Source organism: Loxodonta africana, chromosome 4 (assembly GCF_030014295.1).
Source record: "Loxodonta africana isolate mLoxAfr1 chromosome 4, mLoxAfr1.hap2, whole genome shotgun sequence".
Classification (NCBI taxonomy): domain Eukaryota; kingdom Metazoa; phylum Chordata; class Mammalia; order Proboscidea; family Elephantidae; genus Loxodonta; species Loxodonta africana.
This window is the reverse complement of record NC_087345.1, coordinates 28,220,307-28,292,395: the sequence shown is the minus strand read 5'-3', so window position 1 is coordinate 28,292,395 and position 72,089 is coordinate 28,220,307. Positions and strand designations below refer to the sequence as shown.

The 72,089-nt window shown below is 38.9% G+C and overlaps 1 non-coding gene across 1 annotated transcript; it reads left to right on the top strand.

Annotated features, from left to right (window-relative positions):
• The first annotated feature begins 44,488 nt into the window (after positions 1-44,488).
• LOC111748477 (U6 spliceosomal RNA) lies at positions 44,489-44,595 on the top strand. The gene has a single exon (XR_002784197.1). It is a non-coding gene; the product is annotated as a U6 spliceosomal RNA (small nuclear RNA).
• The last annotated feature ends 27,494 nt before the right edge of the window (positions 44,596-72,089 follow it).

Below are 72,089 nucleotides of genomic sequence, written 5' to 3'. Positions count from 1 at the left end.
AACTCCAAGAGGAATTCTTTCTTTCCTTCTGTTTTTTTTTCTGTCACCTTCGGTCTAAGCTGATGAGTATCCTGCAGGGGTACTTGGTTAGATCCATCAGTCTCTTTAACAAAAGATTGTGTAACCATGTCCTTGGTGAAAATTCTAGGACATGTGTCCTTAGTTTGTACAATAGAATTTTTCAAATCTTTAAGTTTTGTTTTCATTTTGCACAGTTCATTTTTAAGTCTATGTCTTTCCTCTTGCACTTTATTGTGAGCAGCCGACGAAACCATGGGGGCCTCTTTAAGATCTTACTTAGAAATCTTATCAACCAGATATCCAAGTTCATCACTTGCAAGTTCTATCTTCCACCAAATATTTGAACATAATTCAGATAAGTTCTTTGCCACTGCATAAAAACCATTGCCCTCCCTGCATTGTCCAGTCACATGTTCATCATTTTAACACCCACATTTCTAGCAACATTCTGTTGCTGGTGCCATATGTATTCCCTAAAATGGTAGAGACTATCTCTATCGCCCTCCTCACTTCCTTCTGAGCCCTCACCAGAATTGCCTTTGATGTCCATAACTCTACCAATAGTCTCTTCAAGGAAATCTAGGCTTTTACTATTAGACATCTTAAAACTCTTTCAGCCTCTACCTATTTCCAAATTCCAAAACTGCTTCCACATTTTAGGTGTCTGTTAGAGCAGCACCAACTCTTCCAGTACCAGATTCTGTTTTAGTTATCTAGCGCTGCTATAACAGAAATAGCACAAGTGGATGGCTTTTAGAAACAGAAATTTAGTCTCTCAAAGTCTGTATTGTTGTTGTTGCTATTAGCTGCCATCCAGTCAGTTCTGACTCATAGTGACCCTAAGTACAACAGAATGAAAGACTGCGCAGTCCTGTGCCTTCTTCATGATTGTCGCTTTGCTCGAGTCCATTGTTGCAGCTACTCTGTCAACCCAACTTGTTGAGGTTTTTCCTCTTTTTCACTGACCCTCTACTTTACTAAGCATTATGGCCTTTTACAGGGATTGATCCCTCCTGACAACATGTCCAAAGTAGGTGAGATGTAGTCTCGTCATACTTGCTTTTAAGGAGCATCTGGCTGTACTTCTTCCAAGACAGATTTGTACATTCTTTTGGCAGCCCATGACATACTCAATATTCTTCATCGACGTGGTAATTCAAAGGCATCAGTCCTTCTTCCATCTTCCTTATTCATCGCCCAGCTTTCGCATGCGTATGAAGCGATTGAAAACACCCTGGCTTGAGTCAGGTGTGCTTTGGTCTTCAAGGTGACATCTTTGCTTTTTAACAATTTAAAGGTCTTTTGCAGAAAATTTGCCGAATGCAATGCATTATTTGATTTCTTGACTAATGCTTCTATAGGTGTTGATTGTGGATCCAAGTAAAATGAAATCCTTGACAACTTCAACCTTTTCTCCGTTTATCATGATGTAGTTTATTGGTCCAGTTGTGAGGATTTTTGTTTTCTTTATGTTGACGTGTAATCCATACTGAAAGCTGTAGTCTTTGATCTTCCTCAGTAAGTGCTTCAAATTCTCTTCACTTTCAGCAAGCAAGGTTGTGTCGTCTGCGTGTTGCAGATTGTTAATGAGTCTTCCACCAATCCTGATGTGGTGTTCCTCTTCATATAGTTCAGCTTCTCAGGTTATGTGCTCAACATACAGAATGAATAAGTATGGTGAAAGGATACAACCTTGACACACACCTCTCACAGTCTAGGAGGCTAGAAGTTCCAATTCAGGGTGCCAGCTCTAGGGGAAGGCTTTCTTTCTCTCAGCTCTAGGGGAAGGTCCTTGTCTTTTTTCAGCATCTGTAGGCCCAGTGTTCCTTTGCTTCTTGGTGATCTTCATGTGGCTTGGCATCTGTCTTTCCCTGTCTCTGCTCTGCTTCCTTGTTTAATCTCTTTTATATCTCAAAAGAGATTGACTCAAGATACATCCTACACTAATGCTGACTCAATATAACAAAGAAAACCCACTCCTAAAGGGCACTGTAAACACAGGAATAGAGGTTAGGATTTACAAAACATTTTTTGGGGACACAGTTCAATCCACAACAATGACAAACTGACAGATGAGTGGTGGAAAATTGGAAGTTGTCAACAATGAAATGGAATGCTTGGAGACTGATATTCTGGGCATTAGTGAGAAGATTTTGAATCAATCATATGTTCTACTATGCTGAAAATGACGTATCACATTCATCGTCAAAAGAACATTTCAAAATCTATCCTGAAATACAATGCTGTCAGTGATAGCAGAAGTGATGGAAAAGCTCAATATTATCAGTCAGAACAAGGCCAGGGGCCGACTACAGAACAGACCATCAATTGCTCATACTCAAGTTCAAGTTGAAATTGAAGAAAATTAGAACAAGTCTACAAGAGCCAAAGTACAACTTTGAGTATATCGCACCTGAATTTAGAGACCATCTCAAGAATAGATTTGATGCATTGAACACTAATGGCTGAAGGCAGATGAAATGTGGAGTGACATCCAGGACATAATATATGAAGAAAGCAAGAGGTCATTAAAAAGATAGAAAGACCAAAACGGATGTCAGAAGAGACTCTGAAACTTGTTTTTTAAATGTCAGGTAGCTTAAGGGAACAGAAGAAATGATAAAGTAAAAGAGCTGAACAGAAGATTTCAAAAGGCAGCTCGAGAAGATGAAGTAAAATATTATAACGACACGTGCAGAGCTGCAGATAGAAAACCAAAAAGAATGCACATGCTCATCATTTCTCAAACTGAAAGAACTGAAGAAAAAATTCAATGCTCATGTTGCAATACTGAAGGATTTTATGCACAAAATACTGATCGACGCAGGAAACATCAAAAGAAGATGGAAGGAATACACAGAGTCACTGTACCAAAAAGAACTGGTCAATGTTCAGTCATTTCAGGACGTAGCAAATGACCAGGAACTGATGTTACTGAAGGAAGAAGTACAAGCTGCACTGAAGACATCAGTGAAAAATAAGGCTTCAGGAATTGACGGAATACCAATTGAGATGTTTCCACAAAGAGATGCAGCACTGGAAGTGCTCACTCATCTATGCCAAGAAATTTGGAAGACAGCTACCGGGCCAGCTGACTGGAAGAGATCCATATTTACACCTAATCCAAAGAAGGGTGATCCAACTGAATGCAGAAATTATAGAACAATATCATTAACATCTCACACAAGTAAAATTTTGCTGAAGATCATTCAAAGCAGCTGCAGCAACATATCAACAGGAAACTGCCGGAAATTCAAGCCAGATTCAGAAAAGGATGTGGAACTAGGGATGTCATTGCTGATGCCAGATACATCCCGGCTGAGAGCAGAGAATACCCAAAAGATATTTACCTGCGTTTTATTGTCTATGCAAAGGCATTGAACTGTGTGGATCATAACAAATGATGTATAACATTTCGAAGAATGGGAATTCCAGAACACTTAATTGTGCTCACAAGGAACCTGTACATACACCAAGAGGCAGTCTTTCGAACAGAACAAGGGGATACTGTGTGGTTTAAGGTTAGGAAAATTGTGGGTCAGAGTTGTATCATTTCACCATATTTATTCAGTCTGTATGCTTAGCAAATAATCTGAGAATCTAGGCTATATGAATAAGAACAGGGCATTAGGACTGGAGGAAGATTCATTAACAACCTGTGTATATGCACATGACACAACCTTGCTTGCTGAAAGTGAAGATGACTTGAAGCTGTTATTGAGGAAGATCAAAGACTACAGCCTTCAGTATGAGTTACACCTCAACATAAAGGAAAAAAAAAAAATCTCACTACTGGCCCAATAAGCAACATCAAGATAAACAGAGAAAAAACTGAAGTTGTCAAGGATTTTATTTTACTTGGATCCACAATTAACACCCATGGAAGGAGCAGTCGAGAAATCAAATGACGCACTGCATTTCACAAATGTGCTGTAAAAGACCTCTTCAAAGTATTAAAAAGCAAAGATGTCACTTTAAGGACTAAGGTGTGCCTAACCCAAGCCATGGTGTTTTCAATTGCCTCGTAAGCATGTGAGAGCTAGGCAGTGAATAAGGAAGGCTGAAGAAGAATTGATGCCTTTCAGTTATGGTGCTGGTGAAGAATATTGAAATATACCATGGACTGCCAAAAGAATGAACAAATCTGTCTTGGAAGAAATACAGCCAGAATACTCCTTTGAAGCAATATGGTGAGACTTCATGTCACATACTTTGGAGATGCTTTTAGGAGGACCAGTCCCTGGAGAAAGTCATCATCCTTGGTAAATAGAGGGTCACAGAAAAAGAGGAAGGCCCTCAAGGAAATGTATTGACACAGTAGCTGCAACAAGGGACTCAAATATAACAAAGATCATGAGAATGGTGCGGGATCCGGCTTTTTACATAGGGTCACTGAGTTGGAACTGACTCAACTGCACCTAATGACAATACCACCATAAATATATGTATATAGATAGATGGATGGATGGATGGATGGATGGATGGATGGATGGATGGATGGATGGATGGATGGATGGATGGATGGATGGATAGGTAGGTAGGTAGGTAGATAGATTGAGAGAGAGATTTTTATCAATCATGCAGTTGTAGAGGCTGGAACGTCCCAAGTCCATGAGTCGGGATAGAAGCTTCTCCTAATTCATCTAGCCGAAGGGGCTGGCGAACCCAAGATCAGTAGGTTGGAGAGCAGGACTCTTGTTCACAGGCTGTGAAGATCGATGAATCCCAAGATTAGCAGATAAGCTGCTAAGATAACTTCGCTAGGTCTTAATTCCCTTGTATGATTATATGACTGTCTACCATTTTATCTTCTGATGTGATTTCCCTAAATGTTGTAAATCCTATGACTATGATGTAATAAAATCGATTAGTGGCAGTTATACTGATGAGGTCTGCAAGATTAGGTAGTATCTTAAGCCAATCTCTTTTGAGATAGAAAAGACAGAAGTGAACAGAGAGACGTGGGAATCTCATACCAACAAAAAAACAGTGCAGGGTCCTTTGGACCTGAGGTTCCTGCACTGAGATGTTTCCAGACCAAGGGAAGACTGATGCTTCACAAGGATCTTCCTCCAGAGCTGACAGAGAAAGCCTTCCCCTGGAGCTGAAGCACTGAAATTGGACTTGTAGCCTATTAGACTGTGAGAGAATAAATTTTTCTTTGTTAAAGCCATCCACTTTTGGTATTTCTGTTATAGCAGCACTAGGTGACTAAGAGTGGGGTGATCACACATAAACATTGAGAATCATGGCCCAGCAAAGTTCACACACTATCTTAACCATCACAGTAGCATATTATCAAGAACTGATGGTATTGAAAGAAGAAGTCAAAGCAGCACTGAAGGCATTGGTGAAAAATAAGGCTCCAGGAATTGAAATACTGAGATGTTTCAACAAACGGATAAAATTCTGGAAGTGCTTACTTGTCTATGCCAAGAAATTTGGAAAGACAGCTACCTGGCCAACCGACTGAAAGAGATTCATATTTATGCCCCTCCCAACGAAAGATGGCCTAAATGAATGCAGAAATTATCAAACAATATCATTAATATCACATGTAAGTAAAATTATGTGAAGATAACTCAAAAACGATTGCAACAGTACATCAACAGGGAACTACCAGAAATTCTAGACAGATTCAGAAGAGGACATTGAATGAGGGATATCATTGCTGATGTCAGATGAATCTTGGCTTAAAGCACAGAATACCAGCAAGATGCTTACCTGTGCTTTATTCACTATGCAAAGGCATTCGACTGTGTGGATCATAACAAATTACGGATAACATTACGAAGAATGGGAATTCCAGAACTCTTAATAGTGCTCATGTAGAACCTGTGCATAGACTAAGAGACAATTGTTCAAATAGAACAAGGGGATACTGCATGGTTTACAATCAGGAACGGTGTGTGTCAGGGTTGTATCCTTTCACCATAACTTCTTCAATCTGTATGCTGGGCAAATAACCTGAGAAGTTGGACTGTGTGAAGAAGAATGGGCTATTAGGATTGGAGGAAGACTAACAACCTGGGATATGCAGATGACACAACCTTGCTTGCTGAAACTGAAGAGGGCTTGAAGCACTTACTGACAAACACCAAAAACTACAGCCTTCAGTGTGGATTACACATTAATACAAAGACAACAAAAATCCTCACAACTGGACTATTGTTGTTAGGTGCTGTTGAGTCGGTTCCAACTCATAGCGACCCTATGCACAACAGAATGAAACACTGCCCAGTTCTGTGCCGGCCTTACAATCATTGTTATGCTTGAGCTCATCATTGCAGCTACTGTGTCAATCCACCTCGTCGAGGATCTTCCTCTTTTCCACTGACCCTGCTCTTTACCAAGAATGATGTCCTTCTCCAGGGACTGATCCCTCCTGACGACATGTCCAAAGTATGTAAGATGCAGTCTTGCCATCCTTGCTTCTAAGGAGCATTCTGGTTATAATTCTTCCAAGACAGATTTGTTAGTTCTTTTGGCAGTCCATAGTATATTCAATATTCTTCACCAACACCACAATTCAAAGGCATCAATTCTTCTTCAGTCTTCCTTATTCATTGTCTAGCTTTCACATGCATATGATGCAATTGAAAATACCATGGCTTGGGTCAGGCGCACCTTAGTCTTCAAGGTGACATCTTTGCTTTTCAACACTTTCAAGAGGTCCTTTGCAGCACATTTACCCAATGCAATGTGTCTTTTGATTTCTTGACTGCTGCTTCCATGGCTGTTGATTGTGGATCCAAGTAAAATGAAATCCTTGACAACTTCAATCTTTTCTCCTTTTATCGTGACGTTGCTTATTGGGCCGGTTGTGAGGACTTTTGTTATCTTTATGTTGAGGTGTAATCTGCACTGAAGGCTGTGGTCTTTGATCTTCCTTAGTAAGTGCTTCAAGTCCTCTTCACTTTAGCAAAGCAAGGTTTTGTCATCTGCATAATGCAGGTTATTAATGAGTCTTCCTCCAATCCTGATGCCCTGTTCTTCTTCATATAGTCGAGCTTCTCGGATTACCTGCTCAGCATACCGATTGAATAGGTATGGTGAAAGAACACAACCCTGATGCACACCTTTCCTGAATTTAAACCAATCAGTATCCCCCCTTGTTCTGTCCGAACAACTGCCTCTTGATGTATGTCAGGTTCCTCAAGAGCACAATTAAGTGTTCTGGAATTCCCATTCTTTGCAATGTTATCCATGATTTGTTACGATCCACACAGTCAAATGCCTTTGCATAGTGAATAAAGCACAGGTAAGCATCTTGCTGGTATTCTCTGATTTCAGCCAGGATCCATCTGACATCAGCAATGATATTCCTGGTTCCAAGTCCTCTTCCGAATCCAGCCTGAATTTCTGGCAGTTCCCTGTCGATATACTGCTGCAGTCGTTTTTGAATGATCTTCAGCAAAATTTTGCTTGCATGTGATATTAATGATATTGTCTATAATTTCCACATTCGGTTGGATCACCTTTCTCGGGAATAGGCATAAATATGGATCTCTTCCAGTCAATTGGCCAGGAAGCTGTCTTCCATATTTCTTGGCATAGATGAGTGAGCACTTCCAGCGCTGTATCTGTTTGTGGAAACATCTCAATTGATATTCCATCAATTCCTGGAGACTTGTTTTCCGCCAATGCCTTCAGTGCAGCTTGGACTTCCTTCGGTGCCTGATCATATGCTACCTCTTGAAATGGTTGAACGTCAACTAATTATTTTTGGTATAATGACTCTGTATATTCCTTCTATCTTCTTTTGAGGCTTCCTGCATCGTTTAATATTTTCCCCATAGAATCCTTCACTATTGCAACTCAAGACTTGAATTTTTTCTTCAGTTCTTTCAGCTTGAGAAATGTCACATGTGTTCTTCCTTTTTGGTTTTCTATCTCCAGTTCTTTGCACATGTCATCATAATGCTTTGTCTTCTTGAGCTGCCCTTTGAAATCTTCTGTTCAGTTATTTTATTTCGTTGTTTCTTCCTTTTGCTTTAGCAGTTCAACATTCAAAAGCAAGTTTCAGAGTCTCTTCTGACATCCATCTCAGTCTTTTCTTTCTTACCTGTTTTTTCAATGGCCTTTTGCTTTCTTCGTGTATGATGTCCTGATGTCATTCCACAACTTGTCTGGTCTTCTGTCATTAGTGTTCAACGCGTAAAATCTATTCTTGAGATGATCTCTAAATTCAGGTGGGATATACTCACGGTCACGTTTTGGCTCTCGTGGACTTGCTCTGATTTTCTCCAGTTTTGGGTTGAACTTTCATATTATGGTCTGTTCCACAGTCGGGTCCTGGCCTTATTCTGAATGATGATATTAAGCTTTTCCATTGTCTTTCCGCAGATGTAGTTGATTTGATTCCTGTGTGTTTCATCTGGCGAGGTCCATGTGTATATTTGCCCTTTACGTTACCGAAAAAAGGTATTTACAATGAAGAAGTCATCGGTCTTGTAAAATTCTATCATTCGATCTCTGGCGTTGTTTCTATCACCCAGGCCATATTTTCCAACTACCGATCCTTCTTCTGTGTTTCCAACTTTCACATTCCAATTACCAGTAATTATCAATGTATCCTGATTGCATGTTCAATCAATTTCAGACTGCAGAAGCTGATAAAAATCTTCAGTTTCTTCATCTTTGGCCTTAGTGGTTGGTGAATAATTTGAATAATAGTCGTATTAACTGGTCTTCCTTATAGGTGTATGGATATTATCCTATCACTGACAGCGTTGTACTTCAGGATAGATCTTGAAACGTTCTTTTTGATGATGAATGCAACACCCTTCCTTTTCGAGTTGTCATTCCCGGGGTAGTAGACTATATGATTGTCCAAACCAAAATGGCCAATACCAGTCCATTTGAGCTCACTAATGCCTGGGATATCAATGTTTATGGGTTCCATTTCATTTTTGATGATTTCCAATTTTCCTAGATTCATACTTCATACATTCATGTTCCTATTATTAATGGATGTTTGCAGCTATTTCTTCTCATTTTGAATTGTGCCACATCTGCAAATGATGGTCCTGAAAGCTTTACTCCATCCACATCATTGAGGTGGACTCTACTTTGAGAAGGCGGCTCTTCCTCAGTCATCTTTTGAGTGCCTTCCAACCTGGGAGGCTCATCTTCTGGCACTATATCAGACAATGTTCTGCTGCTATTCATAAGGTTTTTACTTGCTAATTTCTTTTCAGAAGTAGACTGCCAGGTCCTTCTTCCTAGTCTGTCTTAGTCTGGAAGCTCAACTGAAAACTGTCCTCCATGGTGACCCTGCTGATACCTGAATACTGGTGGCATAGCTTCTAGCATCACAGCAACACATAAGTCCCCACAGGATGACAAACTGACAGACACAAGTGGGGACCAATAAGCAACATCATGATAAATGGAGAAAAGATTGACATTTTCAAGGATTTCATTTTATTTGGATCCACAATGAACATGCATGGAAGCAACCATCAAGAAATCAAAGGACGCATTGCATTTGGCAAAACTTCTGTAAAATATCTCTTTAAAGTGTTAAAAAGCAAAGATGTAACTTTGAGGACTAAGGTGTGCCTGCCCCAGGCCATGGTGTATTCAATTGCCTCATACGCGTGCAAAAGCCAGACAATGAGTGAGGAAGATTGAAGAAGAATTGATGCATTCGAATTATGGCGTTGGCAAAGAATATTGAATATACTATGGACTGCCAAAGAATGAACAAATGTCTTGAAAGAAGTATGCCAGAATGCTCCTTAGAAGCAAGGATGGCAAGACTGCCACTCACTTACTCTGAACATGTAGTCAGGAGAGACCAGTCCCTGGAGCTTGGTAGAGTGTCAGCAAAAAAGAGGAAGACCCTCAACGAGATGAAGTGACACAGTGGCTGTAACAATGTACTGTAATATAGCAACAATTATGAGGATAGTGCAGGACAGGACAGTGTTTTTTCTGTTGTACATAGGGTTGCTATGAGTTGAACCCGACTTTGTGGTACATAACAACAGATATAAGATCATGTCAGTCTGCTCATTTCTTATCTTCTGCAGCTCACAACACAGAACCAATTCCAAACCACTCCCATCCCAGAGCCAACCTGAGTCTTTCAAAGTGAACTTTATCTGTATATGCTCTGAGGCTGGGAGGATAAACTTGGAATAGGATCAGCTGAGAGTTGTTCATCAAACTGTAGAGCTGTGGACCAGTGGGACACCCCTTGAGATTGCAAGGAAGCATTTAAGGGCAAAAAGGAGATAACCGTTTTATATATTGAATAGTGTTCATCCAAAATTTGTTACTTCCCATGGGAACCTAAAGCATTAATGCTGATTATGGCTCCTGGCTAGTGGAAGTGACTCCATGCATGTTTGTTGAATGAGTGAATGCTATAAATAGGGCCAATCAGGGTTTGGATAAACTTTCAGATGCTTGATACGTAACTGATTAGGAAGGTGAATTCAATTTATTTTAGATGATACCCCTTCCTCTTTTTCCACCTCTTCTCTTTTCTAACAGTGTGAATTAGTGGAAAGAGCTGCTGTTGCTCTTGGAATGTGGAGAATCTGTGCCATTATTATGTCTTTGGAAAACAGAAATATAGGTACTCGCAATTTGTTCTTTTAAAACAAAAAGATAGAGAACTTTCCACAAAATCTCTTAGGGCCCTTAACTGTAAAAGGTCTGTTTTCTACTAGGAGTGGAACAAAGTGCAAAGTGCTAGGTTAAGTCCTATTTTTTTTTTTTTTTGTGGTCTGAGTATTTTCTGGGCAGTACAGTACTGTTGCTGAACAGAATTCATTCAGACATAGAGAAATAATGGTACGATTTAGCATATGCTAAAGTCCAGACAAATTAGTACATCTTTACACCATAGTCCCAAGATAAAAGACATCCTTCTAGCCATTTAAGGGGGGACCCTGATCAGGTCTCTTGCTCCATACCTTTCTACTCTTTCAGGCCATCATTCCAACAAGTTCACCCTTTTATCTATTAACTTTAATGTTTACACCTCTCATGGAGATTTCTCCTTGTCTCAGAAAAGTGCTCAGGTCTTTCTTATTCACGAACACCTTCGTTTCTGCTATGTCTTGCCCCAAATATTGCCCTATCTCTCTTTGTCCTATAGCACTTAAATTTCTACAGCCACTGCTTCTACTTTCTCACCTCCCTGTTGTTCCTCAACCGCCTGTATTTACCTCTGTCCCTGGTGATAAGTTCCTGGGTAGTACAAACAGTTAACACGTTTAGCTGCTAACTGTTAGGATGAAGTAAAGTTTTAGTCTACCCAGAAGTGCCTTGGAAGAAAGGCCGGGTGATACACTTTGGAAAAATCAGCTATTGAAAACCCCATGGAGCACAGTTCTACTCTGACATTTGTGGGATTGCCGTGAGTCAGAATTAACAGCAACTAGTTAGTCCCTGGCGATGCTCCCTTTCACCTTTTTTAGTTAGTCCCTGGCGATGCTCCCTTTGACCTCAACTATAGCCTCCCCAACCTAGTGAGATCACTAACCCAATCTTTCAGAGACATTCAGTCCTTGTTTTATTGGATGGGCTTTTGCCTTCATTGGACATATTGCTTGAATTACCAATTTGTGAGCTTCCCTGCTCCCTTGGCTGTCTGGTCTCATTCTCTTCCTACTTTTCTTGCCATCTTCACCATTTCCTGTGTGAAATTCTCTTTCCTCCAACCTCCCCTTAGAAGTTGGTGTTCTCGTTTAAATTTATGTTTTCCCTAAGCAATTTACTCATAGATTTACCTAGAATTTATCTATTTTTACCTTGCAAAAGTCTGTCTTTTCTAAGCATCTGACTTATATGTCTGACTGCCTGCTCTCAAGGCAGTTTATATTAGGAATGATGGGCTTGGTGCCTGTGGCCTGTGAGCTTCTCAAGGGCCTAGCAACACTTCTGAGACCTAAATAAAAAAAGGTTCTCACTTCAATATGTGAAAACAAAATTAATAAATGCTATTAAAAATATAATATTATGCCAATTTCATTACAAAAGTGAACATATTTTAAAAAGGTCATTTTTGCAGACAATTGAAAAAATCATAACCAATCAAAAATTAAATGAGTTGTAGATAATTTCAAAAAGCAAAATTATAAGAATCTTCTTAATTTTCTATTATGAAAAAAAAAGCTATATTTAATGTGGGATATGGGTGAATTTTAGTATGCTTGCTGTGATGTAGGATGGGGCTTCCAGAAATAAGAGTGCCCCGGCGTTTGAAGGCCTTTCAAACAACCCTGCCTCCTGTATACTCTCCATCTGGATATTCCACAGGCATTTGAAACTTGGTACGCCCAAGGCCAAATTCATCTTCTATCCTCTCTGGCATTCCCTATTTTAGTTGGCATTACCTAATCATTCAAGCTGGAAGTCATCCTTGGCTTCTTAATCTCATCCAAGACTCCTCATATTCCCTCATTCAATCAGTCATCACTTCCTATTGGTTTTATCTCCTAATTATGTATTAAATCCACCTATTCTTTCCCTTTCCTTTTCACACTGTTCTGGTTTGAGCCCTGGTCACCCCTCACATTGACCCTTGTGATAACCTCGTAAATGGTTTCCCTGGCACCACTACTCTGTCTTTGTTGTTGTTAGTTCCTTTGAGTCAGCTCTGACTCATGGTGTCCCCGTGTACAACAGAAAAAAATGTTGCCCAGTCCTGTGCCATCTTCACAATCATTGATATACTCAAGTCCATTGTGGCCACTGTGTATGTTGAGTAACTTCCAACCTAGGGGGATCATCTTCTAGCACTTTGTTGGACAGTATCCTGTTGTGGTCCATAGAGTTTTCATTGGATAATTTTTGGAAGCAGATCACCAGGCCCTTCTTCCTAGTCTGTCTTAGTCTAGAAGCTCCTGATGACCCTGCTGGTATTTGGAATGCTGGTGGCATAGTTTCTACATTCATAGCAACATGCAAGTCGCCACAGTAGAATAAACTGGCAGGTGGTGGACTCCTTCTTCCTTACTGTCCAGTTAAAATTCAAACTAAGCCTCATCACTCACTCTCATACTTAAAATGCTTTGGTGGCTTCTTGTTACGTAAGAAATTCTGAGCTCTATAACATTGCATACAAGGTCTTGGTAACCTGCTTTTATTTGTTTCTCCAGCCTGATCTCTCAGCTCTCCCTGCTGGGCACTTGGCAGCCAATTAAGTGCCTTCTAGGCTGTGCCCTGGCTCTCCCTGTCTCTGGGTTTGCTAATAACAGCCTCCCTGCCTAGAATGTACCCCTTCCTCATTTGATTAACTTCTATTTATCCATCAAGACTCTGTTCAGGTGTTACTTGTTTAAGGAAGTCTTCCCAGAAAATCCCAAACAGATTTCCCTTCCTTGTAACATCCAGCACTCACCTTGATCACAGACTTATTATTGTTGTTAGTTGCAGTCAAGTCGGCTCCTACTCACGGTGACCTTGTTATAACTGGATGAAATGTTGTCTGGTACTGGTACTGCACCATCTTCATGATCGTTGGTATATTTGAATCCATCGTTGTGGCAACTGTTTCAATCCATCTCATTGAGGGTTTCCCTAGCTTTTCCTGACTCTCTACCAAACACGGTATCCTTTTCTAGTGAATCACAGACTTAACACATTGTATTGTAACAATCTATTCAAGCTTCCTTCTTTACCCACTCAATGTAGGTCACTGGATGGCAGGGATGCTCCTGTTCTTACCCTCACATTCCCGTTCCTTAATGCGAGACAGAAATCAGCTTCTTAATCAGCGTTCTGTTCGGGGCACTGCTTCTCAAATATTACCTACTCCGGGAGCCCAAGTCTCGACTAGAGTCCTCAGGTAGAACCCAGACACATCCAGCCCAGATACGTATCTAGAATCCTTCTTCCAAAGTGATTCTTTAACTGAGGATTAATTGAGAACCAATGAACATGGTCTTTGGAGTGGGGATCATAACTAGTTTACTTAACAATGAGCACAAATATAATCATAAGCAACCAGAGAGACTACATTGCAGTATTAATTTTTTACTGTTCCTCATAAGAATTTGCTGAAATCTTTCATCAGGTGTGGCTTAGGGAATTGCCTCTGTCCTGTTCTGGTTCAGATTTGTTTTTTCCTGTAATTGTCCACCTTCTGCTGATCCCGTACTTACGGTCTCCGATGTTTTCATGCAGAAATCATTCCCTCTGGCTATCCAGGTCCCCACTGAAAAGAATCCTCATTCTTTTCCTCTGCACTTACTCTATGTCCGTGTCCAGATTATAAATAGAGCCTTTACCATCTATATTTAAGGAGATGGCTTTTCTGTAGCCTCTGCCAAATGCCCTCTGACAGTTCCTGGTCTCTAAGGCTTTTTCTTTCCCTTTTCCTGCACCTCCACAAGGGTTGCAAATTCAAATATCTCAGCACCAAGACAGGTAAAACAAATGAATAAGAAGACAGATTTATTTTCTGATAGACTTTTAAGTAAGGTGGCTGCATTTAGCAAATAAAAATACAGGAGGCCCAGTTAAATTTTAATTAAAAAAATGACAAATAGTTTTTTTTTAGTGTAAGTATGTCCCATGTAAAAAAAAAAATTATTCTTTTTTTTTTTTTATTAGAAATTCACACTTAGCTGGTATCCCTTATCTTATCTGACAACCTTACTCTTAAATTGTAGTCTTAGACCTGGGCACTCCATGCGTGTATTAAACATGTAGGAATATTTTTCACTTCCTAAAGAAATGTCCTCACTCTCACTTTCCTGAAACAAAGATGCCCTTTCAGTCAATCAAATACTTCTGTACTTCAAACATGAGTTCATAAAATAGTTACTTTCTTCTTATCGCTATGGTTAGAAAACAACATTACAATTACAATGGTATCTATCCAACATCAGACCTGGGTTTCAGGGCCGTACTAGTGTGCTGGGAGTCCCGGGGTGGTGCAAACAGTTAACACGCTCAGCTGCTAACCAAAAGGTTGGAGGTTCTAGTCTACCCAGAGGCACCTTGGAAGAAAGGCCTGGTAATCTAATTCTGAAAAATCAGCCATCGAAAATCCTATGGAACACAATTCTACTTTGACTCACTTGGGGTACCATGAGTCAGAATCAACTGGATAGCAATTTTGTTTTTTCAAGTGCTGGAACTAAGACTCAAACACGGTAGCCTGGCTCCAGGTCCTCAGCTCCTAAACTGCCCCTTTCTGTCTGCTGCCAGGGCTTTCCGTGGGCTGTTGCTTCTGCCTCAGTTGCTCTGGCCATGCCCAGTTCGGTTCCCCATTCTACACTTGCATGGACCCAGGTACTTTTCCTCCATGAAATATACCATAAAGGATTTGATAATCTTCCATCTAGATTGGGAGCGCATAAAGACTGGGATATGGTATGGTTTTCTTCACTGAGGCCAAGACTTTTACCTGTTCATCCAAGCCCATTCTCCTCTTTTATTTATTTGTTTGTTTGCTTTGTTTCAAGAATGAAGTTCATGATAGAACTGGGATGAGGAAATGCACCTGCCGACCAATGACCTGAGGGCTTTGACCATGCTCACTTCCCTTGGCGTTGTGCAGTAGCAACTGGCAGAGGAACATCAATGGTAGGTCATAGATATCCTTGGAGGTGACAACTAACATGGAACTAACCTGGGCCTTGGAGCATGCAACCCTTGTCCATTAAGGCTTTCCGATAATTTCCCCACCTGGCTGGCACAGTTTCTAGTGAAGTACCTGCTTCAGTCCAAGGTGCTTTCAGGGCCCCAAACAGGGTGCCCACTCCTGGTGCAGCCTTGTGCATTGTCTGGACTCATCCTAGCACAGTGATGAATATGTTTTGTTTTGTTTTTTAATTTTATTGTGCTTTAGGTGAAAGTTTATAGCAGAAATTATCTTCTTGTTAAAAAATTTATACAGAAATTATTTCGTCACATTGGTTTCAATCCCTGCAGTATGTTATCACTCTCCTCGTTTCTACCTTAGGTTCCCTGTGTCCGTTGGTCCAGTTTTCCTGTCCCTTCCTGCCTTCTCATCTTTGCTTTTGGGCAGGTGTTACCCATTTGGTCTTGTATACTTGACTGAACTAAAAAGCTTGTTCCTTATGTGTGTTACTGTTTGTTTTATAAGCCTAATCTTTGGTTGAAAGGTCAACTTAGGGAGTGGCTCCAGTTCTGAGTTAGCAGGGTGCCTGGGGGCCATAGTCTCGGAGTTTCCTCCAGTCTCTGTCAGACCAGTAAGTCTGGTCATCTTTTTATGAATTTGAATTTTGTTCTACATTTTTCTCCCACTGTGTCTGGAAATCTCTATTGTGATTCCTGTCAGAGTGGTCAGTGGCAATAACCTAGTACTGTCTAGTTCTTCTGGGCTGAGGCTGGTGAAGGCTGTGGTTCATGTGGTCCATTAGTGTTTTGGACTAATATCTTCCTTGTGTCTTTGTTTTTTTTTTCATTCTCCTTTGCTCTGGACGGGATGGGACCAAAAGACGTTGGCTGTGTGCAAGCCTTTAAGACTCCAGATGCTACTCGTCAAAGTAGGATGTAGAACATTTTCTTTATGAAGTATGTTATTCCAGTTGACCTGCATGTCCCCATAAACCATGGTCCCCAGTCCTCTGCTGCAGTAACTCAGTTGCTCAAGGTGTTTGGATGTGTCTAGGAAGTTTCTGTGACTTTGCCTTGGTTAATTTGTGCCAACTGTCCCTATATTGTATGTTGTCTTTCCCTTCACTGAAGTTAACACTCTTTTTACTATCTAGTTAGTAATTTTCCCTCTCCATCCCTCTCCTCCCTCATAACCATCAAAGATTGCTTTTTTTCTGTGTATAAACCTTTTCTTTTTTTTTTCTATTGTACCTTCAGTGGTTTACAGAACAAACTAATTTCTCATTAAACAGTTAGCACACATATTGTTTTATGACATTGGTTAACAACCCCATGACATCAACACTCTCCCTTCTCCATCTTGGGTTCCCTATTACCAGGTTTTCTCTCCCCTCCTGCCTTCTAGCCCTTGCCCCTGGGCTGGTGTGACCCTTTAGTCTCATTTTGTTTTATGGGCCTGTCTAATCTTTGACTGAAGAGTGAACCTAGGGAGTGACTCCATTACTGAGCTAAAAGGGTGTCCAGGAGCCATACTCTCAGGGTTTCTCCAGTCTCTGTCAGGCCAGTAAGTCTGGTCTTTTTTTGTGAGTTAGAATTTTGTTCTACATTTTTTTCCAGCTCTGTCCAGGACCCTCTATTGTGATCCCTGTCAGAGCAGTCAGTGGTGGTAGCTGGGCACCAACTAATTGTACTGGACTGAATCTTTTGGAAGTGGTCGTAGTTGTATCTTTAGTTTTCTTCATTCTCCTTTGCTTGTGAAGGGGTGAGAGCAGTGGAGTATATTAGAAGACCTCTCACAGGCTTTTAAGATCGCAGACGTTACTCACTTAAGTAGAGGACGTTTTCTTTATAAATTATGTTATACCAATTGAGTTAGATGGTCCTGGAGACCATGGTCCCCACAGCCCTCAGCCCAGCAATTCGGTGGGCCTTTGGATGTGTCTATTCCACTACGGCTGTGCTGACTTCCCCAGTATTGTGTACTGTCTTACACCAAAGTTACCACTTATCTATAGTCTATTTAGTGTTGTTCCATCCCCACCCTTCCTCTCCCTCGTAACCGTCAAGATTGTTTCTATTTGTGTGTAAACCTTTTCATGAGTTTTTACAGTAGTGATCACATACAATATTTGTCATTTCGTGATTAACTTATTTCACTCAGCATAATGCCCTCCAGATTCACCTATGAGATGCTTCACAGATTCATCATTGTTCTTTATTGTTGCATAATACTCTATTGTGTATATGCACCATAGCTTGTTTATCCATTCATCTGTTGTTGGGCATCTAGGTTGTTTCTGTCCTTTTGCTGTTGTGAACAATGCTGCAAAGAACATAAATGTACCTATGTCTTTTCATCTGACAACTCTTATTTCTGTAGAGTATATTCCTAGGAGTGGGATTGCTGGATCATATGGTATTTCTGTTTCTAGGTTTCTAAGGAAATACCATATGATTTTCTAAAATGGTCGTATCATTTTGCATTCCCACCAGCAGTTCATAAGAGTTCCGATCTCCCCGCAATCTCTCCAACATTTATTTCCTGTTCTTTTTTTCTTTTTTGTGCCGGTAATGCCGGGTGAGGAGTTGGTACCTCACTGTGGTTTTGATTTGCATTTCTCTAATAGTTAGTGATCGTGAGCATTTCCTCATGTGTCTGTTGGCTGCGTGAATGTCTTCTTTGGTGAAGGGTCTGTTCATTTCCTTTGCCCATTTTTTAATTGGATTGTCTTTTTGTTGTAGAAGTGTTGGATTTTCCTACAGATTTTAAAGACTAGGCCTTTGTCTGATTTGTAATAGCCCCCAATTTTTTTCCAGTCTGTAGGTCCTCTTTTTTACTCTTTTGATGAGCATAAATGTTTAATTTTAGAAGATCTCAGTTATCTAGCTTATCTTCTGGAGTTTGTGTGTTGTTGGTTATGGTTCGTATCCTGTTAATGCCATGTATTAGGCCTCTAGCATTGATCTTATTTTTTCTTCTATGAACTTTACCCTTTTTGGCTTTGTATTTAGATCTTTGATCCATTTTGAATTTGTTTTCGCATATGGTGTGAGGTATCAGTCCTGTTTCATTTTTTTTTTTTTGCAGATGGACATCCAGTTTTGCCAGCACCATTTGTTGAAAAGACTGTCTTTTCCCAGTTTGATGGACTTTGGGCCCTTGTCCAATATCAGGTGACCGTAGGAGGATGGATTTACAGCTGAGTTCTCAATTCTCTTCCATTGGTCAAATGTATGTGTTGTTGCACCAGTACCAGGCTGTTTTGACTACTGTAGCTGTATAGTAGGTTCTGAGATCAGGTAGTGCAAGTCCTCCTACTATATTCTTCTTCAATAGTGCTTTACTTAACCTGGGCTTCTTTCCTTTCCTTATAAAGTTAATGATTAGTTTTTCCATCTCCTTAAAGAATGTTGTTGGTGTTTGGATTGGGTTTGCATTGTATTTGTAAATTGTTTTGGGTAGAATTGTCATTTTCACAATGTTGAGTCTAGCTATTCATGAGCATGGTATGTTTTTCCATTATGTAGATCTCTTTTGGTTTCTTGCAGTAGTGTTTTGTATTTTTCTTTGTACAGGTCTTTTACATCCCTGGTTAGAATTATTCCTGAGTATTTTATTTTTTTAGGGGCTATTATAAATGGTATGGTTTTCCTGATTTCCTTTTCATCATTCCCTTTATTGGTGTATAGGAATCCAACTGATTTTTGTGTGTGTATCTTGTCTTCTGCTACTCTACTGAATCTTTCTGTTAGTTCCACAGTTTTCTCATGGAGTCTTTTAGGTTTTCTATGTATAGTATCATATCATCCACAAATAGAGATAGTTTAACTTCTTCATTACCATTTTGGATGCCCTTTAGTTCTTTAGCTTGTCTTATTACTCTAGCTAGGACTTCCAGCACAATGTTAAATAGGAGTTGTGATAAAGGTCATTCTTGTCTTGTCCCTGTTTACAAGGGGAATGTTTTCTGCCTCTCTCCATTAAGAATGATACTGGGTGTTGGTTTTGCATAGATACCCTTTATTATGCTGAGAAATTTCCCTTCTATACATATTTTATTGAGAATTCTTATCAGGAATGGGTGTTGGACTTTGTCAAATGCCTTTTCTTTGTTGATTGAGATGATCATGTGATTCTTTTCCTTTAATTTATGTGATGGATTATGTTGATTGATTTTCTAATGTTGAACCATCCTTGCATACCTAGTATGAATCTTCCTTGATGGTGATGTATTATTTTTTTGATATGATGCTGAATTCTATTGGCTAGAATTTTGTTGAGAATTTTTGCATCTATATTCATGAGAGATATTGGTCTGTAATTTTCTTTTTTTGTAGTGTCTTTGCCTGGTGTTGGTATCAGGGTTATGCTGGCTTCATAGAATGAATTTAGTTCACTTCCTTTTCTATGTTCTGAGACAATTTTAATAGTACTGGTGTAAGCTCTTCTCTGAATATTTGGTAGAATTCTCCAGTGAAGCCTCTGGGCCAGAGCTTTTATTTTGTTGGGAGTTCTTTTATTACCTTTTCAGTCTCTTCTCTTGTTATGGGTCTGTTCATATTTTCAACATCATTTTGTGTTAGTTTATGCAGGTAGAGTGTTTCTAGAAATTTGTCCATTTCCTCTAGGTGTTCAAATTTATTGAAGTATAGTTTTTCATAATACTCTGTTATGATCCTTTTATTTCTATTGTTTTTCTATTCTCTATATCATTTATTTCTGCTCTGATTTTTTATTTCTGCTCTGATCTTTATTATTTCCTTTCTTCTGGTGGCTGTGGGCTTTTTTGCTGTTCTCTTTCTCTTTGTTTGAGTTGTGCAGCTAATGCTTTTATTTTGTCCCTTTCTTCTTTTTTGATGTGTGCATCTATTGTTATAAATTGACCTCTGAGGACTGCCTTTGCTTTTTCCCAAAGGTTTTGGTATGATGTATTTTCACTCTTCTTTGATTCTAGGAATTTACTGATTTTCTCTTTGATTTCTTCTATTACCCAGTAGTTTTTAAGCAGGGCATTATTCAGTTTCCATGTAATCAATTTTTTTCCCTTGCTCTTCGTGTAGTTAATTTCTACATTGATGGCATTGTGGTCAGAGAAGATACTTTGTTTTACCTCAATGTTTTGGATTTTGTTGAGGGTTGCTCTGTGGCCTAAGATGTGGTCTATTCTGAAGAATGATTCATATGCATTGGAAAAGAATGTGTACTTTGCTGCTGCTGGGTGGAGTGTTCTATATATGTCTATGAGGTCAAGTTGACTGATTGAGCCCTTTAGCTCTTCTGTATCATTGCTGAGTTTCATTCTAGGTGTTCTGTCCTTTTCCAAGAGTGATGTATTAAAGTCTCCTACTATTATTGTCAAACTGTCAATTTCTCTTTTCAGTGCTGTGAGAGTTTGTTTTATGTATTTTGGAACCCTGTCATTGGCTGCGTAGCTATTTATTATGGTTATGTGTTCAAGGTGGATTGTATCTTTAATCATTATATAGTGACCTCCTTTGTCTTTTATGGTGGATTTTGCTTTAAAATCTATTTTATCTGAGGGTAGTATTGCCACTCCTGCTCTTTTTTAGTTGCTATTTGCCTGGTATATTTTTTTCTACCTTTGATTTTCAATAAATTTACATCTTTGTTTCTAAGATGTGTCTCTTGTAGACAGAATATTGATGAGTCCTGTTTTTTTTTAATCCATTCTGTCACTCTCTGTCTCTTTATGGGTGCATTTAGGCCATTTACATTCCGTGTAAATATTGATAGGTATGAGTTTATTGCCGTCATTTTGTAGTGCTTTTTATTGTGGTACTGACATTTTCTTTGTTCCTCTTTCTCTCCTGTGCTGAATTCCTTTTGTTTGTGACTTTTTTTTTCTTTTCTTTTGTTTTTGTAGATTTTGTTCTTAATGAGACTTACTGACGCTATTTTGATGAGTAGGTTTGTTAACTTTCTTTGTGGTTACCTCAAAATTTACCCTTATCTTCCTATGTTTGAACCAGTCTATTATTACTTGGAATCGCCTCGCCTTCCTCTTCATTAGGAAGTTCTATGCCTGCACTGTTTATTCCCTCTTTTATTGTTGTGATGTTATTGTCATTTACAGATTAACCTCTCTGAATCCTGGTTGTAATTTTTTTGGTTTTAGATAGTCCCTGAGAATTCATTTCCTAGGTTAGTATCCGGCTGATACAATCTCATGTCTTAGCTTCAGGTTGTGGTCTGGTGTTGTTTGTTCTCAAACTGAAAGACTCCCTTTAATAATTCTTGTAAATTTGGTTTGGTTTGTACTTATTCCCTTAATTTCTGTTTATCTGGAAATGTCCTAATTTCACCACTATATTTGAACAAGAGTTTTGCAGGATATATTATTCTTGGTTGGCATTTTTTTTCTTCCAAGGTTTTATATATATCATCCCATTACCTTCTTGCCTGCACAGTTTCTGCCAAATAGTCAGAGCTTAGTCTTGTTTCTTTTCTGTATGTGACTTTTCATTTTTCTTGAGCTGCTCTCAGGATTCTTTCTTTGTCTTTGGTTTTAGTGAATGTGATTATGATATACCTTGGTGATTTTCTTTTGGGGTTCGTTGAGCTTCTTGAATGGTCAGTTTTTCATCATTCATGATATTAGGGAAGTTTTCTGTCAGCAATTCTTTAATGATCCTCTCTGTGTTTTCCATTTTCTCTCCCTGTTCTGGAACTCTGATCACTCACAAATTTTTGCTTTTGATCCCACATAATTCTTAGGGTTTCTTCATTCTTTTTTTTCTGATTTTTCCTCAAACAAAGTTGTATCCAAGTGTTTGTCTTCTATTTCACTGGTCCTGTCTTCTATCGTTTCAAACCTGCTCCTCATCCCTTCTATGACACTATCCATTTCTGAAATCTTGTTGTTTATCTCTTGGATCTCTAATTATTGTTTTTGTAAGAATTCTAGTTGTGAGTTTATTTTGGCATTTTGTTCCTGTATTATTTTCCTGAAATCTTCCATTTTTTGTCTGTATTTTCCATAAATTTGTCTATTTTTTCCTCATTTTTGTCTGCTTTTTGCTTCAACTTTTGAATATGTCTGAATATTAAAGATTTGAATTCCCTATCAGGTAGTTCTAGTGCCTTTTCTTCTACTGGAAAGTCATCTGTTGTTTTATTTTGATTTCCTACTGGAGCCATCCTGTCCTGTTTTTTTAAATATGTTTTGATGTCATCTGCTGTCTTTGGGACATTCAGTAGTTATTTTATTTGTTTACTGATTGTAGATTTGTTTGTTTCATCCTGTTTTTTTTTTTGTTTTATTTGGTTATGCCTGAGCAAGTGGGCTGTGAATTCTTTGTTGTTTGCTTTTCTGTGGACATGATAGTTCTCCCCTCCTTGTCCAATGGGCAGGGCAGTTGCTCAGCTATGGTGCAGGAGGGCAGGTCCAGTTGAAGGGGAGGAAATGGAATGGGTTCTTTGTGCACATAGTAATGCTGACAAACAGATCAGACCAGGAGTTAGTTCAGGGCATGTTCTGGTTGGCCATGCCTGTGCTGCTTGGGGATGTGATGTTCAGCACACAGTGCAGGTAGGCAGGAAGGAGGGGAAAATTTGTGATGTGTGGAGCTAGGATGGGTATGGGAAAGAAGAGAGAGAGCAGAAAGAAACTGGAGCCAAAACAAACAAACAATAAGCGTACTAAGAGAACTTGCCATTGGAGTGGAGAGTCAAGAAACCAAGAAATAGAGAAATACAAAAGGAAAAAAGAAAAAGAATAAATAAATAAATACAAATTAAAAAAAAAAAAAAAAGCCCCCAGAGATCCCACCATGCAGCTGCGAAGACTGGGGAGTGGTTCCCAGGCCACAGAATACAGCCTGCCTAGAAGGGGCAGAGATGTCACACAACACCAAGTATTCAGGAGACGGGAAAAGAAGGTAAGTATAGTGAGACAAGAAACTGAGAAATGAAGAGAGATAAAAACGAAAAAAGAGAAAAAAAATAAAAAAGAAACATCCCCAGGGATCCCACCAGTGCGCTGCGCAGACCGGGAAAGTGAATCCCAAGCCACGCAATACAGCCCAGCTAGAAGGGACTCCCAACCTGCAAAAGAAAGAAAGAAAACAAACAAACAGAACAAAACCAATAAGAGGACCCAGGGATCCCACCAGCATGGTGGTGTGAATCGGGGAAGCAGTTCCCTATCTGAGTGGCACTTCACAGCCTTTCAAGAAGCAAAGATGGCACCTGGAGCCAGGTGTTCAAGAGAAAGGAGGGGGAGGAGGTGAGAGCCAGGGAAGAAATCAGAAGAAGGAAAAAAAGCAACGCCAGCAACAAAGAAATAGCACTGACGGAGCCAGCCAGTGTGGACAGGGTGAATCCCAGTGGTATGGAGCCAGAGCCGGTGCCTCTCAGCCAGGAGATTGCAGTAGGTGGGAAGTGATGGAGGCCAAAAGGGGGAAAGAAGGGTGGGGGTTCAGAAAGCATATATCGCTGGTTACTGCATGCTCTGTCTCCTGCTGGGAGCTCTGTGAAGCTGCTTTCCTGTATCTCCTGTCTACCAATCTCTGACAGAAGCCCCAGGTGGCGAATCTGGGCTGTGTTAGCTGATAGGGGACCTCCTCATGTATCTCTCCTCACTCCCATTCTCTGTCAGTTTCTTATTCCATTCTGTGCTTGGCTGAGTTCTTTATCTCTACATTTGATGCTTAGGGTTCCAGGATTGGCACCTGTCTCTGTTTTACTTAATTTTTTGGGTCTTTGCTGTGGTGCTTCTGTATATAGCACCATGTTAGCACCACCTCTCGAGTTTTTATAATAGTGGTCTTATAAAATATTTGTCCCTTTGTGGTTGACTAAGTTCACTCAGAGTAATGCCCTCCAGATTCATCCATGTTGTGAGATGTTTCATAGATTCACCGTTGTTCTTTATTGTTGCATAGGATTCCATTGTGTGTATGTACCATAATTTGTTTATCCATCCATCTGTCAATGGGCACTTAGGTTGTTTCCATTTTTTTCTTTTGTGAATAATGCTTCAATGAGCATGGGTGTGCATATGTCTATTCATGTGACAGCTTTTATTTCTCTGCGGTGTATTCCTAGGGGTGGGATAGCTGGATCCTCTGGCATTTCTATTTCTAGCTTTTCCAGGAGGCATGATTCTTTTTCCATAGTGGTTGTATCATTTTACATTCCCTCCAGCAATACATAAGAGTTTCAATCTCCCCACGACCTATCCAACATCTCTCTCTCTTTTTTTAATTAGTGTCAGTAATGTCAGAGTGAGACGGTATCTAATTGCAGTTTTTATTTGCATTTCTTTAATGGTTAATGATCATGAGCATTTCCTCATGTGTCTGTTTAGCTGCTTGAATGTCTTCTTTGGTGAAGTATGTCTTCATATCCTTTGCCCATTTTTTTATTAGGTAATTTGTCTTTTTGTTGTTGAAGTATTTAACAGATTTTAGAGATTAGACCTTTGTCAGATATGTCGTAGCAAAAATTTTTTCCCCAGTCTGTAGGTTCTCTTTTTACTGTTTTGGTGAAGTCTTTTGATGAGCATAAGTGTTTGATTTTTAGGAGCTCCTGGTTATCTAGTTTATCTTCTGACATTTGTGCATTGTTAATTATGGTTTGTATTGTATTTATGCTGTGTATTAGGGCCCCTGGCATTGTCCCTATTTTTTCTTCCATAATCTTTATAATTTTTGGCTTTAGTTTCAGGCTTCTGATCCATTTTGAGTTAGTTTTTGTGTATGGTGTGAGGTATGGGTCCTGTTTCATTTTTTTTTTTTTACAGATGAACGTCCAGTTTGGGCAAAACCATCTGTTATAAAGACTGTCTTTTCCTCATTTAATGGACTTGGGTCCTTTGTCAAAGATCAGATGACCATAAACCAAAAAACCAAGCTTATTGCTGTTGAGTTGATTCTGACTCATACTGACCTTATAGGACAGAGTAAAACTGCCATATAAGGTTTCTAAGGAGCCACTGGTAGATTTGAACTGCCTAACTCATACTGGCTCTATAGGACAGAGTAGAAACTTCTCCCATAGGGTTTCTAAGGAGCCATTGGTGGATTTGAACTGCTGAACTTTTGGTTAGGAGCCGAACGCTTAACCACTGTGCCACCAGGGCTTCAGCTGACCATAGGTGGATGGATTTTCGCCTGTGTTCTTAATTCTGTTCCATTGGTCTATGTGTCTGTCATTGTACCAGTACCAGGCTGTTTGGACTATTGTGACTGTATAGTAGGTTCTGAGATCAGGTAGTACGAGGACTCCTACTTGTTCCTTTTCTTCAATAATTCTTTGCTTATCCAGGATCTCTTTACTTTCCATATAAAGGTAGTGATTAGTTTTTCCATCTCCTTAGAGAATGCTGTTGGCATTTGAATAAGATTGCATTATATCTGCAGATTGCTTTAGATATTATCTACATTTTTACAATGTTGCATCTTCCTATCCACGAGCATGGTATGTTTTTCTACACGTAGGACTCTTTCAGTTTCTTGCAATAGTGCTTTTTAGTTTTCTTTGTATAGGTCTTTTGCATCCATGGTTAGATTCATTCCTAAGTATTATATCTTTTTAGGGGCTATTATAAATGGTTCTGTTTTCCTTTTCAAAGTTCTCTTGTTGGTGTATAGGAATCCAAATGATTTTTTTATGTTGATCTTGTATCCCGCTACTCTGCTGAATCTTTCTATTAGTTCCAGGAGTGTTCTTGTGGGATCTTTGAGGCTTTCTATGTATAGTATCATATCATCTGTGAATAGGGATAGTTTTACTTCTTCCTTTCCAATTTGGATGGCCTTTATTTCTTTTTCTTGATATATTGCTCTAGCTAGGACTTCCAGCACAATGTTAAATATGAGTGGTGATAAGGGACTTGTCTTGTTCCTGTTCTCAGGGGGAATGCTTTCAGCCTTTCTCTGTTGAGAATGTTTGCTGTTGCTTTTGTACAAAAAAAGCCAAAAAGACAAAAGAAAACCTGTTGCCATTGAGTCTATTGCAACTCATAGCAACCCTACAGGACAGAGTAGAACTGCCCCATAAGGTTTCCAAGGAGCAGCTGGTGGATTTGAATTGCTGAACTTTTGGTTAGCAGCCAAATGCTTAATCACTGCGCCATTGATGCCATTTATTATTTTGAGGATTTCCCCTTCTATTCCTATTTTATTGAGGGTTTTTATCAGGAATGGGCATTGGAGTTTATCAAATGCCTTTTCTGCATCGACTGTGATGATCGGGTGATTCTTCTATTTGTGTGGTGGATTATATTGATTGATTTTCTAATGTTGAACCATCCTTGCATACCTGGTATGAATCCCACTTGGTCTTGGTGTTTTTATTTTATTTTTATGCAATGCTAAATTCTATTGACTAGAATTTTTCATCTATATTCATGAAAGATATTGGTCTGTAATTTTCTTTTCTTTTTTTTTTTTTTTTTTGGTGGTGTCTTTGCCTGGCTTTGGTATCAGGGTTATGCTGGCTTCATAGAATGAATTCAGGAGTATTCCTTCCTTTTCTATGCTCTGAAATAGAGTAGTATTGGTGTGAGCTCTTTTCTGAGTGTTTGGTAGAATTCTCCAGTGAAGCGTTTTGTGCCACAGCTTTTGTTGTTGTTGGGAGTTTTTTAAATTACTTCTTCAGTCTCTTCTCTTGTTATGGGTCTGCTCAAATTTTCTTAGTTTCTGTTAGTTTAGGTAGATAGTGTGTCTCTGGAAATTTGTTCATTTCCTCCTGGTTCTCAAATTTGTTGGAGTACGACTTTTCACAGTATTCTGTGATGGTATTTCAGTATTTCAGTTGGGCCTATTGTAAGTTCTCCCATCTCATTTCTAATTTGAGTTATTTGCTTCCTCTTCTATTTCTTTCTGTCTTTTTTGTGTGTGTGTGTCAGTTTAGCCAATGGTTTGTCAATTTTGTTGATCTTTTCAAAGAACCAATTTTGGGTCTTGTCTATTCTTTCTATTGTTTTTCTGTTCCCTTTTTCATTTATTTCTGCTCTAATCTTTATTTTTTCCTTTCTTCTGGTGGCTGTGGTCTTCTTAACTCCTCTCTTTGTATTTGTTTGAGTTTAGGGCTAACGTTTTTATTTTGGCACATTCTTCCTTTTTGATGTGTTTGTTTATTGGTATAAATTGACCTCTGAAGACTGCCTTTGCTGTTTCCCAAAGGTGTATGACGTGTTTTCAATCTTCTTAGATTCCAGGAATTTATTGATTTCCTCTTTGATTTCTTCTATTACCCAGTTGTTCTTAAGTTTCCATGTATTTGATTTTTTTCCTTGCTCTTCCTGTTACTGATTTGTATGTTTATGGTGTTGTGATCAGACATAATGCTTTGTATTATTTTGATGTTTTGGATTTTATTGAGGGTTGCTTTGTGGCCTAAAATGTGGTCTATGCTGCAGAATGTTCCATGTGCGTTGGAAAAGAATGTATACTTTGCTACTGTTTGGTGTAGTGTTCTATATATATCTATGAAGTCAAGTTGGTTGATCGTGGCCTTGCCATGGATTAAATTATGTCCCCCCCCCCGCCCCAATGTGTGTATCAACTTGGTTAGGCCATAATTCCCAGTATTCTGTGGTTGTCCTCCATTTTGTGATCGTAATTTTATGTTAAAGAGGATTAGGGTGGGTTTGTAAGGCCCTTAGCAGGTCACATCCCTGATCCAATGTAAAGGGAGTTTCCCTGGGGTGTGGTCTGCACCACCTTTTATCTATCTCTCAATAGATAAAAGGAAAGGAAAGCTAGTAGAGAGGGGGGACCTCATACCACCAAAAAGCAGCACTGGGAGCAGAGTGCATCCTTTGGACCTGGGATCTCTGCAGCTGAGAAGCTCTTCGACCAGGGGAAGATTGAGGACAAGGATCGTCCTCCAGAGCTGACAGAGAAAAAGTCTTCCCCTGGAGCTGACACCCTGAATTTGGACTTTAAGCCTACTGTACTGTGAGGAAATAAATTTCTCTTTGTTAAAGCAATCCATTTGTGGTATTCCTATCACAGCAGCAATAGATAACTAAGAAAGGCCTTCAGATCTTCTGCATCTTTGATAAGTTTCTTTCTATTTGTTTTGTCTTTTACTGAGAATGGTGTGTTGAAGTCTCCTACGATTATTGTGGAACCGTCAATTTCCCTTTTCATTGCTGTTTGAGTTTGTTTTATGTATTTTGGAGCCCTGTCATTGGGTGCATAGAAATATATTAAGGTTATGTTTTCTTGGTGGATTGTCCATTTAATCATTATATAATATCTTTCCTTGTCTTTTATGGTGGATTTTGCCTTAAAGTCTATTGTATCTGAGATTAGTATTGCCACTCCTGCTCTTTTTAGGTTACTGTTTGCTTGACATGTTTTTTCCATCCTTTGATTTTTAATATATTTATGTCTTTGTGTCTAAGGTATGTCTCTTGTAGGCAGGATATTGATGGGTCATGTTTTTCATTCATTCTGCCACTCTGTGTATCTTATGGGTGCATTTAAGCCATTTATGTTCAGTGCGATTATCAATAGGAATGAGTTTATTGTCTTACTGTTGTGCTTTTTATTGTGGTATTGACGTTTTCTTTGTTCACCTTGCTTTCCTGTGCTGAGTTCCTTTTGTTTGTGGATTTCCTTCTTATTTCTTTTGTTATTAAAGGTATTATGTTTAGTAAGTTTTCTTTCTTTTTTTATTTTGATGAATAGGTTTGTGAACTTTCTTTGTAGTTGCCTTGAAATTTACCTTTATCTTCCTAAGTTTGAACCAGTCTTTTATTACTTGATATCACCTTGATTTCCTCTCCCTTTGAAAGTTCTGTACCTACACCATTTATTCCCCCTTTATTGGTTTGACATTGTCGTCATTTACAGATTAACATCTCTGTTTCTGTTTTAAGTCTTTTAGCTTTATTTTAATATTGAGAGTTCTTTATCTAGATTAGTATCTGATTGATGCAGTCCTGTATCCTAGACTCCAGTTGCTATCTGCTGTTGGTTCTCTAACTGAAGGACTCATTTTATTTGTTTTTTTTTTTACAAATTTCCTTAATTTCTGTTCATCTTGGAATGTCATAATTTCAGCATTGTATTTGAGACAGAATTTTGCAGTATGTATTATTCTTGGTTGGCTGTTATTTTCTTTCAATATTTTATATATGTCATCCCATTGCCTTCTTGCATGCATAATTTCTGCCAAGTAATCAGAATTTAGTCTTATTGCTTCGCCTTTTTAAGTGACTTTTCATTCTTCTTGAGCTGCTCTCAGGGTTCCTTGTCTTTGGTTTTGGCAGTGTGATTATATGTCTTAGTGACTTTCTTTTGGGATCTATCTTATATGGGGCTTGTTAAGCTTCTTGGACGGTCAGCTTTTCATCTTTGATGGTATTTGGGAAGTTTTCTGCCATCAAATCTTCAACAACCTTCTTTATGTTTTCCATTTTCTCCCTCTGTTCTGGAACTCCTATCATGTGCAAATTTTTGTTCTTGATTGTGTCCCACATAATTCTTAGATTTTCCTCATTTTTTATTCTAATTTTCCCTCAAACAAATGGCATCTATGGATTTGTCTTCAATCTCGCTGATTGTATCTTCCATTGTTTCAAATTTGCTCCTAAAACCTATTGAGTTGTTCATTTCTGAAATTTTCTTATCTTTTAGATTTCTAATTGCTGTTTTTACATTATTTCTAATTACTTCTTTTGAAATTTTGTTCTTGTATTATTTTTCTGAATTCTTCTGGTACTTTGTGTTTTCCTTAATTTTGGCTATGTTTTCATTGGTTTTGTCTGAATTTCCTTGATTTTGTCTGTTTTTTCCTTGGTTTTGTCTGTGTTTTCCTTGATCTCTTTCCTAATCTCTTGGAAATCCATAAATAGTCTTTTAAATTCCATATCAGGTAGTTCCAACACCTTTTCTTCTACTGCAAGGTTATCTGGTTCCTTATTTTGGTCACTTGCTGGAGCCATCTTGTCTTGCTTTCTTATACGTTTTGATATTGTCAGCTGTCTCTGAGACATTCAAGTATCTTTATTTATTGATTGTATGCTCATTTGTTTTGTCCTGCTTTTTTGTTTTAAGGCAGGTGGGCCAGACATGCTTTGCTGTTTACTCATCTATGGACACGATCACCTTACCCAAGTGGGCAGGGCAGCAGCAGGCAGGGAAACCCCACTTGGCTGTACACTAATTTGGCAAGGTGGTTAAGGGTGGACAGGTAAGGCATTATGTGCCTCCTGCTGTTGGTTCAGCTGTGTGGGAGCATTCACAGTCTCTTGCCCGATGGGCTAGGGTGTCAGAAGGGGAGTGATAGTGGCTTGCTTCCCACTGTTGAACAACTGGTTAAGTGGCGGGATGGGAGGGGCAGGGCAGGCTGGGTGTGGTGGTGGGCCTGAGCCTCAGGGTCACTCTAGCTATGGCAGCACAACAGGGGTCACTGGGGTGAGGTGGGGGGAAGAATGAGTAAGGGACTAAGTGAGAGGGAGAAAGAAAAGAGAGAAAAAGAAAGAAAAAAAGGAGGAAAAAGGGTAGTGTTGTGAGCCAGTGGGTGGGGTTGGGGCAGGCCTAGGGATGGGCAGAAAGGGGGAAGAGATGGCATTTGGGGGGTAGGTGGGAGGGAGAAGGAAACAAAAAGAAAAAAGAACAGAAAAAAATGGCAGCATGTTGAGGGCGGGTGAGTGGGGGTGGGGTGACCCAGGGCTGCAGTGAGCTGGTGTGCCAGTGGCACTCTATCTGCAGCAGTGCTGTGGAAACTGGTGGGAAGGGGGAGGTGGCATAAGAGGCTGGGTGGGAGGGAGAAAGAAAAGAAGGAAAAAAAATGGTAGTGTGAACGGGGAGAGGTGGGAAGGGCAGGAGGCCATGTATGGGGCTAAGTGGGAGGTAGTAAGAAAAGAAACAAAAAAAAAATGGTAGTGCGGTGGGAGCCGGTGGATGTGGGTGGAGAGGACCGGAAGTGGTGGTGGGCTGGTGGATCTCTAGCTGCAGTGGCACGATGGGGACGGGTGGGAAGTGGGGAGGTGGCGAATGGGGCTAGGTAGGAGGAATGAAGTAAAGGAAGAAACAGAAAAAGAAAAAAGGTAGTGGCGCCGTGGAGTCCAGCGAGTTGGGTGGGGTGGACCCAGGGGCTGGTGGGGAAGGGAGGTGGCATACAGGACTCAGTGAGAGAGAGAAAGAAAGAAAAGGAAAGGAAAATCATCTGCATGGTGGGAGGGGGTGAGTCATGCTGGGAGTTGGGGGAGAGCTTGTATTGTGGACACTGGTTATGGGGTCTGCTGTGTTAGTGGGGCTCTTGCTTCAACTCTCTAGAAGGGTAAGTAATAGGAAAGTATGTTTCTCTGGTTACTGGGTGCTCTGTCTCCTGTTGGGAGCTCAGTGAAATTGTCTTCCTGTATTCCCTTTTTGGATTCATGGCTAACTGTGTTTCAAGATGGCAACACTGTGCCATGTTAATTGGCAGGGGACCTCCACACCATATCTCTCCTTGTTCTCTGTTTTCTATGAGTTTCTTCTCTCATCTGGTGTTTGTTCTAGTTCTTTATCCTTTCACTGGTTCCAGGATTAATGATCGTATCTGTTTTACTTAGTTTTTCAGGTCTTTTCTGCAAAGGGACAGCATAGTGCATCTGTCTAGGTGCTATGTTGGCTCTTCCTCCTCCCATTCTCCTCTTTTGTATCCAGGCACAGGGCTGCTCAGCCACATACATTACCCAGCCTCTTTTGTGGTTATGTGTGGCCATATGATTAAATTTCTACAAATCCAATATGGACAGAAAGAATAGGTGCCCCTTTAATTCTCCTTCCTGTTTCTGCCAGCTGGAACCCAATGTGACCCAGTTATCACCATACAGAGGATCAACATGCCCTAGGAGATGGCAGGAGGTAAGGGAGGGACTTGGGTCCCCAAATGATCAAGAGGAGTAGAGCTACCCACCAACCTGAACACTCGCCTCATATTGTTACATGAGAAAGAAATAGACATCAATCTTAATTAAACCACTAGCTTATTTTGGCCATCTTTGTTACAACAGCCTAGCTTCACCCTAACTCGGCACTGCATTTCTGAAACCTAGCACGGTCTCTGACATAGAGGAAACCAAAAAAAGAAAAAGAAAAAAAAAAAAAAAGCCAAACCTGTTGCCATCAAGTCGATTCCAACTCATAGCGACCCTATAGAGTAGAGGATCAAAATATGTTTGTTTACTGACCAAATACATGAATAAATATCTTCCCCACTAGGTATGCCCAGAATAACTTGAGTTGGGACTGTGTCTTACACTTGTTGTCTTCCACATCAAGCAGTGTCAAACACATAGTGGGTGGTCAACAAATGAATGAAGAAAAAAAGGGAAAGAGAAATATGAAACATATATATTACATGGCTTACATCTTGCCAGCTACAGAAATACTTTTAAATGGTGATGATATAATCTTATATAAAAATAAATTCAATCTGAAGTTTATGTATAAGGTACATTTAAATATGTAGGGTTATTATATCAAAATAATTGGGGAAAAAATAGAGTTATATGTGGTGTTTAATGGACTTGGAGTTAGGGGACCTGGAATCTAATTTTATCTCTAGTCACCTCTGTGATCTTGGACAAAACACCTAAGTTCTCCAGGCATCAGTTTGGACATGAAAGGGCTAGAAAAGCTTTAGATGAAAGGAATAGAAAAGTTTCTTCTTAAAGGTTCCTTTCAGTTCTGAAACTCATGATCCTATCTACTACATTTTTTTTTTTTTCCGGCTATGTCTGGATTTCCATTTCTTAAAATCCCAATTACTCTTAAAGATTTCTCTGTAATTCATGGTAATAATTGTTTTCATTATTTTGTAACCATTCAATAAAACCTTATTGTGGGCCATACACTGTACGAAACATGTTAGGCACATTTAATGGTCACATAACCCTATAAAGAGGCATACTACCCAATTTAAAAGGTGAAAAAAGCTGAGACTCATAAAGGTTAAGTATTTTCCTAATGTCCCATAACTAGTTACTGCAGGATGTAGGTACCAAATCAAAGTCATATTGTTCATTCATTCATTCAGTAGCTGTGTATTGAGCACCTACTATGTGTCAATACAAGGCACTGTTCAAGGTGGTAGAATTATGGCAGTGAACAAGACAAACATGGCCCTGCCCTCATGAAGCTTACATTCTAGCTAGGGGTGGGAAAGACAATGAACAATTAAACAAGAAATTTCAGATACTGATAAATTTTATGAAGAAAGTAAAATCAATATGATATAGATGTGAAAAGATTGCAGTTGAAATGAGTTTTAGTAGAAGAATCATTCCAGAGTTTTTGAAACATTTTGAGATGCCTCTTAGACAACCAAGGAGAAGATAGTCCTACTGCTAGTTCTAGTAATGTCTACTGTGTGCTTACATATGTCTTCTTACATATAATCTTTAAAAGAAGCCTATGAGACATTATTCCCATCTTATAGATGAGAAAATTGAAAAAATAAATTTGCCAAAGTTCCAAAGCAAATAGGTGGCAGAACTTGAATTCAAACCCAGGGACTCTGGCTCTATAGGGCCCATGCTTACCCTCTATTCTAGACTGTCTTTCTCTGGCAAGAGAGCTGTTAGCTATAAAAATTAGAAGTCCAGGGACAAAGTCAGGAAAGAAGATATACACTTGGGAATCATAAGCATACATATGACATTAAGACTATGGGATGGGACCCAATGACATGGAGACAGATAGAAAGGCACGGAAAGCCAGGCCTGAGTCCTGGGATACACCAGGATTTCAAGGTCAAGTAGAGGAAGAAGAATCAACAAAGGAGGCTTAGAAGGAGGCTGGGAGATGGTAGGAGGGGAGGTGGAACTAAGAGAAAATGGGGTTAACAGTACCCGAGAGGAGAGAGAAGTGCTTCAAAAAGTAGGGTGGTTTTATGTGTGTGTGTGTGTATGTGTTGTCACTGGCTGGTCAAGTAAGATAAGTACAGGGAGATGACAATATGGAAGACAGTGTTGAGCTAGACATAACCCAATTCAATGTGAAGGGACAGAAACCTAATTGGGGTTCAGTATCGAATTGTAGAGAATGTGAGGTGAGAAGTGGAGCAAGTATGTGAATAAATCTTTAGAGAGGTCTTGCTATGAAGGCAATCATAGAAATGAAATGATATGGTAAAAAGAGGAGGAAATGGGGTAAAGGGGAGCCCTGGTGGCACAGTGGTTAAGAGTGTAGCTGCTAACCAAAAGGTTGACGATTTGAATCCATCAGCTGCTCTTTGGAAACCCTATGGGGTAGTTCTACTCTGTCCTATAGGGTTGCTATGAGTCAGAACCAACTTGATGGCAATGGGTATGGGGTAAAGGTAAGAATATACATGCATGCACATACATATACACACATACATGTCATGTTGTTGTTGTTGTTAGGTGCCATTGAGTCAGTTCCAACTCACAGTGACCCTATGCACATCTCTCTCATACATGTCATACGTACACATTAAAGATGGGAGACACTAGGGCATGTATGATTTCTCTAATTCCAAAGCCCATGCTCTTAACCTCTTTGCCATACTATGTCCCATAATTAAATCAATTGGAAAGTGAATAAATAGGTTTATTAATTTTGAAATGAACTCCAGATACGATAGAAGCAAAGCTACAAGACAATGTCAATTATGTAAATAGCAGTCCTCAATGCTGAGATCACGCTGTTGATTTCTTCATCTCTTCACCTCACTTACCCATCACACAGACAAATAGGAATTTGGGGAGTGGCAGGGACCTCCACTGCATTTTAATAATGTTGCCCCTTGGATGTCTTGTTTTTGAACTTTGGCTTCAGCCTTCACTTAGCTGTGTGACATCTGTGCTTGGTGGTTTGAAAGCCAAGTAATTGACTCATCATTTGAGAACTGGATTTGTATATGCATAGTCAAGTCTTAGTTGAAGTAGAAATAAAACTGTGTTTACATGCACACTGACATTAGCATCTTCATCCAATCATTTATCCAGCAACCGTTTATTGAGTGTCCATTCTGATAAGTGCTTCGTTAGATACTGGTGATATAAAATGAAGAAGACACAGTCATTTTTCCCAAGGACTTAAGAGAAGGTCTATGGAGAAACCTATAGAACTAGAGCAAACTAAATATAATGTTGGTGGACATTGCAAAGTTCTGTGGTACCCTTATGTTATCAATTGAATTGCATACCCTGAAAAGATATGTTCAAGTCCTAACCCCTGGTACCTGTGATTATGAACTTATTTGGAAATATCATCTTTGCAGATGTAATTAGTTAAGCTAACATGAGGTCATACTGGACTAGGGTGAACCATAATCCAATGTAACTAGTGTCCTTATAAAAAAAGAAGAGACACCAAGACAGAGAGGCACAGAAGGAAGACAGCAAGGTGAAGACAGAGGCAGAGATTGGAGTGATGCATCTACAAACCAAGGAACGCCAAGAATTGCCAGGAACCACCAGAAGTTAGGAAGAAGCAAAGAAGGATTCTCTCCTAGAGTCTTCAGAGGGAACATGCCCCTGCTCATACTTTGAATTTGGACATCTATAGCCAAGAACTATGAGAAAATAAACTTCTGTTGTTTTAAGCCACCCAGTCTGTGATAGTGTGTTACAGCAGCCCTAGGCAACTAATAGACCTTGTGAGTGGGAGCAATCTCTGAGTGTGAGGGGTGTGTGTGTGTATGTATTGTCTAAATGAACCTAATGGGGAGGTGAGGGGCGAGTTGGACCCTAAAGGGCAGTTAGGATACACCTGGCTCAGGGCACAGCATAAACAAAGTCACAGAGATGCATAGATTCAAGATATGATCATTAAGAGTGAAAAAAACACTAAATGCAAGTGAGTGGTAAGGGTGGGTGAGAGGCAGAGAAGCAGCAGGAGCTGAGGCTGGAAGTATAGGTCGGCTCTGAGCCTTTACTCAATCATTTCTTCATCCACTCAGCAATTATTTATTATTATTTTTTGAGGTCCCTCTGTATACTAGGACCTGTGTTCTGTACTGGGTTTACTAGTGTCCCAGAAAATTCAACGGGACCTTATTTAGAAATAGGGTTTTTGCAGGTGTACTTAGTTAGGATGAGATCATACTGGAGTAGGGTGGGAACTAATCCAGTGACTGATGTCCTTATAAGAAGACATACACAGAGAGGGTGCCATGTGATGATAGAGGTCAGAGATTAGAGTGAAGCAACCACAAGCCAAGGAATGCCATGGATTGCCAGCAACCACCAGAAGTTGGAAGAGGCAAGGAGCAATCTTCCCTACAGGCTTCAGAGGGTGCCTGGCCCTGCCAACACCTGATTTCACAGTTCTAGCCTCCAGAACTGTGAGATAATAAATTTCTGTTGTTTTAAACCATCCAGTTTGTGGTAATTTGTTATAAAAGCCCCAGCAAACAAATAAATGATGTTGCAATGAGTATTAAACTCATTAATAAAGTGCTTAGAACAGTGGCTGTTACATAGTATGTGCTCAATAACATATAAGCTACTATTATCTTGCTCCTGGCACTATTCTTTGAAGTCTCCTGGCTGGCTCACTTAACCAAGAAAATATCCTGTTGAATCAATTGCTGGTGTATCTGTGTGGCTGGGTGCTTGAGGGAGTAAGAGTGATGTTGGGCAATATCCTTATCAGGCAAGCCTTTTGAGAGCAATGGCCCATTTCACTGGGCATCATACTCTTTGGAAATGAGCATCAACATCCTCCATCACTCATGAAACACCTTCTGTCCCCTCTCAGGCACAAAGGCTCCTGTTTCTCTACAACATCCCTGCCTCACTAAGGAAAGAGGTGCAGAAAGGTCCAGTTTAAGGCTCAGTTGTTGAATAGAAGCTGTTTGCTCTTCTTGAAGCCCTTACGTCCCAGGAAGGCTAGGGCCAAAGATTTCAAGTCTCTCCCTGGGTTGGCAGGAAGTGGAAATGTGAACATGGGGAGGGGCATCCGGTGTGGTTTCTGATGGGGGTGGGAGAGCATTCGGATGTGTGTGGGAGAGATGGGACCCTGACCAGGCTCCTTGCTGTAATTGCCTGTTCCTGTGTCTGTATCCCCTGAGACTGTCACGTTTTAGAGGGCAGGCACCCTTTCTATCTTGTTCATCTTTGAATCCCCAGTGCCTGGGCACAGAGTTGACATATTTGTGGAATGAATGATTCACTTTTGAAACTTTGACCTGTGTGAAAGTTAGCTTTCATAAAATGAAAACAAATTCTTTACATATCTAGAAAACTTCAGCATCATTCAGTGTTGCTCTTAAAGAGGCTGTGTCTGATTTTCCTCTTGGAAATGTTTGATGCTTACAGATATAAGTGACATTTATTGAGAGTTTACCAATCACCAGGCACAGTGCTAAGGGATTCACAAATATCTCATTTAATTCTCATGGCAGCCTTGTGAGGTGGATGTTCACACAGTTGGTAAGTGCTTACTGGTTTGAGTTTAAAACCCAGGTCTCTCTGACTTTATAGTCCAGGCCTTTAACCACTAAGCTTTCCTGCCTCACAAGCTGCATTCCTGTCTCAGATTTTACAGTGGCTGTAGTTCTTCAGAATGGATTTCCAAGGAGAGCCAGGCATCCTAACAATTTAGATCAAGTGACCCTGGAAAAGAATGAAAACTTGACTCTTGAATGAACCACAAGAGGATATACATGGTTAAGCCAAAAAATAGTAACACTCGTTTTATATAAACTTTAGCTTAGACCTCATGATGCTGGAGAAGAAACCTCCAGATGGCCCCAGGCTTTATCTTCCTATTTCTTCCACCATTGGGTACTCTGTGGGGATTGGAACAGTGTGTCTGGTCCAGGTCCACACAGTGAGATGAAAAATCACAGAAGGAGACAGATTTGTATTCTCTTTGAAACCAGACTTGAACTTGGAGGTTTTTGTTTGTTAACTTTTTTGCTTTTTAAAAATTTGCCTTATTGTCTTAATATTGTGTAGAGGCAGCCCTGGTGCTACCCTATTATAAGTTTGCTATTCTTCAAGATCTAAACACAATGGGGGTGACTTAAGGACAGGGTTTCAGCTTCTGACTCTCCTTGGTTTTGTGGGTTTAAGTTAATGTTATTTGAAAGTTTTTGTGTGTGTGTGGTTGAATATATACTATAACTTGTTCTTTTGTGACAACAAGATTTATACTGGCGGTGTCTCTCATACCACTGGAAACTGGAAGGAAATTGACAATGTGAACCTCCGAGAGTTTTAAAAAGACAGGAGCCATTATCCAGCAGTGATGGCTTCAAGCTGCTCTCCAGCCTGGTGCTCCATCAGGCTCAGTGGCGAGGTCCACAGAGCATATGGGCTGTCAGGGATTGAATACATCACACATGTATTCAGACCAATCCCCCTCCTTCTTCTTAATTAATATTTCTTCTTTCAGTGAGGAGGAATTCAGGGGAAAGAGGGAAAGGATCGGATGGAATTGTATTAAATACCAATTTACTTCCCAAGTTTCTAGCTGATTTTTCACTTAAGATAACTTGGCCTGAGAGGCGAAGGGATTTCAACAAAGTATAGAGGCTGGCATTCCATTTTGTATATCATTTTGGCTCCAGAGAACTACTCCTAGTAAAAAGGAGCCTGTGAGATGTAGTTGTTTTATGCAATGGCTAACAATACCAGTCTTTTATAGATCATAAATTCTCTTAACCTCAAACAATTTGGAGCCACCAACTGTAATCTATAAGGCTTCAACTGACAGGGATTTCATTTCTCCTTGGTGCCTTTCAGGCCATTAGGTAAATATTTATATGAAGTTCTCAGTTATTAGGGGATTTGAAATCATTTTATATGAAATAGAAACTTCTTGTCTATACCTTCTTAGTTAAATGTTTTATATGAGGTTTTTTTTTTTTCTTCTTCTTTTGTTCAATACTTTCTGTAATTTTGACACCCATTGGATTTCATTTCTTTTACACTTAATTTCTAATAAATAAATCCTGGATGGATTTTATTTTTTTGATGGAGGGAATAGAGAGTTGGGCAAATTATCATTATGTAATTGTTACTTTTGGTGGTATTTTTCTGCACCAAGTATGTTTATTTTCTTGCAAATACATAGGAATCAATGACAGTTATTACTTGATACTTGGCAGCAATTAGGATTCTTGGGCACAAGCAATACTTAACAACTCTAGAGAAACTGAGCAGAAAAGGAATTTGTTAGAAGGATATAGGGTACTTAGAAAATCAAAGAAAGGGCTAGAGAATTAGACTCTGTTGGGGAGAAGAATTAGAGTAGATCTAGGGGAAAAGTGGTTCAGTGGTAGAATTCTTGCCATTATATGGGAAACCTGGCTTGGAGTCTCAGCCATGCCCTTATACCCAGACACCACCCTTAGGTCAGTGGAGGCTTGTGTATTACTGTGATGCTAAACAAGTTTCAGCAGAATTTCCAGACTAAGACAGACTAGAAAGAAAGACCTGGTGATCTACTTCTGAAAATCAGCCAACAAAAACCCTGTGGATCACAACAGTCTGATTTGCAACTGATCAGGGGGATGGCACAGACCAGGCAGCATTTCGTTCTGTTGTGCATGGGGTTGCCATGAGTCAAGGGCCGACTGGACAGCAGCTAACAACAAGAAGGGGAGTGGGCCACAGGAAGTATTCAACAGTCCTGACAGGATGTCACTGTGAAATGAGAGAACAAGTGAGCTCCAACTGTTTACTCCCTACTTCACCCCGTTGTTATCTATCACTCTGATCAAGATTCACAGACCTGGGAGGCAAAGTCTGATTGGTCTAATTTGGTCACATGCCCTATCCTCGCCTTGAGGAAGGTAGACCCTGTTTTTTTTTTGGATAACCTCCTCCTTATCCCAACATTCAATGGCATGGAATCCCCGTGAAAGGAAATTGGGTGTTGTTAGGAAGGAGAAGGGAATACTGGATAGCCAAAATCAAATGTGCACCCCTTGATATCATCACACTTAGGGAAATAAGCAAAAAAAAAAAAAAAAAAATCCTTTTTTTTCTCGAACCAAATATAAAAATTCCAAGGGTTTCAATAAGTCTCTTCTCAAATTAATTTTACCTCAGTGAGAGGAATCTGATCATCATAGAAATACAATGCAACCATTGTGAAATCCCTTTGGCTTCAAAGTATAGAATGTCCTGGGAACAATACCCTTGATTCAATTCCACACTGTAAGTTGTGCAGCTTAGAAGGATGGCTTGGGTTTTCCTCCAAGTCCTAATGAAAGTTAATGATCGAGAGCTGGGCTACAGGCTTTTATATGGTTGCTTCTTAGGAGCTATTTAACTTTTACAGCTTTATTAAAGATTTTATGGAAAGGTTTATTTCATGTTTTATTACGGCTTTGGAAGATGGTCATGTTTGGCCTAGAAGCCTGACAGATGAGCACAAATGTTTTTGCCAAGATTGCTGGTAAGCAGTTTCTGGGTAAAATCGTGTTTCACTCTGACATTCTGTGGGAGCGAGGGTGGGAGCGGTTCTCCTCAGTGAAGCTCAGCACAACTGGGTGATTATGAGGATGAGGGAAGGGAGTTGATAGAAGGAGGAGCATGTCTCACATTCTAATTTTTTAGATGCAAAACAATTTTTTTTTAAATAGAGGTTCGCTTTGGATGAAAGTGAACATTTGAATTAGGAATTCCTTCCCCACTTACAATACATGTAGCTTATAGGAAATATACTTTATAAAACTAAAAATAATATTTTACAGTGTATTTGTTTTCCCTTAAAACAAACCTATGAGATAGATAAAAATAGTAACAGCTACCTTTTACTAGGTGTTCCAAGCCTGTTCTCAGCACTTTACAGGCAATGTTTCATTTCCTTCTTACTGTCCAAACTAAAACCTGTTGCCATTGCATCGTTTCTGACTCACAGTGACCCTATAGGGTGAAGTAGAACAGCCCCATAGGGTTTCCAAGGCTGTAAATCTTTACAGAAGCAGGCTGCCCCATCTTTCTCCCACAGAGCAGCAGCCGGTGGGTTTGAACCACTGACCTTTCAGTTAGCAGCTGAACACTCAAATGCTGTGCCCCAGGGCTCCTTAATTCTCACCATAAAGCTGTGGAATTATTATTAATATGAACTCCACTTTATAGATGGGGAAACTGAGGCTTAAATGAGTTTCTCAAGCATCTGACTCCAAGCCCAATTTACTTCTGCCGCTACCACAGAGACCTCACTGCCTGGTGGTTTGATGTGTAGGTCATTCAAGTTATTAATCGATTTTGGAAACAACTTTTTCTTATTTTTCTACAGGCAACATAAAATCTATTGAGAGAATACATTCTGAGATTATAGTAACACTGCTATTTGTTGTTACTCTCAGATTTGCCTTGTGGATACTTCCCCATCCTTTCCTTACTCCATGTCATTAACTTTTTAGAAAACAACTCAGAACTCCAGATTCTTGGTTCTCATCTGTCATCTTTGCTGGAAAGTCAGAGATTTTCTTGCAAAGCTTACATGGTTAAGTTGAACTTCACTCTGCAAAGCAAGAATCCTTTCTTCTAGCTGTTTGGAAATCAAAGCCGCAGGCAAAGGATTCCTAAATCCTTGACCAGTTTTTATCGGAGAATCTAAATTTTGTATTTTCTACCTAATTTTGTTAATGTTGCAATAAGGAACTCACTTGAAATCCTTTTCTTTGTAAAAGCACCCCTGTATATTCCATATACAACTAGGCTTTTTATACCATCTCATTTAACATATAAGATAACATTAGTTCTATCATTAATTGAGAACCTACTGTGTGTCAGAGACTGTGATAGGCACTTTCTGTATGTTATGACATTTAATTCAATCCTCATTACAACATCAAGTGGTGAGTATTATCATCTCCTTTTTCACACGTGAGGAAACTAAGGCTAGGAGAGTTAAAGAGGCAGATCTGGGCTTCAGACTTAGGTCTTCACTCTCCAATACTCCATGCAGACTTTCTCTGGAGTGAAATAGGTCACTAAGGATGTCTAAGCTCAGTTCATTGGAGAAATTTTCCAAAGTACTGTGACTTCTGAGTGGGGTGATGTGTAGGTAGGTACCTTTGATTGGGACTATTTTCTGGACTTTGATTTTATTGACTGAGAAGTCTCTCATCATACATTTTGATTGTTCTCCCTACTCCAGAGTCTAAAATTTCTCCTTCCCCTTTTGCCCAAGCAGCACTCTCAGCCACTAGGGTCACAAAGAATATACCAGGCACATTCAGCACTGAAAATTGACATGGCTTTTGATCATTGTGAAATGACATCTTATGTGCAAGCAGATGTGCATGTGTATGTGTAGTTAAAGGAGTCTGGGATAGGGTGTGGGCAGAGGAAGAGACATTATTGAAGGAAATATGTGTACATTTTGTGTGTCCATAGTGTCTTGCTGTTGGGTAATGGGCATGTAACCAAAAGATTGTGTGTGTGTGTGTGTGTGTCCAAATAAAGTTTGTGTGTATGAGGGGTGATTATGCATACTCATGTGTATATTTGCATGTGGTTTATGTGTGTGCAAGCACAGAAGTGAGCATGTAAATTGGGAGAGTGCGTGCTTACACAAAAAGGTAGAAATATACAAATCCCAGGCTTAAAGTTCAATTGAGGGAAATATATGAATTCATAACTTCCTAATATGTTGGTCAAGGTATTGGATGCCAAGAGGACTGGACGGAGCAAAAGATCAGAAAGTCCATCATGGGCTAACTTAGTATAACCTGGAGAGAGTCACCAACTCTCATTGGACTGGCATAATGGAAACCTGGTGGCACAGCAGTTAAGTGCTAGGCTGCTAACCAAAAGGTTGGTGGTTCGAACTCACTCAACAGCTCAATGGGAGAAAGACCTGGTGATCTCCTCCTGTAAAGATTAAACCTGTTGCCATCACGTCAATTCCAACTCATAGCGATCCTATAGCACAGTGTAGAACTGACCCACAGGGTTTCCAGGGAGCAGCTGGTGGATTCGAACTGCCAACCTTTTGGTTAGCAACCTGAGCTCTTAACCACTGCACCTCCAGGGCTCCCTCATAAAGACTACAGCCTAGAAAACCCAATGCAGGCATTTCTGCTCTATCACATGGGGTCTCTAAGAGTTGAAATTGACTTGATGACGCCTAACAACATAATAACAACAAACAGGCATAAGAATAATAATCCAATATACTTTACAGAGCTCTTATATGAATCAAATTAAAGGATGTGAAATGTTATGAATAGTACGTAAATTATTAACCAAAATAAATTGTTGCTATTGTTACTGTCTAGGAACCAAATTGTTGATTTTATATGTTGTTTGAGTTTCTCTACCAATTGTTAAATGAAATAAACACCCCATCTAAGCAGAGGAGTCAGATTTGACTCTGAGTGCTGCTTTTGTCACCTTTTGGTAGAGTAAAAAAAAGAGTAATATTTGTGCAAATCATTTTACCTTTTGAGCCTTTATTTCCACATCTGTATAATGGGTCTAATGATACCCTAATTAACTCACAGGATTGTTTTATGGATTACATGGGATGTGAGAACAACTTGTAAGCTACAAAATATCAGAAAATAAATGCTAAACTTAGCATTTCCCTTGTGAGCTACCAGAATGATCTTTTTTTTTTTTTTTTTCCCTCTCACTCTCTTAGTTCATGTGGCAAAGGGGGGAAATAAACATTTTATTTACCTCCCTGTCTCTGAACACATAATTAAGAGAGGCCAAGTGTTCATGTATCCAGATGTATTATTATGATCACGTAACACTGAATAGTTGTCTTGCCAGTTGGTTAATATTTAACTAATGGTTTTAGTTTTGCTATCAACCTAGGTGTTTTTACTTTTGTATGTGCAAGTTAAATATGTAGACATTTATTGATTCATTCATCAAACATTTATGGAGTTTTTACGTAGTACTAGGTAGGTGCTAAGTACACAGAGATGAAAAACACATGGTCCTTGTCTCCAAGGAGCTCCCAGTCTAGTGGGGAAAAAGACGAGTTTAAAAAAAAAAAAAAAGTGGTGCTCACTTTGGCAGCGCATGTACTAAAACTGGAGCAATACAGAGAAGATTAAGATGGCTCCTGTGCAAGGATGACTCGCAAATTTGTGAAGCATTCCATTAAAAAAAGATTCTAACTAGGCATATTAAGTGCATTAATAGAGACATATAGAGGTGCTGGTGCTGTGGGTGCAGAGAAGACAGGGGGTCTAATTCTGTCTGGGTGTCAGGGACAGTTGCCCGGATGTTGGAGGTGATGATGGAGCCTAGGAGCCAGGCTGAGTGAAAGTTCACCATGCAGACAGAAGGGTGAGGCAGGAAAGATTCAAGGCAGAGAGAATGACACAGAGACAGAGAGAATGTCGAAGGTCGAGAGTGAATTGCACACAGTGGAATTGCAGGTAGATTGGTGTGACTGGTTGGAATGTGTGCAGAGATGTAGCCAGAGCTTCTCTTCTAAGAGTGGGAGAGTGAGGGACCAATTTATTAAGGACTTATAATTGCATCATTCTTGGTAAGGTAGAAGGTCATCAAAAAAGAGGAAGATCCTTGACTAGATGGATTGACACAGTGTCTGCAACAGTGGGCTCAAGCATAACAATTGTGAAGACAGTGCGGGACTGGGCAGTGTTTCATTCCGTTGTACATGGGGCACTGTCATGGATTGAATTCTGTCCTCCAAAAATATGTGTCAACTTGGTTAGGCCATGATTCCCGGTATTGTGTGGTTGTCCTCCATTTTGTGATTGATATAATTTTCCTTTATGTTGTAAATCCTAATCTCTGCCTGTGGTTAATGGGGCAAGATTGGATTACTACACTGAAGAGGATTAGAGTGGGATGTAACACTCTTGCTTAGGTCACATCCCTGATCCAATGTAATGGGAATTTCCTTGGGGTGTGGCCTGCACTGCCTTCTATCTTACAGGAGGTAAAAAGAAAGGAAGCAAGCAGAGAGTAGGGGACCTCAAACCACCAAGAAATCAGCACCAGGAGCAGACTGTGTTCTTCAGACTTGGGGTTCCTGAACTGAGAAGCTCCTAGTCCAGGGGAAGATTGATGAGAGGGACATTCCTCCAGAGCCAACAGAGAGAGAAAGCCTTCTCCTTGAGCTGATGCCCTGAATTTGGACTTCTAGCCTACTAGGCTGTGGGAGAATTACTTTCTCATGTTAAAGCTATCCACTTTTGGTATTTCTATTATAGCAACACTAGATAACCAAAACAGACTCTACGAGTCAAAACTGACTCAATGGCACCTAACAACAATTACAGGCTTAGAAACTTGAATTCTTTCTATATAGGAAAAAAGACCCATTAAAGGATTTTAGGCATTGCTATGATCAAATTTGTATTTTAGGAAAATTCAAATTCAAATCCAAATCATTGTTAATACCTACTTTATACTCTGTGCAAAACTGACGAATTACAGAAAAAGTATCTTAAGGACCGTGATCTTCTGGAACTTGTAATAGTATCTTGGGGAGTGTAAATTTATCTGTCCTTGATTAGTTTAGAGAATAAAAGAAAAGGTGCCAGGCAGGGGAAACTCATCTCTCAGACCATTAGAGCAACACCATATGAAGGCCCAATAAGCACTGCTGTTTGGGCAAGAGCTTATTCACATCAACTCACCTCCCCATGCCCCAGTAGTGCTTTGAGAAAGGATTTTTTGCAAGACCTCAGTGGGTGAGGCCAAGTGCAAGCTCCATATCCTTCCAGTAGCAAACATCAATTATAGAGCTCTCTTTCCTTCTTTTATTAGAGAAAAGCAAAACCTCCGTGCGATATGAAAACATACTATGTAAAAGAAAAACCCCCTAGGCCTATGGAAAGTTATGGCAGAAAAAAAGGCACAAATTTCTGAGGCTTGAAAGCTGAAGATCATTATCTTCAAAAATGATTTTTTTAATGAGAACTAGAAGAATTTTTAATAAGATACAAGTAGACCTGGGGTTTTTAAAGACAGGAGCAGAGAATCATGGGAAGAGAACATTCCGAAATGAAAATACAGCAGGATGAAAAGTGAAGACAATAAGTTCAGCAGAAAAGGGAGCTGGGTGTGAGATAAGGAAGATACAGCAGCCTGTTTAGTTTACCCGGCCAGGTCTCCTTCTCAGCATCTGCTCTCATACTCTCCCTTCTCAGAATGAAAAAAAGACAGGTGATTTGCCCAGCTCACAGTTGATGGACCAGGGACAGACACCTAATCCAAACTTGACCAATCAGTCTTTCTCTCCTAGACAACTGGAATACGGACACAGAAATTCTACCCACGATCGGATGGTGCTGAAAGAGGAAAATGCAATGCTGCCTTGGGGGCCATTTTCTTTCTTGTCCATGGAGAAACAGACATATGCATGGCAGAGAGGAGTGAATTAACAAGATACACAAAGAAAAACATAGACAAGAGACCACAGGGTCTGGAAAGAGACACAGAGAGAAAGTAGCTATCTTGGTCCCTGACACCATTCCAGTTTCTCATTCCAGTCTCCCAGGAGGCCTCATTAGACTGCCTGACTTCGGGTTCTATGAATTGGACTTGTATTATTTTAAAAACATTCCACTTTTGGCTTACCCTAATTTGAATTGGATACTATTGTTTGAAACAAAACCGTCCTTGACCATAAAAGAAGAATTGCAAGAATACTAAAAACTAAACAAAGCAAAACAAAAAACCCAGTAGTAGTGTAGACTTCTGTTTTCAAAGTTAGCTGGAGAATAGCTTCTACTGTAGCATTTCTTGATTTCCCACAAAAACACATATCAATTAAAGGATTTAAAAAACAACTCAATAATGCCGGAAGTTGAGGCTGATAGTCAACCTAATACCAGAATCAAAAGGATTGGTTTTCAATTCTTATTTGGCTTAACCTTTGAATGGCATTTGCCATTGTGGGCTAGTCCCTCTTTCTTAAAGCAGTGTCTTTCTTTGGCTACTCTGTCTCTAAAGTCTCCTGATAGCTTTTGTTTCTCTCTGGTTGTCCATTTTCCCTGTTCCTCCTTTCTTACTTGACTCTTTAATGGTTTCCTCAGGGTTCTTCCTGGGCTACCTTCTTTCTCAGTCTTCACATTCCCTCAAGGTGGTCCCACTCATCCAGTGGTGTCACTAAAGGGGTGTGGGGGGTACAGACTGCACTGGATGACACTGTCAAAGGAGACAACACCAAAATGACTGTCTAAAATTTTTGTGCAGTATTTCAGCAGAAATTTATTATTTTTTTATAAAAAATATACCTGTAGTTCGTTATAACAACAGAAATAATTTTTCATAAGCCAAGTTCATTCGTTGTTGTTTGGTACCGTCGAGCTGGTTCTGACTCATAGTGACCCTATGTGCAGCAGAAGGAAACCCTGCCCAGTCCTGCACCATCCTCACCATCTTTGCCATGTTTGAGCCCATTGCTGCAGCCACTGTGTCAGTTCATCTCATCAAGGGTCTTCTTTTTCGATAACTCTCTATACAGCTTACGTGTATCAATATACCCACAAGGCCAACACTCTATGCTGATTTACTTTTCGAACCTTCTAATATGCTTGGGTCAGAGCTGTCATTATTCCTTCGCTATGGTGGCGCTTCAAGCCACGTGGTTTCCTCTGCCTGCGCTGCAAGCATGTGCTGTTTTTTCCCTTGTTCCTGGTGTCTTTATTGTCACTGATTTTGTCCAATTTTCTGGTGTTTTAGCTACAACATTGTGGTAATTAGCAGGGGTGGGTGAGACCATTACTGCATGGGCTGACACCAACTCTCGTGACACCACCGCACTCACCCTCGTGATTTCTGTTACTATCCATGTGCTGATGGCTTTAAAATCTATAAGCGCAATTCAAAGATCTTGAGTGTACAAACACTTGTCTATTATAAATTTGTGCTTGGATGTTGCAACAGTATCTCATATGTAACCAAACTCATACTCTTTCCAGCTAAGCTACCCTTCCTCCTATAAATAACACCCTTTCCATGTGCCTAGTCGTTTAAGTTAGAAACCTGAAATTATTCTATAATGTTCTTTCTCCCTTCTCCAAAATATCCAATCAGTCACCAAATCCTGTTGTGAAGACCATAGGAAAGAAACTAAGACTCTCAATGATGTTTGACTTAGGGCCAACAACCCCGAAGCTTTATCTCCCTCCCAGTGTTCACTGTCTCCTGGGCGGTCCTGACAGATTCACTCCCCTCCCTCATCCAACACAGGTCCTGGCAAAAGGCAAAGCCTCACTGTGTGTTTGTGTGTGTGTGTACGTGTAGTGGGGAGAGGCAGATGCAGAAGTAAAGAATCCTAATAACAGCGGGTGATAGGAATTAATTTTAAATAAATACAAGTTCAGAGTATCAGAGGATGAGGTAATGAATGTATGGAAAGAGGTGAGTTATGTGAAATTGTGCGAGAAACTGGGGAATGAAATGGAATGAAGCACATTGACCTACCCTCGTTCCTATCATCCTCCCTCCCCTGCCTGAGTACAGCTAAAAGAAAATTTTTTTTTTTTTTTAATCACACGACAGAGTATGAACCCAAGGGCAACCCACACACCTGTGGACAAACTCTGTTTGAAAACACTTTTCCATGATTAAAGATGGAAAAATAAACAACTTACAGGGTTTATAGGGGGAAAAGACTGTAGAATAAGAGAAAGGAAAAAATACTGGAAGAGTCAAAGGAAGAACTTGTTCCTAAAAATGATCTATTGCAGCGTATTAGTTAAAATATAGGCAAAGCTGCTGTAAAAGAGATACCCCGAAGGAGAGAGGTTTATTCCTTTCTCATATAATGGTCTAGAGGTAGCATGGTCCAATTTGGGAAAGCAGCTCTGAGGGACCTAGCTCCCTTCTCTCTTATAACTCTGCAGTCACCTTGGGCAGTACCACTAAAAGTGTGGGCCAGATCAGTGCTGTCACCAGACAAGTCCAGAAATTAAGTGTTTATCTTATCTCATTGTGGACTGATAAACAGGTTAGAGGTAAGTGTACTTGTTTTGCTGCTGACCTACAAAGAGTTTGCAGATTGCACCAATTTGTGGACCACACTTTAGTACCACTGCCCCAGTGAATTATTCTCATTTCTGTGCAAAGATATAAATGAAAAAATCCTTCAGAAAGAGCAGGTAGAAATTGAAGTGTACCAATATGAAATTAACAGGATGCAATGAAATACTAGAGGACATGATTGAAGAAAAAAAAAAAGAAGTAAAGAAAATAGAATGAGATGTAAAAGGAAATAATGAAATAAAGAAAGGAAACTAAAATTCAAGAACAAACTTAAAATCCGCATTGTAGTCAGTAGAGAGCATAATCAGTGTTATACAAACTAGTGTTATGGTTGTTGTTAGCCACCGTTCACTTGATTCCAACTCACAGCAATGCCATGTGACAGAGTAGAAATGCCCCACAGGGTTTTCTTTTCTATAATCTTTCTAGGAGCAGATTGCCAGTCTGTTCTCCCACAGAGCCACTGGGAGGTTTTGAACACCAACCTTTCGGTTAGCAGCTGAGCACTTAACCATTGCACTACCAGGGCTCCTTACAAACTCTAATAAATGGTTTAAAACATAAATGTGAGCTGTTCTTCTAAGATGCAGAAAAATATCACAGAAATTTAAAAATTGAAAGAGAAGATGGAAGATGTGGATGCCAAAACAGACAACTAAAATTGAAAGATTGATCATTTATTCTCCTGAAAAAAAAGAACAACACAAATGGAAACCAAATCATCCATTAATGGTATAAGACAAAACAATCTTAACTGGGATAAAGTGAGGCATGTTGGAAATTTAAAGGACTCACTCTATAATACCAGAACAAAATTAATGAAAATAGAACCCCACTTATACCCAAGCAAGATTTTTGGACTATGAGGAGAAGGGACAGCACGTTAAAATGCCAGGTAGAAAAAGCAATAATGGGAAAATATAGCTGCATCCTTCTTTGTAGAGAAAATCCTATGTTTGCAGAGTTTTGAGGAGAAAAAAAAAATTGTAAATCAAGAATTCTATATCCAATCAAGTTATCTTTTTAATATTGAAAGATATCAAACTTTCTTTGACTTAATTTATTCTACAAATATCTCCATGTTATGTTCCAGGAATTTTAGATACAGTGGTAAATGAGACAGTGTGTATAAACCAAGAAAATAGACTAATCATATACCCTTCCTGAAAATTTGTATTTGAAGGCCTTTTCTAAACTAATGATAAAAAAGCAAAACAAATGAACACAACTGGTGAAGTAACAATATAAAAGCTTTGGGCATAAGAATTGAAGCCGTGAATATAAAAAGTAGATAAGGCTAAATTACTGTAAAAATGGTTATAAAATTCAATATAAGTTTCATTTTTTTAATTAAAAAAATATAAAATGGACAACAATATTGTAAATAACCTAGATTTCAAATCCAAGATTATTATAACAAAGACCATGACTTGATGATACGGTGGGAGAAAGTTAAATACAGGAAGTAAAAGTGCTGAATAAAAAAATTAAGAAGCTATTTTCTTGTTCCTAAGCAAAACAAAGCTTGGTTAAAAAAGCATGTTTTTGAAAATCCTACTAGCAGCCATTTGTGGAAATAATAGCAAGAAACCTTCAAAATAATACAGTATTAAAAAAACGTATTACAAGGTGGCAAATGATCACATATATCAGTCTTAACTAAGAACATTCATGGGTAAATTTATGTTATTTGAGTCTATCCAAAACCCAAAACCAAACCCACTGCCATTGAGTTGATTCCAACCTATAGCAACCTTATAGGACAGAGTAGAACTCCTCCATAGAGTTTCCAAGGAGTGCCTGGTGGATTTGAATTGCCGACCTCTTGGCTAGCAGCTGTAGCACTTAACCACTATGCCACCAGGGCTTCCAGACTCAAATTGGACCAAGAAACAAAATCTAATTATTTCTTTTATAAGCAACACGCTTAACACACTTTGAAAGGTTAAAAGCAAAACTTTGAGCAGTGGTAGATGTTACAAATTCAATAAGAAAAGGAGAGATTATAATATTAATATCAAAGCAAAATTCAAGGGAAAAGTATTACATATGACTAATAATTATTTTTTGACGTGCAATAAAGATATAGCTGTCAGAAACATTTTCTAGCTAAATACTATTACATTGAACTAGATTTGATGAAGATTGTAAATACAAATAAAATTGAAATCTTATCTCTTTAGACCAAAGCTAGAAAAGTGAGATAAAAGATATATTTAAATAGTAATAAATAAAAAAATATATTTTAAAACAGGAAAGAGAATTTTTATTGGTCAACAGGGCAACTCAAGGTGTGCGGGGGCAGGGGGGATGGGAAGAAGAGTGGAGATCCCAGCTATTAGTTAAAGCTGACTTTGCAATAAGCTACTGAGGGGCAGGAGCCCAACCTAGAAAGCCACAAGTCATATGGAAGACACTGCAACTCAGCAAACAATCATAAGGACTCTGCTGCAAAAGATGAATTCACAACCAAAACAGCACTAAATCCTTGAGAAACAAGTCCCCTTAAAAGGGTAACACCAAGCTGAGCAAGCAAAAATCTTTCTTTTTAGAAAATAGAGTTAATAAACCAATCAGTAAAGGGCTTAAGAAAAAAATAAGACCCTTTAGGAGATAAAGGAAGAATAAATAATAAATAAGAATAGTTTATATGCAAAAATACCAGACTTAATGGCCCAACTGAGACTGGAAGGACCCCAGAGGTTATGGTCCCTAGACCTTCTGCTAGCCCAAGACAGGAACTATTCCCAAGGCCAACTCTTCAGACAGGGATTGGACTGGACTATGGGATAGGAAATGATACTGGTGAAGAGTGAGCTCCTTTGATCAAGTAGACACATAATACTATATAGGCAGCTCCTGTCTGGAGAAGAGATGAGAGGGCACAGGGCGGCAGAAGCTGGCCAAATGGACACGAAAATAGAGAGTGGCAGGAAGGAGTGTGCTGTCTCATTAGAGGACGAGCAACTAGGAGTATATAGCAAGGTGTATATAGGTTTTTGTATGAGATACTGACTTGGTTTGAAAACTTTCACTTAAAGCACAATAAAAATTAAAAAAAAGAATAGGCAAAGAATCTTCAAAAAAAAGAGAATAGGAGTTTATAAAGCAGGAACAAGTAGCCGTAAAAGAAATCACGTTAGAGAGTTTGGGAGGAAGTATGTGTGTATGTGTATATGCATATGTATCTGTTCGTGTGTGTATATACAAAGAAAATAACTCTTAAGATGCAGTAAATAACATGCTGGGCAGAGCTGTCTTAGTTTTCCAGTGCTGCTGTAGCAGAAATACCACAAGTGGATGGCTTTAAAGAACAGAATTTCACTTTCTCAGAGTTCTGAAGGTGAAAGGTCCAAATTAGGGTCTTGGATGTGTACATTTCTTCCTCCTTGATAGCCCTAGGTGTCCTTGGTTTCTTGGCTTATAGACAATCCTCACATGAGGTCTGTCTTCCCCTGTGTGAGTCTATTTTGGTGTTTTTATAACTCACAAGTGATCAAGTTTAAGATCCACTCTACACTGGTATGACATCACTAACAAAACAAAAGAAAAACCCTATTTCCCACAGGATCACATCCACAGATATAAGGACCAGGAGTTCTACACATATATCTAGGGACACAATACAAGTCATAACAAAGCCAAAAACCTTACATGAGAAATTCACTTTAAAATACAGCACGAAATAAAAAAGAGGTGGAAAAGAGGAAAGAAGAGTTAAGAGACATGAAGACTAGACCCAAAAGTCCAAACATTAACCTCATGGAAGTATCATAAAGACAGAATAATTAAAATTGTAGAGAGAGAATATTTCAAGAGCCCACCGAGTGACAACTCAGACAGAGAAAAGAAAACTATACTTAGAAAGATTGTTGTAAACTTTAGAAGTTGAAAGATAGAAAAAAAAAAAAATTCCTTAAAACTGCCAGAAAGGTCAGACCACCTGCAGAGGAATGAACATCATTTAAAAATACCTTTTCATCAGCAACATTGGAAACAAGAACACAAGGAGAAATATTTCAGAATTCTTGAGGAAAAATAATACTGAATCTGGAATTCTATACCCAGGCAAACTTTCATTCAATAGTAAGGATAAAATAAAGACATTTTCAAGTAAGCAAGGACACAAGGAGCTTATCAACTAAGGCCCTTCTTAGGGGTGAAAGGGAAAACTGTTAGATAATATAGTTCAGCATGAAGAAAAATGAATCCAAAGAAATAGTAGAATACAAGAATCATCAAGGATGAACAAAGAAAACTGTCTAAATACTACTATTGAAAAAAAAAAGATCTGTTTAAAAAAATTATTAACAATTTGTTGACTAAAACTACATTAGAGAGTTTAGAGATGGGGGTAGCTAAGAGAAGTAACTGCATGCTAAGTTTCTTGTATTGTTTGGGATGGGGAAGAATATAAATACTGATTAAGTTTATACTTTTTTGGAAAAAGAAATAATACATTTGAAGGCTGAATGATAAGGGTAAACACTTGGGAAAGACAAACAGAATGCATAACTTAAAAGCACTAGAGAGAAAATAGAGCAAAAAAGTTTTTCTTAATCCAATCAAATGTTCAAGAGAAATAAAGCAATGACATTGTAAGAGAAATACATAAAATAAGATTATAGGAATTAGTGTAAAAGTATTAGTAATAGAGTAAATAGTCAGCTTGAATTACACAATTAACAAGAGTGAACCAATACCAGATAGAGAACCCTAAACTCAATTAATAGAAAAAATATACCTTTTAGTCAAACTGATGCAAAAAAACTGATACAATGCCAGATGGAAAACCTCATCAAAGTTGATACTGTATAAGCCATGTTCACTAACTACAAAAAAAGAATATTAAAAGTTAATAATAAAATTATAGCTTCCCCAAAGACCAGATATCTGGTACTTAAAACAAACAAAAATAATTCAGTTTAATTTATGGATCATATGGGCACTGAGATGGAAATAAAAAAGTATTTAAAATTGAATTAAAAGTTAAAAATGTAGGCTATTAATCAAAGTGGTACTTAAAGGGAAATCTATAAACTTACATGGCTAATCAGAAAACAAAAAGATTAAAAACAAAATGATATTTCCATTCAGGAAGCTAGGAAAAAATAAACGCAAAGAGAATGGACCACAACCAAACCCACTGCCATCTAAAACCAAATTTAATAAATTAGAAAAATGCACAAATACCAAACAGTAAATTAACAAAACCAAAAGCTGGTTCTTTGAAAAATCCAATAAAATGAACAACCGGGAGAGAAAAAAAAAAAAAATACAATCAATAAGAAAAGAAACAAAACAAATAAACAGAATGTAAATGAAAATGGAGCCATAAACAAAAATGCCTGAGAAATTAAAGGAAATTTAAAGCCTAAATAAAGAGAATATTTTAAGAAAAGTGTAAATAATCAAAATGGGCTCAACAACATAGACCAATAAACATAAAGAAATGGAAACAGAAGTTGAAGATTTTTCTCAAGAAAAGGCACCAGGCCCAGATAACTTTATGGTTCAGTTCCAGAAAACCTTCAAGGAACAGATAATTCCTACCTCAAGTAAATTTTTCCAAACCATTTGAAAAGGTAGGAAATCACCCAACTTATTTTGTAATGTGAACTTAACAATATCAAAACTATACTGTATTCATAAATGACATTTGGCCTAAGATTTTCTTTTTCTGTTAATTTTATTCCTAGGTAGTTTTGTTGCTAAAGTCAACTGGGAATTTATTCCTATTATTTGTTCTAATTGGTTAATGCTGCTTTGAATAAGACTTTAACTATTTAAAATTCTTCTCAGATTTTATGAACCAGGGATATCATTGCTGATGTCAGATGGATCCTGGCTGAAAGCAGAGAATACCAGAAAGATGTTTACCTATGTTTTATTGACTATGCAAAGGCTTTCGACTATGTGGATAACTAATTATGGATAACATTGCAGAGAGTGGGAATTCCAGAACACTTAATTGTGCTCATGAGGAATCTGTACATAGATCAAGAGGCAGTTGTTTGAACAGAACAAGAGGATTCTACGTGATTTAAAGTAGGGTTGTATCCTTTTGCCATACTTGTTCAATCTGTATGCTGAGCAGATAATCCAAAAGGCTGGACTGTATGAAGAAGAATGGAGCATCAGGATTGGAGGAAAACTCATTAACAACCTGCATTATGCAGATGACACAACTTTGCTTTCTGAAAGCAGACCTGAAGCACTTACTGATGAAGATCAAAGACCACAGCCTTCAATATGGATTACATCTCAACACAAAGAAAACATAAATTCTCCGAACTAGACCAATAAGGAATATCATGATAAACAGAGAAAAGATTGAAGTTGTCAAGAATTTCATTTCATTTGGATTTGCAATGAACACCCATGGAAGCAGCAGTCAAGAAATCAAGAGATGCATTGCTTTGGGCAAATTTGCTGCGAAAGACCTCTTTAAAGTGGTGAAAAGCAAAGATGTCACCTTGAAGACTAAGCTGCGCCTGACCCAAGCCATGGTATTTTCAATTGCATCATATGCATGTGAAAGCTGGACGATAGATAAGGAAGCTCAAAGAAGAATCGATGCCTGTAAACTGTGGTGTTGGCAAAGAATATTAAATATACCATGGACTGCCAAAAGAATGAACAAATCTGTCTTGGAAGAAGTACAACCAGAATGTTATTTAGAAGCAAGGATGGTGAGACTTCATCTTATATACTTTGGACATGTTATCAGGAGGAATCAGTCCCCGGAGAAGGATATCATGCTTGATAGAGTAGAGGGTCAGCGAAAAAGAGGAAGACCCTCAATGAGATGGATTGACAGAGTGGCTGCAACAATGGGCTTAAGCATAACAATGATTGTGAGCATGGCGGAGGACTGGGCAGTGTTTCATTCTGTGGTACATAGCGTCACTATGAGTTGGAACTGACTCAACAGCACTTAACAACAATAGGGTATAATAGAAACGGACTTTGCCCTTGAAGGGATTTATTTAGTTTCCTGCTTGATTTCAATAGTTCTCTCATAGCTTCATTTTTATAATCATTTGTATAGTATAGACATACACTCTGAATTGTGAGCATTCTATTTGAAAAAAAAAAAGGGTAGTAAAATAGTTTGTAAGGTTCCATCCATCAACATAAAGGTTCCCTTCCATCTTTCTACGTCTTACAGATATCTTGTGTGTGTAAGCTGTGGAGAGCTATGCAGATGTTGGTCATTACAGTAATGGCCACTCTGCTGTGACAGGACCGAGGAACAGTCCTGTTTCTGTGTTTAAAAGAATTTAAACTTGCCCCCAAAGAAGTCTGAACTTTGGCTTCATCTCTGGCAGGTAATCTCTAAATTCTTGGAATGTCATGGCTGATAGGAGTGTCTTTGTTTGTCTGGGAAACTTGGGCCAATCAGATAGTAACGAAATGTTTCAGGGCCACAGCAGCAACGTGGTTTAGGATGAGGGCTTTGGGTCCTAGACAGGAGCTGAAAACTGAGATCAGTCACGTGAGCAGTCAGTCATGACTACAGGAAGTGCCCCAAAAAGACTCAGGGCACCATGATTTCAGTGAGCTTCCCTGGTTAGCAATATTCTCTGCATGTTGTTGCACACTGATACTGGAAAAGTCACACCATCCATGACTCTACAGGGAGAAGACAACAGAACCTTCACATTTGGTACTTTTCCTGGACTCTGCCCTTGGCTGGCCATAATTTGTACTCTTTCCCAATAGAAAAAAAAAAATTAAAAACCATGACTATAAATAACAGATTTTAGTCAGTTCTGTGAGTCCTTCTAGCAAATTATTGAACTCCCCATACTCACAGTTGGTGTCGTACATGAGAGTAATCTCACACAGATTTTGTCCCCTGACTTCTCAGTTGGCTGAAACTCTTAGCCTCAGAGGAAATAAGAGAAACATCTTTCCTCTTTCTAGTTCGTTCTTTCTGCTCTTGGGGCCATTGGTGGAAAAAGCACTAAATCCTGAGTTGCCACATATATTTCTCTCAAGTTTGTGGCAGACTGAGATGGCTCTGACACACATTCTCTGAGTACCACCACCACCTTTTATGCCACTTATTGGCATTTCTATCTCATAGACTCAGTGTTGCAAGTTGTGAAGCGGTATTGCATGTGCATGTAAGGTAAAATCATATGGCGAAAAGAGCATGTAGCAAGACGAACTTACATTCAAATCCTGGCTCTGCTGTTTTCTAGCTGTGTGACTTTAGGTGGGTTAATTAACTTCTCTGTACCTGAAGTTCCCTAACTATGAAATGAGATTATTGATATTTTACATCACAGTGTTTTTAGGAAGAGTATATTATAGTAAATTATATAAGAATATATTGTATATGCTGAGCAAATAATACGAGAAGCTGGACTATATGAAGAACAGCGCATCAGCATTGGAGGAAGACTCATTAACAACCTGCATTATGCAGATGACACGACCTTGCTTGCTGAAAGTGAAAAGAACTTGAAGCACTTACTAAGGAAGATCAAAGACCACAGCCTTCAGTGTGGGTTACACCTCAACATAAAGAAAACAAAAATCCTCACAAATGGACCAATGAGCAATATCATGATAAATGGAGAAAAGATTGAAGTTGTCAAGGATTTCATTTTACTTGGATCCACAATAAACAGCCATGAAAGCAGCAGTCAAGAAATCAAGAGATGCATTGCGTTGGGTAAATCTGCTGCAAAAGACCTCTTTAAGGTGTTGAAGAGCAAAGAAGTCACCTTGAAGACTAAGGTGCATCTGACCCAAACCATGGTATTTTCAATCGCTTCATATGCATGTGAAAGCTGAGCAATGAATAAGGAAGACCGAAGGAGAAGAATTGACGCCTTTGAATTGTGGTGTTGGTGAAGAATATTGAATATACCGTGGACTGCCAAAAGAATGAACAAATCCGTCTTAGAAGAAGTACAACCAGAATGCTCCTTAGAAGAAGCAAGGATGGTGAGACTGTGTCTTACATACTTTGGACATGTTGTCAGAAGGGATCTGTCCCTGGAGAAGGACATCATGCTTGGTAAAGTAGAGGGTCAGCAGAAAAGAGTAAGACCCTCAACGAGGTATATTGACACAGTGGCTGCAACAATGAGCTCAAGCATAACAACGATTGTAAAGATGGTGGAGGACCAGGCAGTGTTTCGTTCTGTTTTGCGTAGGGTCGCTAGGAGTCGGAACTGACTCAATGACACCTAGCAATAGCATATTATGTAACACACGCAAAATAACTTAGCACAATTTCTACTATATAACAGGTACTCCATGTATGTTGGTTTTCTTCCCCTTAAACAATTTATAGGCAAGCTCGGACCCAGACTATCTAATCATACTGTCCCTTTGAAAAATCTGTTTTGAATTTCAAATAACCAATTGACAAGTGAATTTTAGAATCATAAACAACTAGGAGTTGCCTATAAAGTTCCCAGCATCATGGCACTTAAAAATTTGGAAAAAAAAAAAGACCAACGTACTCACTGACTTACTAGCTCTTTGGAGTAGAAACTGAGTCATATATCTCAGCCTGTTACATAGTAGACACTCAAATATTTCACAAATGAAGGTGACTGATTTATGTATATGTGCGATCACTAACAGAATAATTAACATGCTTCAGCACTTCCTAGTTTGCAAAGCACACTCACAATCACAGTTTTATTTGTTTCTTCACCAAATGCCAAGGAATAAGGTTACATAAGTATTATCATTCCTATTTTACAATTGAGGAAATTTTTGGAGACTGTGTTAAGGACACAACCAGAACATTAGAACTCAAGTTTTCTGACTCTTTTTTCAAAACCCTGTTCTTTCTTTCATGGCTTCTTGTGTTTTGGAAGAGTGTGTGCACTATATAGAGTAAGAACAAGAAAGTCATTTGAGAGTAATTTGGCCTTATCCTCTAAGATGGAAAATGTATGAACTTCCTGACTCAGAAACTCTGCTTCTAGGTATATACCCTAGGGAATCTCTCTACGAGTGCACCAGGACACGTGAGCAAGGATGTTTATTGCAGCACTGTTTGGCGACAGCAAAAGTTGGAAGCAACTTATTGTCCATCTCTAGGAGAATAAATAAATAAACAGTGCTCTCTTCATATGATGAAATGCTATACGACTGTTAAAAGGTTATTGCCCAGCAACATGATACTGAGTGAAAAAAAAAAAAAGAAATTTTAGAATGATCTATACAGCATGATAGCATCTATACAAAAATTTTAAGAGTGAAATGCTGTATATTGTTTATAAAAAATATGGTTGTTAAAAAAAAAATTTTTTTTTTTTTGGTTGTTAGAAAATAGAAAATGTGAACTATGAGGATACATATCTAATTAATTACAATTGTTTCTTTTGTTTGTTTCTGGGGAGAGGGAAAGGCAGGAGACTGACAAGGGGAGCAATGGGACTTCAGTTTTCTTAGTTTTATGTAAAAATAAACCATCTTGACAAAATGCTAACATTTGTTTATTTCTGACATTGGACACATGAATGTGTTTGTTTTATGACTTCCCTTTTTGAATGTATTATTTAAGCTTTTCGAATTTAAGAAAGAGATTAAAAATATTTATTTAGAATGGGGCAAGACAGCAGAATGGTTAAGACCATGAGCTTCAAAGACGGGCCGGGTGTGATCCCTCTTCTGCCATTTTAAAAGCTGTTAAAGTGGAGCAGATATCCTCACAGCAGTACTTCTCAGTGCATTTAATATGCTGACGTGCATTGTGAGCCTTTGGGGAGAGAATACTACACTTATTTCCCAAACTTGACCATGAAATGAGTTCCTTGGAACATAGTCTTGTAAAGCCTGCTTTTATAGATAATATATATTTAAGGGAAAATAAGGGAGTAACTTGAATTATCAGTTGTCTTCAATCTGGAAAGAATCTCTCTTTATCCCCTTCCTATTCACTCAGACTATATGTCTTTCCTAATCACACCATCTCGAAGCTTCCTTCCTTTGCAAAGTCAGGGAATCCATCTTCCTTCTTTTAACTCTTCTGTAAAGTGAATATCAAGAAGAGAGAGATTCTTCTGAGAAGCCCAGAGGGTCATAGAACTGAGAGGCTCTGTCTAGACCAGCGAGCTTCATTTGATACGAACAATTTCCAAAGTCTTTTTTTTTTTTTTAATTCTATTCTATTTTTCAGTAGCAGTTGTCATTTCTAGCTCAGGCAATATCTACAAGATATCTGGGCACAACATTAAATCCAATTTCCTCTTATTACCATAAATCCATTTTCATTTGATTATGTTCAGTGTTCATTCATCAACTCAGCATGAAGGTCTGCCTGGCTTAAAGTTCTCTGAAGAGTATCTTAAGCTATGGTTTCCATCATACCCATAGGTGGCTTACCTATTCCTTGGCAATGCTATGAGAGACACCTCAGAAGATGTCACACACCCTTCCCTTTCCATTTTCACCACTCCAGGTCATCATATTCTGTAGGTCATATCAAGTAATCCTATGGGGTTGGGTTGGAAACCTGACTTTGCCACGTGCCAGCTAGTTTGCCATGTTCCTCTCTGAGGCTATTTTCTTATCTGAAAGAATAAGAAGACATTGCTACCTCTCAGGTGAACATATATAAAATATTATCTTGTGTTACTGGTGTTCATGGATTCTGAGATATATAATTGCTTTTTTGCATATTTCAACATTTCAGAAAATGGGATGCATCTTTAATTCTTGGCATCTTACAGGTCACCATCAGTCGTGTTTTTTTCACATTGTAACATCTTAAAAACAAAAACAAAACCACTGCATCTTAGAATTGAGAGCTTTTTATATTTCATGAAAAACAGTATCAGCCATCAGCCCTGTCTTCTCACCCAGGCTGTAAGTTTGCTGAAGTCAGGAGTTTTCTCTTACCCTTCCTTTATATCCTTTTGTCTTATATGTATTGGCCCACACCAATCAGTGGGAGCAGTGCTCATGCATTTACTCATTGAAAGGAGCAATATAGGCTTAGTCTTAGCACTGCTTCTTTTGAGCCATTAAATTCTAGAAATTCCCTTAACCTCTTCTGGCCGTGGTGTTCTCCATACACGGCAGTGATATTACCTGCTCTGTATGCTTTGCAGAATGACTGTGAAGAGCAAATGAGATAGCGCAAGTGAAAGCACTTTGTAAACCACAAAGCGGTACACAAATCCATTCTGTCACTTCTCAATATCGTTGTTGGGTTGGCAACCTCTTTCCATGTAAGGCCTTTTACACATTTCCAAGTGAGGGTTCCAAGTACTTCAATACCAAAGTGCTCGAAGATGCTATTTCTATGATTTCGATGAACTTGTTTCATTTTACTTGAACTTGTTTCATTTTACTGAAGGCTGACAGATTTCTGATACAATGCTTGTTTTAGCCTTGGGTGTAATAGTCTGAGTTTGGACCTGTAGTTTGCCAGCTGAGAATTAGGAGGTGTATTCCAAGTCCTGCTTCTGAACTTGGTCTCTATTGGACTTTGGGTAAATTCAAATCTCTTGGAGGGCAGGCCATCCAGACAAAGAACATTTAGCTATGGTTTACCTTGGATTTGAAATGTTTCGCTCCGTGATTTATGGCTCTGACATGGTCTCATTTTATATAACCCCAAATAAAGGCTCGTTTGTTTCCCTTGGCCTCTTTGAAATCACTAGAGCTGCTTACTCCATATATTTGAGTTTTGTAAAATTCTCCGGGATGTATCCTCTTATATATACCAAAGCCAGTTCTGCTTTGTTGATTAGCTTGGTAATCTGTGGACCTCTTTTGGAATTTCAAAACTTGTGCTCTCATGGTGAACTGTGCCAAAGTGAAAGATGGAAAACATAAATTGGCCCCTTAGAACTGAGAGGGCCCCTGTTTTCACTTCCTAGAAGTTGAGACCTGAACTCTACGTCTTCCTGTAGTGATCTAAGAGTGTGCCACGAGCCATATTGAGAGCTCAAAACTACAATGACCCCGGACCAAGACTCTTCTTCAATGAAGATGTGAAATTACCCCCAAAATGCCAACTTCTTAGTTACAAATGCCTTGTTAAATGCTTTGTCTTTTTTAATTGACTTGTCTGGTCAGGTCAGTCGTAAACCAACAGACATGTTTCTGTGTGTACCAATCAATTCACATATAATTTTCACTGAGCCGGTTTCATAACCAGTACTTTGCTATGGAGGAAATAAGCAAAGGGTAGAACCTTGCTTTCCAGGAACGTCTAGTATGGTTGGAGCTACATAACCACAGGTGGCAATTACAATATCAGTTAATGGTATTTAGTGTAGTACTGAAGTTTGGGGTGAAGAGAACTGCAGAGCTCCCAGGCTTTAAAGGTCCAATCTGACTTTCCTTACAGACTTTGAGTTAAAACAAAAACAAAACAAAGAGTTATACTTTGGTATAATCCATACACAAGCTTCAAATGAATTACAGCAGTTTGTCTTGTCTGGTGTGTATATTTTTGGGTGGGTGAGTGAGTATATTACTTGGGCAGCTTAAGTGTGGAAAGGAACCAAGAAGATCAAATAATTGGAGCGTCATGATACCTCCCCAGTGCCTGAAAAACTGTCCATCGATGATGCATGTTCTTGATGCTTTGAAATTTGACTTAAATATTGAGATGGATGACTAACCTGGGGCGCCGGGAAGGAGGAGGAGACTGGTTAACATCCTGGCTTTCATCCTTACAGTCTTTGAGCTGATGTCACTCAGTTGTTGGATTATCTGTTTTCTGAAAATTCAAATCCCTTTGTGCCTTGGCTTCTACAGAAACGCATCTGAAATCCCTAACGTACTGTGATGGCCTCCATCACGACCACCTTCAAAGACTGCATTCTTTTTTTATTTTGGATGACTTTTTTACTATAGGCCCGAGTGACCAAATTCATTATTGATGTCCTGGCAGGTGCATTGCTCACATTCTTCCAGATGAAATGAGATTTAAATGTGATCATTCAGGTAGCCTGCTTTGAATTTGAGGGAGTGTGTTTCTACTCCGTGGAAATTGGTGGGGAGGGGAGCGAGGTCTGTATGTACTCAAGCATGACAATCAAGTTAAAGCAGTTCATATCGTCCTTTTCTTTCCTGTTGATTTTTCTGAGGTTGTTAAAAAAAAAAAAATCTTGGACATCTCTGAGGAAGCCCATTTCTAATGTCAATCTTTCCTCTCAAAGCAGCATTTCTGGTATTTACTTTGGGGATGGATATAACTCAAAACTATGTCTATACAATCCAGTGAAGTATAGAATTCCAGATAACACACAGTATAAATGATATTTCTCCTCAATTATTCAAATACTTTGGGTGGATATGTTAAAAAAAAACATTTTGGCTGAAATCATTTAGATTAGGAACTCAATTCTCTATATTACTCTGCATAATCACAGAGTGCATATATTTTTTGTTAAGGGTTATTAATCATAAAAAACCAGAAGGTGGACTTTTAATTCATTTTTATTCCAGATTCCTGTAGAAAGAGGAATTCTGTGTCCCTTATTTACCCCCATTATATTCTCAGAAGCAGCTGCTGTTGACTTGGCCACAGTACAGCATTTATTTGCTGATTTTGGGACATTTATGTTCAAAGTTGGCTGAGTTCTGGGGAAACTGAACTTCTTGGAATACAAGACTACAAGCCATGAGTCGAGGGCCTATGAGGCACCTGTGAGTATAACACCCTTGCTAGTTAGTAAACACCGAGGCCTGGGTTTCCACAGACCATGCCCTAAACCCAAAGAAGGTTCTGGTGGCCTTTAAGTACAAATGAGATAGCTAGACTAAGGTCAGGCCTTCAATGAAGCAAGGGGTGTCTTCTGGACTTCTGACCAGTTTTGGGGATTACAGACTGAGGTAAAAAGGAGGCAGTTCAGGCCTAAATGAGTATTTCTGGAACCCTCCAATCTTGGGAGTTTTGACCCAAACTCAATCCACTCCCAAAGACTTACTGCTGGGTATTCATTAGCTCAGGAGCAGACTGGTTTCTATGTTCCCTGCCTTGGGCAACTGCCTTGGTTTAACCTTACCCTGTTCTGAGAACCCTACTAAAGGACAGGAGAACTCTGACAGTGATGCAGTGGGATGCACCAACAGCTCTTCCATGAACTATTCTGTTTTAAAGTCTTCAGGGGCTCACGATCCAAAAGTTCCTGTCAGATCTAGCCCCTACCTACCACTTGAGTCTCATCTCTTGCCACTCCTTACCTTGCACTTTATCTTTCATCAATTCCAAACCATGTGAAGCCCCTGTCCACCCCAAACAAACCCATGCTTTTGTCTCTGTGTTTTTGTTCAAGTGTTCCTTCTACCTGAAATGCCCTCTTCCCAGGAACTGCTAATCATCCCTTTCTTCCTCCTTGTCTTATTGTTAAGACACTGCACAGGTGTCATTTCCCCCAGAAATTTCTCCCTGATCCTGGTCAACCAAGCCTTGTCTTCGTTGGTGGCTGTGCACATGCTGAATTGTTTTATAACTGTCTGGTTATGTGTCTGTCTCCCTCCATTGGACTGTGAGCTCCTTGAGGGCAGATACCAAGTCTCTTTTGTCTTTATTTTTCTGACACCTGACTCAGAGACTGCAGCACAGTAGACACTCAAAATAAATGATGAATACATTGAGTGAATAAGAAAGTATCACTAGATAAGCAGGGAATGATGTTTTTGGTCAGGAGTTTAATTCATTGATACACAGAGAATGAGCCACACCATAACAATAACAATAGTTCTATTCTATCTGAGCACCTATTATCTTACAAGTGTTTTCAGTATGTGTAATTCTTGCAACAATACTATGAGGCAGGTACTATGATTATCCTTACTAAAAGATAAGAGAATGATGATAATAACGATGATGATAATCATAATTTCAATAATAAACAATTTAATGATGTTAAAAAAACCAGATGAAAAAACAAGAGATAGATTAACCCAAGAGAAAAGTTAAATGACTTTCTTAAGGTCACACATAGTTACACAGTGTAGAGCCTGGAATTATAATCTATTGCTATCCAACACAGATATAATATGCTAAATCAGTAACATCTTGATATCTGGAGGAGGGGGGAGACACTGGCCATGTTGGAGACTGATTAAAATTCCCCTAGCTGCAATTAGACTCTGAGTTACTCTACTGGGAAAACTCTAAAAGCAGTAGAATCAGGAAATACTTCATTCAGCCTGGGGCTGGCAGTCTGTGTACTCATGGGCTCCAAAGGCAAGAACAGCTTGTTAATCTGGCATTTAACTACCAGAAACTTCTATTAACAATTATTGCTGGGAAAGGGCAATTGATGCATAATGATGGCTCTGGGGTATTGCTTAGTCATGAAATACCTTTTGAATCATCTAAGTAAATTGAAATTATACTTAGTCTAAGCTTAGTATTAAGTTTGTTTTATGGTCTTCAAAGTCTTTGGATGTTAGCAACCTCTGAATAACATACAAAACTTAACTATGGTAAGTATTTTAATAACCACATAACTCCCTAAACAGAAAGTTTATTGTAATTTCAAACACAGTTATTTTTCTTTAAAATTTATGTAGGTTTCGATGTAACTACTGAAATGCAAATTCACTGGAAAATATCAAATTCATAGTCACTTTTGGTTATTATGTACATCTCAATTTATGGGTACTATGTGGTTTTTTTTATGTGGTTAAAAGCTTGGCTGCTAACCAAAAGGTCGGCAGTTTGAATCCACCAGCCACTTCTTGGAAACCCTATGGGGCAGTTCTACTCCATCCTATAAGGTAGCCATGAGTCAGAATCAACTTGACAGCAATGAGTTTTTTTATTAATTAATAAATATTTACCAAGTACCTACTATGTGGGCAGGCATTGTTTTGGGTCCTGGAGTTAACCGAGTGAGTAAGACAGACATAGTCCTTGACATTTTATTATGAGAGAGTCCATAAAATCTTTTGGTGTTAAAGAAAGGAATCTTAATTCTCAAAGCTTAATGCTATTGTGGTAAGGCTGAGATTCCAAGGCTCAATTAAATAAAGGCTATAACTCAACTAAAATCAAACCACTGATTGAAGAAAACAGGAAGAAGTGATTTAACTTAGGGGTTGAGAGGCATGAAAGTATAGGTATTTCTTGGGGAAGGACAGGGAGGCAAGAGACATGTGGTGCTCTAATGGGAGATATAATTTGGTCAGATTGTTGGAGTTTAAGAAGCTTGGACTTTATTCTGTAGACAATATGGCAAATAGCCTATGCCAATACACTGGTAGTATCTGCTTGCAGCGTTATTTGGGGGAGTTTTGTGAGGTATCTTCTGGATCTCTGAAAAAGTTCTGTGAATGATTTTTGATGTCCACTGATAGCCATTGGAGGAGAAATGGCAACTCCAGTGAAATGAACTTATTTACTATCCTATCTGTCAAAAATTAAAAACCATCAATCAGTGAATCAATCTAGCAATTGATATTTGTTGACCATCATCTATCACCTGGATACAATATTGTCCAGAACCAGGCTTGGTACCATGGGAAAATACAGACGAATATAAGACATAGTTTCTACAGTTTAGCTGGAAATAAGTATGTCCATGGTATAGTCAGACTGAAGGATAGACTCAAGAAGAAATAAAATATTGACTTTTATGTACCAGATTTTAATGTATAGAAATGTTAGTTCCTCCCAGACACATTAAAGACAAGGATGGAGAGATAGAGCTCTTGCATCATTTCCTAAATGTCCTGATGACTAGGTACAATTAGGGCTTAGGAAAAGGAGATCAACAGCCTGAAACTATCAACCAACCAGGACGTTGGTGCAGTGCAGGCCAAGCAGAGTACACATGAAGAGGTGTGGGCTATGAATTAAGCTCTTAGCTCTCCAATTCCTTTCCCACTAAGAGCCTTCAAGTTAAAGGTCCAAAGCTTGAATTGGCTCTGGTTGTGGATTGGCAGTTCACTTAGACCACTGGAGAACTGGGATTTGTTTGCTTTAAAGTTTCTTCCAAGACATTTTTAATGGTCAGATGTAAACCTATATGTTCTTCTTCCAACAAGTCTTGGACTCTTGTGTTCCTTGATGCTTGCACTTTTTTCCCAGGGTGTCTTTAGCAACATAATCTTTACTTTGCTGAAGGAGAAGGACCTTTGGCTTGAATGCTTTCCCACCACCCTGTCAGTTATTACGTCTGTTTTCTTGAAACGGCTTGCTCCAGCTTGTTTATTTATAATGGGTCTTGTGGTCAGCTGCAAACTTAGTTTGCAGTTTTTTTTTTTTTTTTACATTTATTGTTTTCATCTGATTAAAGAAAAGTGCATGCCAATGGTTGAAAATTTGAAAAACATAGAGAAGTATAAAAAAGACAATTCAAATCACTCATAATTCCATCACTCAGAGTTAAAAAAAACTCAGAGTTACTCACTGTTAATATTTTGGAATATTTTCTTTCATGCTCTGTTTTATACAAATACATAATGAACACATCTCCATTTCTCTCTCTTCCCAAACAAAAATTTAACAGTGTATAATTTTGGCTTATTCTGATATTTTTTAGCATTTTAACTAACATAGGCACATAAATCTTGTCCATATTTCTCATTATTTATTTAGAAGTCAATTCCCATAAAAAGAATTATGGTCTGTATTGTATAAATATTTTTAAAGACTACTGATACAAACATAGCAATTTAAATCTCCACAAATATGCCAAGGCTAGTGCTGTTTCACTATACTCTTTCTAGCATTGCATATTATTAATTTCACTTTGATAAATTAGTAGACTAAACATATATATTCATAGTTTTGAATCCCGTTTTAAAATCTAGTGAGTTTTGTAACACTTGATAGAGAAGTGCTTCCAGAAGGTCCTGGCCCTTATTTCTCTGCACTTACCTTAATTTATGTTCCACTGATATTGAGTTCTGGGTATCCCTAAGTAGTGTCTCTGCACCTGTTTTGAGATGTTATCACTCTGCACTGCATATTTTCTTTTCAACAATCACACAGTCAAATGGTATTTATTGAGAATCTGCCATTTTTTGGGCTTCTGAATCTAGAGATGAATCAATAAAAGCTGAAGGTCTCTGTCCTTTAGAAGCTTATTGTATAGAGGAAATATACACACACACAAATGATAAATAAAATTCAGTGTTTTGGTGCTATGCAGTTGAAAATATATACTGACTGCCACCAATGTGGCATGGATTGTGTTAAGCATCAAAGATACCAAAAACAAACAAGATAGACTTCTGGTTTCCAGTCTGGAATGTAAAGAGCTTAGAAGTCATCACTCTTATCCTCACAACATGAAAAAAGCTGAAAAACTGAAAATCAGCAACTCTTTTTAGATCCAGCAGTGAATTGAAGTCATAGGGCAAACTCCTGTCCCAAAATCAGAAAGACAGATAGGCTTATAGAGAAAAATCAGTGCTTATTGGGAACAGAAACTGTAGCCACTGAGCTCAGTATCAGTAGGAATATTTAAAGGGTAATTGACTAATTGTTGGAGACTGAGCATGGACTAGCTTGAGAGATAAAATTTCCTGGATTGCCAGCTTTATGGAGACTCCCACACTTACATGAATTTTACCTGCAAGAGCCTCACCAGGTCCTCACTTGGAGAAATATCCCCTCTTGCTTTTGGAAGGGAAAGGGAAAAAGTAAAGTTTGAAATAGTGCTGTGTTCTTAACAACTGACTTCCCTCAAGTGAAACTACTTTACCAGAGCCTAACCAGTGTGGATTTTACCAGAGACTAACTGACATGGAGGAAGGAAAATGCTCTTCTCCAACTCCTGTCTAACCTTTGATATGAGGGAAGGGAAATACTCAACTCTAGCCCCTCTTGCCTTCTTGTTTCACCTAAGGAGAGAAAGAGAGAGAGAAAAAAGACAAGAAATACTTGTGAAGGTCACAATCCAAGGGCACAGGCTCACTAAAAGACTGAGACCTAGTCATAGTATTATAGAAGATTTCTTCTACCCCCACATCTTACCCCCATCTCAACACCAACAGGGTTTTTATAGGGAATTAAAGTAGAATAAAACCTCAGTTTCTTTTACTTGATACATCATGTCTGGTTTTCAACAAAAATTGCAAGGCATGATAAAAGAAAAACAAAAAACACAGTCTGAAGAGACAAGACAAGCATCAAAACTGGACTTAGATATGGCAGAGATTTGGGAATTAATGAGACTGGGAATTTAAAATAACTATGAATAATACGCTAACAGATATAACTGGGAAAGTGGGCAACATGCAAGAACAGATGGGTAATATAAGCGGAGACAGGTAAACTCTAAGAAAGAATCACAAGGAAATGCTAGATATCAAACATACTCTAAGGTGAAAAGAATACCTTTAATGGGCTCGTCAGTAGACTGGATACAACCAAGGAAAGAATTAGTGAGCTAAAAAATGTATCAGTAAAAACTTCTGAAAAGCAAAGGGAAAGAAAGACTGGGGGAAAAAAAGAAAAAAAACATTACTGGGACAGAGTATCCAAGAACAGTGGGACAATTATAAAAGGTGTAACACACACATCATGGGAATACCAGAAGGAGAAGAAAGAGAGAAAAGAACATAGGAAATATTAGAAGTAATAATGGTTGAGGATTTTCCCAAATTGTTGACACCAAACCACAGATCCAGAAATCTCAGAAAATGCCAATCAGGATAAATACCAAAAAACTACACTTAGACTTAACATAATCGAATTTTAGAAAACCAAAGAGAAAGAGTTGAAGAAGCAGAGGGGGAAAAAAATGAACATGATAGACATTGTTCTTTTCTTTATAAAGATTAGCTCTTGTTGGCTATATAGAACAGTATAAAGGCTATTACAATACAGCTTGGTAAGTTAGAAACAGAGGGAACAACACGAGCAAATTCTCAGAAGAAAGAGAATGAATGCATGACTTACAAAGAACTGAAAGAAGCTCAACGTGACTGGAACAGAGAGTTTGAGGGTGTCCCAGTTATCTATAGTTAGGTAACAAACCACCTAAAAATTCACTGGCTAAAAAAAAAAGTTAGAACAAAAATTCAAGCAACTGATTTTGCATCAGAAACCACAGAGACCAGAGGACAGTAGAATACATCTTGAAAGGGCTGAAAGAAAAAAATGCTTCACCTAGGATTTTATACCCAGTCAAAATATCCTTCAGGAATGAAAGATAAATAAAAACATTCTCAAACGAAGGGACACAGAGAATTTGTCATGAGCAGCCCTACTTTAAAAGAAATGTTAAAGGGAGTTCTTTAGGCTGTAGTAAATACTAGAGGGAAACTGAAAGTTTAAGAAAGAAGAAAGAGCAACAAAAATGGTAAGTAGCTGAGTAAATATAATATTTTCTTATCTAAAATTCTTAAAAAATTTGTGTGACTGTTGATAGGAAAAATTGTAATTGTCAGGTGGGGTTTAAATGTATGCAGGTGTTATACATATGACAACTGTAATGTGAAGTGAAAACAGTAAAAGGATCTGTAGATTTCTAACAGGGCTTTGAATTGGTTCTTCCTGGTTCAGTCATGGCTGAGGAAGTGAAACTAGAACAGAACTGAATTTTTAAAATTTGGGCGAACTGAAATGGTAACTGGAATCGGAAAAATTATGGGTCGAAGCCCTGCTAAAAACCTAATCTTCATCCAAGAAAACAAGGGGAGCAGATGCGTCGCATAGCTGGATTTTGGGAAGATTCAGAAACAATGCTACCCTGCTCAAAGATGGCAGCTGACTATGCCACTTTGAATGTGTGTCACTTTCCACAGTCCTGCAAATAATCCAATCTTACACATCAGCTCCTGAAAGGGCTCGCTATACCTCTTTCGAGTATCCTATTCTAGGGCTTTGACCTGTACTTTTTCCCATTCCATTATGGTTCTGGTTCACCCAAATCATAAAAAATTCGGGTCTGTTCCAGTTTTGCTTTATCAGCCATGACTGAACCTATCCAAACTTGTTCAAAGCCCTGGTTTCTAAGGCTTGCATATTTTACTTGAAGTTGTAAAATATTAACTCTAAGTATACATTGAAAGATTGTTGTCTTGTTGTTGTTAGGTGCCATTGTGTCGGTTCCAGCTCATAGTAACCCTATGCACAACAGAACAAAACTCTGCCGAGTCCTGCGCCATCCTCACAATTGTTGCTATGCTTGAGCCCATTGTTGAAACCAATGTGTCAATCCATCTCATTGACGATCTTCCTCTTTTTCACTGACCCTCTACTTTACCAAGCATGATGTCCTTCTCCAGGGACTGATCCCTCCTGATAACATGTCCAAAGTATGTGAGACGTAGTCTCACCATCCTTTCTTCTAAGGATGTTCTGGTTGTACTTCCAAGACAGATTTGTTCATTCTTTTGACAGTCAATGGGATATTCAATATTCTTCACCAACATCAAAATTTAAAAGCATCAATTCTTTTTCAGTATTCCTTATTCATTGTCCAGCTTTTGCATGCATGTGAGGCTATTGAAAACACCATGGCTTGAGTCAGGAGCACCCTAGTCTTCAAGGTGACATCTTTGCTTTTCAACACTTTAAAGAGATCTTTTGCAGCAGATTTGCCCAATGCAATGTGTCTTTTGATTTCTTGACTGCTGCGTCCATGGGTGTCGATTGTGGACCCAAGTAAAATGACATGCCTGACAACCTCAATCTCCTCTCCATTTATCATTATGTTGCTTATTGGTACA